Raw genomic sequence first — 70660 nt, forward strand, 5'->3', positions numbered from 1 at the left:
TTACATTAGAATAAAATATTGGGTGAAATAATTCTCTGCCTCCCTCAAAAAACAAACCGAAACATACAGATAAACAAAACTTCCGATCTAATATAAAGAATTTTCTGGCTTGTTGGAAAAAGACCCTAAGATGAATAGGAGATGCAGAAAAAGCAGGGAGAAAAAAAACCCTGAGCTGCACACAGCACACGTGACTCTATGCGCGGGTGTGAATTCTGGCGTTCAGAGGAAGGCTCTCCCCTTACAGAGAAGAGAGCGTTCTGGATGGAGCGGGGTCGCCACTGGAGACAAGTCAACTGGCTGTGATCCTGGCCAGGAGCCAAGGCTAGCGGGATCCCCGGGTGCGAGCGATGGGCAGGTCGCACTGAGTGGACGGAGGGCTCCGGACACACAGCCACGACGCCTGCTCAGGGAGTAGGCCCCAGGATGAGTGACGAAAGGCACCCAGAAATACCGAAAAGGTGACACCGTACGAAACAGGACTTGGCGGAGGAGAGGCTTTTCTTTCTTTAAAATTGAATGAAACATTTCTCCTTAGGTCTATTCATTTGTTCTGCAAAACAAAATAAAAGGAGTTTTAAAACATACTTTCCCCACACTAATAAACGCCCCGCTCGTCAGCTGGAGGCGCTGGAACAGCGCGTCTCAATACGCTGGGCAGCGCGGGCGCGGCCCCTGCAGGTGCTGGGTCCCAGGGCTGAACTTTCCCGCGGGCTCCCTCGGCGGGCGCCGACCGAGGTGGGTGCGCGGGGGCCGCTCGGGCTCCCGCGGAGGGGCGCGGGGGGCGTGCGGTCCTACCGGCTGCAGGGGGCGCTGTGCGCGCCCTCGGGCGCTGCCGCCCGGCGCAGCCCTTTTTTTAAAGCCCCCCCCCCCCCCCCCGCGGGGCGCGTGGCTCGGGACGCAGCTCGCTGCCGCCCGGCTGGAGCTCCAAGGCTGGGCGGCACCCGCTCCGCCGCCGCCGCCCGCACCAGGCCTGAGGATCGCAGCCCAGTAAGGCCGCAGGCCGCCATGGCCGAGGCGCCGCCCGCGCGGGTAAGCGCCCCGGATCGCGGACGCCGCCCGAGAAGGGCCGCCGCGGCCGCGTGGCCCAGCACGAGGGACTCGGCGCGCCCGGCCGCGGGGGCACACTGGCTCCTCTGGCCCGCGCCCTGGCCCGGCCCGGCCGGTTGCCGCCCGCGGCCGCCTGCAGGCCACCGACCCCGCGGCCCAGCGCCAGGCCCGGCGCGCGGGGCCCCGACGGCGCGCGGCGCACGGCCCGCGACCTGGCCCTCCGGGGCCCTGCGAGGCCGGGCGCCTGCCTCCTGCCCGGACACGGCGACGGATCTTGCGAGTGAACCGAGTAGCTGTGTCCTTGTCCATTGTCTCTCCTGAGGCTCGCGGCCCGATCGGGCAAGGGAGGGTGGATGGCTGAGGCCCGGGACTAGACGGGCCGGCTGAGGCTGCGCACCTCCCCAGCGGGTGTTGAGCCTGGGCCAGGCCTGGACTGTGGATATCTAGTATTCTACTGGATTTTACTTACGGAAGGATACTGGTCCCTGTTTACAACAGGTTTTCATTCCTTTTTAAAAAAGGATTGTTTTCGCAGTTTTAGAATGCTGGTTTGAAATGTGCAGTATGGCCAATTCAGAGAAAATGATCCTTTGGGCGTTTTGACATAGTAGAAAGAACGCTTGTAAAGGATGTTTATCTACTACTATTAACTATTATATCTACTACTGATTCATCTCAGCCAAGTTTCTGAGACCCTCGTTTTCTTGGGTCCTTCCTTCTTAAGGAGAACTTTGTCCCTGTGGCTGAGTTTTGAATGTGAGAGAGGGCTGGGGATTCTGCAGGTTCATGACCCTGTTCTTAGGAAACCCCTAGGAGGCCTTTCTGTACCTGTACAGGTGTCATCAGCCCCACCTCGCTGGAGCCTTCTTCAGTACCTTCCTGACTTTTCCTACTCATCTGCATCTTCCCCTCAGCCATCTTGCAGCACCTGAGAGCCAAGAAGCTCCCCAACAGGACAGATTCGCTCAGGGACTTTGTCAGCCCATCCTGTCACATTGTTAGGTCTCAAATCTTGGTAGCCAGGAAATGAAATAATATTTGCATATTACCTACAGCAATCCTCTACATCACCTCTAGATTGCCTATAATTCCTAATACAAGGGGAATGCTGTGTATATAGGTGTTATGCTCTTTTGTTTAGGGAATAATGACTGAATGTACATATTCAGTTCAAACCCAATTTTTTCTTTCCAAATGTTTTTACTCGGGTTTGTAGAATCCTTGGATGTGGAACCTGCAGATACAGAGAGTCAACTGCATTTCTCTACAGAATTTTTCTCTTGGAGAAGGAAGAATCATCAATTTTTTGTGCACTCTGCCTTTACTATGTTAGGTGTTCACTCATTATTACTGAATGCATTAATTATTAATTAATTTATTTAATAAATAGTTATCAAACATCTTCTGTGGGTGAGGCACTTTATGAAGCTGGGAGCACAGTGGTAAATGACACACACCCTCGTGGGACTTATGTTCACCTGGGAGAAAAACCATAAGACTGGTGGTGAGTTTAGATTATTAGCACTGTGAAGGAAGAGGCTAACAGGGACTTTTGGTCAGTGCAGCACTTGGGGAAAGGCTCTGTGAGATGGTGTTTAAGCGGAAACTATAAAGGTGAAGGGACTCAGGCCTGGAGAGGTGCATGGGAAAGCCCAGGAGAGGGTGAAGGAGAGCTGGATGCATCCCAGCCATGGAAGGTCATATGGCTGGAGTGTAGCAAATGACGGAGTATGTCAGGTCAGAGGGGATGGCTGGATATTAAGAAGTTCACATTTTTTCTAGGTGCGCTGGGGAGCTACTGAAGAGTTTTCAGCAAGGACTGAAGTAGTCTAGTTTGTGTTTCAAAAGATTACTGACTACACTGTGGAAAGTGTATTATGGAGGAGAAGGTTGAAGTGGGGAAACCAGGTGGGTGGAATTGTAGTGGCCCAGGTGAAAGGTGATGGGGCTTGGCAATGGTGGTGGACAAAGAGAAAAGTGAATGGATTTGAGATAATTTCAGCAGTCAAACAAATGGGACTAGCTGTTGATGTAACCATGAAGTGGGCAAGGACACACGGCCACGATGTCAGCCTGTCTTTCCAGAAGGCTTTTAGCAATGCAAACCAGCATTGGGGCATTGTACATGTTCAGTGAGGACTTGCACACCATACTCCCAGCTAAGCTGAGGCCTGCAGGCCTTTTTTTCCAAGCTGTTGAAGAATGATGGAATGCAGGATGGAGGAAAAAAAGGCCATGTGACTATTTCCTAGAGTATCCCTGAGCCAGAGTATGGCCTCGTCAACATCATCTTCTTAGCCAGCTGCTATAACAAATATAATAGACTGGTGGCTTAAATAGCAGAAATTTTCCTCCTCACAGTTCTGGAGGCTGGTAGTCCAAGATCACAGCGCCACTGATTTGGTTCCTGGTGGGGACTCTTCCTGGTTTGTGGTTGGCTGCCTTCTCATCATAGTTTTACACCCTGGAGAAAGATATCATTGCTTTTATGTCTCTTCTTTCAGGGCAACAGTCCTATTCCACCCACCATGTGCCTCCCAAAGGCTGCACCTTCAAATGCCATCCATCATATTGGAGATTAGTGCTTCAACATGCAAATCTGGGGGAGACCCAAATATTCAGTCTGTAGCTATCACCGTTGTTGTCTTAGCCGCATCAATACAGGACTCACATTTTTTTTAACACAATACCTTTGTTTGTTTATTTATTTTTATGTGGTGTTGAGGATTGAACCCAGGGCCTCATGCATGCTAGGCAAGCACTCTACCACTGAGCCACAACCCCAGCCCCCATTATTTGTTATGTGAAATACATTACACTGTTTTTTTACAAAATATTGTCTCATCATTTTTCAAAGTACTATTATGTAGACACTATTGTTCTAGATATTCTATTTTCTAGATGTGGAAATGAACTCTTCGGAAGGTGTTTTAAAAACCATGCCTAACGTCAACCAATGTGTGGGTGTGGCTTGGGAGCTCCTTGCAGGGCTCATGTTCTTTCTCCCTGTGATAAGCCTTGCCCCTTCATTCTCAGGAATGAGAATGGGAGTCACCTGAGATTGTCGATGCTTTCCTTCTTTGGCTGTTTTTCCTCCCGTTTACCACCGGCCAACACCCTGCTGCAGCCACCATCTCCAGTTACCAGAGCTGGACTCCTGCTTGATGTTCTGGCCTCCCATCTTCTCCACTTTTCCGCTCTTTGGCCAGCAGGATCCCAGATGAGGCTGCACTGGAGCAGGAGTCATTCTGAGTTTGGAGTTGGAAATTTTGATTGTATAATTTTGGTAATATCTCTCTTTTCTCTTATTTTGGGCAGATTCCAGGGGGGGACAAGCGAATGGAGGACCAGAGACCTCTAACACCTCCGTCGCCCCAGCCAGCTGCTGAGAAGAACTCATACCTCTACTCCACAGAGATCACGCTGTGGACAGTGGTGGCTGCCATTCAGGCCTTGGAGAAGAAGGTGGATTCCTGCCTGGCCCGCTTGCTGACTCTGGAGGGTCGCACTGGGACAGCAGAGAAGAAGCTGGCTGATTGTGAGAAGACGACCGTGGAGTTCGGCAACCAGCTGGAGGGCAAGTGGGCCGTGCTGGGGACCCTGCTGCAGGAGTATGGGCTGCTGCAGCGGCGGCTGGAGAATGTGGAGAACCTGCTGCGCAACAGGAACTTCTGGATCCTTCGGCTGCCCCCTGGCAGCAAGGGGGAGGTCCCCAAGGTAGCCTTTGGGTGCCCTGGAGTTGGGAGCCCTCGGGGCTGTGTCTGTAAGTGTGTGGGTGAGCGAGTGTGACACTTGTGGTTCCAGGTGCCCGTGACCTTTGATGATGTGGCCGTTTACTTCTCCCAGCCTGAGTGGGGCAAGCTGGAGGACTGGCAGAAGGAGCTCTACAAGCATGTGATGAGGGGCAACTATGAGACACTGGTCTCCCTGGGTAAGGATGTGTAGGGGTCTCTGGGCCTTTGTCCGAGGTTGGGCTCTTTTTTTTTTTTTCTCAAATCTTATTTTATTTTCCCATTTTTGAAAACACACATAATGTTTAAATATATATATATATATGTTGTTCACAACATTACAAAGCTCTTGACATATCATATTTCATACATTAGATTGAAGTGGGCTCTTGTAGTCTGTCTTTGCTTTGCTTCTTTTACTTTGGACATCAGAGCCTCTCCATGGGTATATGGGACCCAGATCTTTACCCATCCTGTCCCTGTTCTGTATGCAGATTATGCCATCTCCAAACCTGACATCCTCACCCGGATAGAGAGAGGAGAGGAGCCTTGTCCTGAAGACCAGCAAAGCAAGGAGAAGGGGACTGAGGAAGAGGCCGCATGTCCAAGGAGGCTGGACACTGGTAAGTGGGTACAAGAGGGAGTGACTGGGGCATGGTGGACCACAGGCTCACCTCCTAGGTGTCCAGATAATCTGAGAACTGGGAAGGGAGCACAGACCCTTATCCCAGAGTGGGCTGCTCTCCAAGGCCACCCCAGGTGGGGGCAGGTGGAAGACTTCTTTTTAAAGTCCTGTGGTTTCGGATCTGTAGGAGGGGTAGTCACAAAGGGAAATGTAGAGCATGGGAACGTTCTTGTTCCATGATAAATAGGGCTGATTATCACTGATGTGACAGTGCAGTGACATCGCCATCACTTCTTGATGTCTTCAGTGCTGTCCGTGTCCACTTGCCCGTTTCTGCTCCCCAGCTTAGCCTGCATCAGGAAGCTGCTGTGGCACTAGAGTTCCTTTGTGAGAATGAGGCTGGGGTGGATCCTCCTGTAGCCAGTCTCCAAAGGTGACACTGCCTATCAGAATCCTCTGGGGGACTCTTTTTTTTTCTTTTCTTTTTTGCAGTGCTGGTTATTGAACCTGGGGCCTGGTGCATGCCAGACAAGCATTCTACCACTGAGTCATGTCCCCAGCTCTGGGGAACATTTTTGAATTTAAAAAACAAATAAATGAAAGCAGAGAGAACAAGACAGTAAACCTCCAAATTATTGCTGGGACCTAACATGATCTTGTTTCTTCAACATTTGCTTCATCTGTCTCTTTCCTTTTTGTACACACAGCCATGATACCATTTTTATACCCTTCCCCTAAAAAAAAAAAAAAAAAAAAAAAAAACCAACAATTAATGATTGGTCCTTGTTCTCTTTCCCTCAACAATGTTTTCAGTAGGGTTTGGACCCTAATCTCATAACCCAAAGTCCATGCATTGCATTTGATTTATAAGTGACTCTTTATTTTTTCTTGGTGCTGGAGATCAAACCCAGGGCTTCTTGCATGGCAGCCTAGTGCTCTACCACTGAGCTTCATCCTCAGCCTGTTTCTTAAATCTATAAAAAGTCATCCCCCTTTTCAACAGCTTCATTGAGATATAATTTATACACCATAGAATTTCTCTATTAAAGTGTACAATTCAGTGGTTCTTGGTATATTAAGAGATGTGCAACCATCACCACAATCTAACTTTAGAACTTTTGTGTCCAATCAAAAGAGACCCTTGGGGCTGGAGTTGTGGCTCCGTAGTAGTAGAGCACTTGCCTAGCATGTGTGAGGCACTGGGTTCGATTCTCAGGACCACATATAAATAAGTGAATAAAATAAATGTCCATCAACATCTAAAAAAAGAGACCTGTACCCATTAGTAGTCACTCCCTGCTGCCCTCTCTCCTGCCCAGGCCCTCTCAGCCACTAGCCTGCCTTCTGCCTCTGTGGAATTTGCCTATTCTGATGTGTCACATAAATGTAATCATATAATATGACCCTTTGTGTCTGTCTTCTTTCACTGAGCATAATGTTTTCAAAGCTCATCCATGTTGTAGTCTGTGTGAGTGCTTCATTTCTCTTGTGACTGAATAATATTCCATTTTGTGGACATACCACACTTTGTTTAACCATTCATTAGCTGATAGACGCCACCCATGCCATTTATTTTTTGTCATTTTATTGTCATTTATCTGTGTGTGTGTGTGTGTGTGTGTGTGTGTGTGTGTTACAGTGGATCCATCCCAGGACTTTGCATATACTAGGCAAGTTCTCTACACTGGGTTACACCCCTAGCCCTTTTAAAAAGTTTTAATTTTGAGACAGGGTCTCACAGGCCTCAAACTTACTATCCTCTTGCCTAACCCTCCCAAGCAGCTGGGATTACAGGTGTGCACCACTGTGTCTGGCTTATTTTACATCTTTTTAATGCTATTGTTTCCCACATTTTGGATTTGGTGTCATTAACATGGTCTCTTATTTCCTGCATTTCCTACGGATTGGGAGGTGGATTAGCAGTTCATGTAGACTAAGGTTCAGTGTTTTTGACAAGACTTCTTCAGAGGTGTCGCTGTGTGCTCCTTACTCCTGTGGGCCAGCAGGCGCTGGGGTCTGGTTGTCTTTTTTATTGAGATCGTCAGCTTCATGCTTCTGTTATGAAGTTCCTGTCAGGTTTTCAGCAGTGACTCTAATTAGCCATGGAGATTGCTACCTGGCTTCATTATTTCATTAAGGGTAGCAAAATAGTGACAGTGTCATTTCTTCTGTTCTTAAAAGCTAAAGCTCTTTTGTGATGAATAGTTCCTCTAATCAATCCTTTTAGTTACCCTGAACTACAGTACAGAAGAGGCAGGATAGATGCTTCACTCTTTCCTACATCAGTTTTATGAATGATGACTTTTCTGTCTTTGTAGCCTCCAAAGGCAGCCAAAGGCTTGGGCTTTTTGTTTTGTGTTGTTTTCAAGTATTATGACTTCTCAGATTTTTAAATATTTTGTTTGTGCCAGTCCTTTGTAGCCATTATTTTCATATTTAAATTGTACCATCTTTGGCAAGTGGAATCGTTTTCAAGTTTTGCCCAGAGGTCATTTTAACATGACCTTGATGAGTTTCTGACACCTTAAGATACACGAGATTTGTTTTGTGTATTTCCTGCCCTGGGCCTGGAATCAGTTTCTCCGTGGATTTTCTGTTTTGTCTGGGGAAGAAACCCAGGGCAGGAAATACACAAGAAGTTTTTATTGTTTTTAGTGAAGCATAGTATTTAGAGACCCTAGATGAGTGCTAGTTATGAATTTTAGGTGTTACTTCTGGGTATTTTTTTCTGTTTATATCCCTGTTAACCATTTGTATGGCTGTTTTTGTTCGTGTCTTATGTTTTTCTCTTGGAATGTTAGATAGACCTAGTTGATTTGTTGTCTCCATGAGGGCTGGAACTTTGCCTTATTCACTGACTATGTGCTGCCTGCTTACTGGTTTATTATAAAGGATACAGGTGAAGAGAGACAAAGGGTGAAACCTGGGGGAAGGGCACAGGGCTTTGACACCCTCTCTGTTGTGCCACCATCCTGGGACCTGCATGTGTTAGCTATCTGGAAGCCCTGAAAATATGCATTTGGGGGTGGGGTACTAGGGACTGAACTCAGGGGCACTTGACCACTGAGCTACATCCCCAGTCCTATTTTGTATTTTATTTAGAGACGGGGTCTCACTGAATTGCTTAGTACCTTGCTTTTGCTGAGGCTAGCTTTGAACTCTTGATCCTCCTGCCTCAGCCTCCTGAGCTGCTGGGATTACAGGTGGGTGCCACCATGCCTGGCAAAAATATGCATTTTTGAAAAGAAATGAGTTCATATAGACATTCCTGATTCAGATTTAATCTTTGATTTTATAAACTTGTATATCACTTTTTTAAAATTTTACATTGTAATGTAAAATTTTAAAATTCCCACCTTTATTAGCATAATAACTTATTTGAGTCTTTTTATATCCGATCCCAACATTTAATTATTCTATAGTATCTATAATTTCAAAATAATGTATCCAGTATTTCTATTAATGTTTAGGCTTTTGTTTGCAAAATAAATAAGCCCTCTTATAGGGAAATTATTAAAGTAAACTTGTGTCCTCTTGCCCTCTAATATGGGTCGCCATGCTCAGAACATTTCCATTTAAAAAAGAAAGAAAAGATTTGTACATTGCCAAACTTAACTCTAGGCACATCATTTTTATCATTCTCTGGGTCTGTTTTTTCTGTCCCTAAGGAGCTAAGGATCTGCCTGCACCAGGGACAGAAGTGTCACTGGCAAAATCCAGGTTATCTTGAAGAGGATACAGCTCTCTCTCCTGCTGTGCTTTCAAAATAATAGCCTCTCCACCTGGCTTGGGGCCTCTCTTTGCTTCCCTCACTTAGTGGAATGTGGAGGAGGGGTCTGATGACCAGGGTACACATGGGTCTTCTGAAAACCAGAGTGCATCTTGGGCACCCCTCTGCTTAGAGCACCACTAGTGTGCAGCACTGCTCTGGCTCTGAGGGTGCTGTTCTTTTTTTTTTTTTTTTGGTACCAGGGACTGAGCTCAGGGGCACTCGACCACTGAGCTACATCCCCAGCCCTGCTTTGTATTTTATTTAGAGACTGGGTCTTATTGAGTTGCTTAGGGCCTTGCTTTTGCTGAGGCTGGGTTTGAACTTGCTATCCTCTTGCCTCAGCCTCCTGAGCCGCTGGGATTGCAGGTGTGTGCCACTGCGCCCGGCTTAGTGCTGTTCTCTTGTTCACTCTGCATCCCCAAATCTGACTGCACCAGGATTTAGCTCTCCTTTCCACTGTCATTAAGTCACTTTCTATCCTTGGGGGTTCTTGAGAACTGTCAGGATTTCATATTTTGATTTGGACCTTTCTTTTTCTCACTCATGAGGCTTGATCTTGCACAGCCTCACGTCCGTGATGCTTTGGCTGGTTTACGAGGATGGGCACTGGGTTTCTCTTTGTTCTAGGAAGGGTCCAAAGATGAGGTTTCGGATGACCCACTGACATTTTTAGGATCGCTGCCGACACTGTCCCGTTTGTCAGGCTTTCTATGGAAGCTGATGACTATTCTGTAGATAAAGTCTGCTGAACAATGTGACCAATTGGTATCCAAGGTCGTGCCCTTAATCAAGAGGGGAATTGGTAGCAGCATTACCAGTTACAAATCCAGCTGAATTCTTCTTTTTCCCCTCTGATTACACTCAGTTGGTGTTAACCATTTGCCTTTGAAAAGAATGCCATTGGAGGGCAAGCAGACAGGCCCTGCTTGGGTTGCTTTTGTCTCTGATGAATCTTTGTTCTCTGGATCCTGCAATTCCGGAACAGCCACTGTGGGTTCCGGTATGGAGGTGGAGCCTCTTTCCCGTGGTTCTGGATTGCCTGTGCACATCTGTGCTGTCTGATTGCTCACGGGCACGCAGCACACACTGCCTGGTGCTGTAGGCCTCTGGCTGAACTTGTGTTGGATGTAGATTCATCAGCCTTCACCGTCAGCCTTTCACTCATGATGCATTTCATTCTCTTCATAGGTATTTTCCTTAAAAAAAAAGCAGAGCTCCATTTCTTGTGGGAGGGGCACATGTGACATGTGCTCATTTGGGGGCTTATGATTTGACAACTTCAGTGACGGCTGAGCTGTTGTGACTTGCTGGGAGGCAAGCCTCGACAGACATTTTGTGTACACTTGAATAAGAGGACAAGTGTAGGGTGAAGCATTGTCTCAAAAGGGAATACTTCACTTTGGAAACTCGGGAACCTTCAGGGCCACATGTGTGGTGTATATTTTCTGCCATGCCTTTGGGCTCTCTGATGCTGTGGAGAGCGGGCTGGGGTGGGGGCCAGCAGCCACCATGATGGCTGGTGGAACAGACAATACTGTGTTTCCTCTCCCTACCCTAAACAGCAGCCCTCTGTCATGTCCTGGCTGCCAATCCTGTGTCAATTATCACACTATGCAGTCCTCCTGGAATGAGGCTCCAGAGGAGAATCTAGCAGCTGGATGACAGGTGAAGCCATCTCATCATCACACTCAGTGTTAGGTGATGTCCCAGGTCCCTGGGACTCTGCATTTACACACTTCCCAGAGGGTCCCTGGCCATCTGTTTGGGAGATCTCCGTGTTGTGCTCAGTGTCACTGGTTTGCATTCCTTAGGTCTCCTTCCATATCCAGAGCAAGTCCCCAGTCCAGTCAGCCATGCCCAGGAGGAGCCCAAAGAAGGGCAGGCCCCTCAACACCAACAGAACGAAGAAGCAGGAGTGACACCACCCAGGCTGGGCACTGGTGAGTGAGGGCAGCCAGGACAGCAACAAGAATGGTGTCTTTTGGCAGTGCATGAGTACCAAACACAAGCTATGCTAGAAGTTCAGCAGGAAAGATAGCTGGGGATGTGACTGGGCTGAGCTGGATGGGCTCCTGGGAAAGGGGCTCCTGAGGTAGACCCTAAAAGAAGGTAGGTTTTGGATTTTCAGTGCAAGCAAATATCTGTATGGAGCTTTTGGGGAGGGATGTGGATTGAGCCTCTTGGGGCTTCTTCCAGTGGTCCTATCAACAAGGCAGTTTATGTATCATGCCTAGCACAGTGCTGGGTGGCAGGCATGTTGTAGGTGTCAGTAAACATCCTCTTTCTGAAGACCTGCTGAGGAGAACACTGGCTTTAGTCACCTCTCCCAAGTTCTGTTTGCTTCTGTTCACAGGCAGTTCCTGCCATCCTGAGCTGGAACTGTAACTCAGAGGACACTGAGCAGAGCATGTGGCCTCTAATCCCGAGTTGCTTTCTGTCTCAGCGCACACTGGCTCCTCTGGCTCCTCCTCCCTATTCCTTCTTGCAGCTGGCCCAGCTTCAGTGTGTTGCCTTCTCCCCCGTGGTTTCTTTGTATTTCCCCCACTGAATGTGGCCCTCTGCAGGTAGAAGTGAAATTGCTTCCTTCCTGTGTGCTCCTTTCTGGCCAGTGTATAAGTTTGGACTCAGCTCATGGAATCAGTCAGGTGGGACCTTCTCAGATAGAGGAGGACAGTATCCCTGCCCATCGCAGACCTGAGGCCTCCCCAAACCCTCTTTCCTTTTGAGGACCATCAGGGTGATAGTCAGTTGCAAAGGGACAAATTGTGAGCCTAAGTTTGCGGGGGATTATGGTTGTGGCCTTCATATCTCTCTTCTTACCTCTGCAGTCAACTGGACTGAGGCCTGGGGGTCACTGTTCCTGGCAGGCCCTTGGGTATGGCCAGAGCCTGCTGAAGAGGTGGTCATGCCACTCTGCAAGAACCCCATGTCAGGAAAGGCCCCATGGGATTCTCTGTCTTGCAGGACCTCCAGCAAACACCAGCATTTTGTCCTCAATTAAACAGGAGAGAGAATCTTCAGAGGGGGAGTCACCAGCTTCCCCTCCCAGGGACATCATGTCCAGTCTGGGGCCAGGTGAGTAAATAGGCAGCGCCTGTCACCACAGCAGAGCCTCACACAGCTCAGAGGGCCCTTTGGGAGTAGCAGGGGTCTGGGGATGAGACCTGGTGAAGGGCTTCGTCCTGAGGCTTCCCTCCTCCTTCCCTCCCCAGGTGTGACCCACAGGCCCAGTCAGCCTGTGGTCCTAGTCTTCTCTCTTGGTCTGGGCTGGCTGGGAATCCCCCCTGGGAATAGACTGCAGGCTACCAGGCTGTGGTCAAGGGTGACCAAAAGGATGTTCCGCTTTGATTCCAGTCTCACAGCAACCCTGTGGAGTGACCCCGGCTTTCAGCCTTTATTTTATTTATAGATACGTGATGCTGAGAATCAAATCCAGTGCCTCACACATGCTAGGCAAGCGCTTTGCCACTGAGCCCCAGGCCCAGCCCGAGAGTAAGCTTTCTGCTATTATCCTGGTGGCTCTGGCCTCACTCAGTCCTGCCTGAGTTGGGGGATACCTGCACTGAGACCCAGGCAGGAATCATAGGCTGCCTTACAGGGTGCTCTCTGCACCCAGAAAGCAGGGTGTGGGCAGGTAGTAGGGATTGGCCCATTTGTTATATGGATGAGGGATTGTGTGAGGTTAATTCACTGGCCTCCTCCAGGCTGCTGGGGTCTCTCACCTGGTCCTGAGGTAATGGGGCGCACGGGTTCCTTGTGCTTTACAGATCATAACTACTGACTTCAGAACTCTTAGGGTCCTGCCAACTCCTCTGCCATGGCCCAGCTCATGGAATCGGTCAGGTCATGGCCCAGCTCATGGAATTGGTCAGGTCATGGCCCAGCTCATGGAATCGGTCTCTTCCACCTTCCCACCTACCTATCTCCTACCATCTGTCTTCTGACCCCAGGGACTATCTGGCAGCTGTTTTTTTTTTGTGTGTGTGTGTGTGGTTTACTTTCCTCTCTCCTGGTTCCCCAGCTCAGCCTCCAGGAGTGAGGAGTAAGATAGCAAACAGGACTGAATGACGGGACAGGGCAGTGCCTGCTTGGTGAGGCCCCATGAGCAGGACCCCTTCCCATGTTGTGGGCCCTTGGAGGAGAAAGAATTCAGGGGAGGTGGGAGTAGGACTTGGAACCAACATAGATTCCTTTGCCAGGTGGTGGTGGCATGGCCATCAAGACAGAAGCTCAGTCTGAGGAGGAGATGGTGCCTGAGCAGCTCTGCCTGGGGTCCCCAAGCCGGACCAAGTGTAGAACACCTAGAGGGCCTAGGAACAGGACTGGAGGCCCTAGGCGGCATCACGCCCAGGGGAGGCCAAGGGTGTGCACTGGGGAGCCTCGGCCACCAGGGGCCATTGGGGAGACACCCCGCGTACTCCCTCGCCGGCGGGAACGGACCTTCCCCTGCCCTGACTGTGGGCAGAGCTTCCGCTTGAAGATTAACTTGACAATCCATCAAAGGACTCACGTGGAGGAGGAGCACAGGGAAGCTCCTGGGGGCTCACCCACCAGATGGGGGGAAGGCCACTCTACGTTGGAGCCAGGGGAAGTGGTAGTGCCTGGCCCTGTCATCCGCTGGCTCCCCGAGGAGCCCCCGGGCCACCATTCCCTGGGAGGGCGAGCCTTCATGGGGCGGAGGCCCACAGCCACCAAGATTTACCACTGCAGTGAATGCCTGCGCTTTTTCCAGCAGCGGAAGAGCCTGCTGCTTCACCAGCGCCTGCACACAGGCAACAATCAGGGCTGGCCTGCCTGTCCCTACTGTGGCAAGGCCTTCCGCCGGCCCTCGGACCTCTTGCGTCACCAGCGTATCCACACTGGTGAGCGACCCTACCAGTGCCCCCAGTGTGGCCGGGCCTTCAACCGAAACCACCACCTGGCTGTGCACATGCAGACTCATGCCCGGCATCGGGTGGGCCTGCATTTCCCTGTGCCCTCTGCAGGCCAGGGGAGCTCACCCCTGCAGGGTCGCAGCCATGCAGAGGAGGGCTGACCAGGCAGGAGCCTGCAGGGCATCCTCTTGTCTTCCTGCATCCCTGGCAGGACCTGTGCTCTATCTCTTAGGGGCTTTCCCTTGAGCCTGATGCTGGTCCCTTATTCTGGGATGTCTTGGAGAGAGTTTTTTTTTTTTATTGTTTTCCTTATTCAAACGGAAAGCAGTGGCCCTTTTGATGATATCATATATATACGACAAGGTACCTCTATTTTCTCTTTCCTAAGGGTGTCATTCTGTGCTATCTTTTTCTACATTCTTGACCTGCAAAGGGTCCCTGAAGGCTTAAACAACACCAGTTTTTGGTGTAGCTTTTGACTGGTGCTACAGTCAAGATGATCAGAGACTGTGGTCCTTTCAGAATGGACCATAGAGACTTCAGGGACTGGGAGTGACTGCACAGAGGTCTGTCTGCGCTCCACATGAGAAAACAGCAGAGAGAACAGGACACAAGAGAAGGCACTCGGAATTTGCATTTTCTATTTTTGTTAGCTTGAGACTTTTTTTTTTAAATGAAGACTTTGTAATGTGTTTGTAAGCGTTGTGTGTAGTTGCAAAGAGGACCAGGAGCTCCTGAGGGCAGGAATTCTGCCACTTCCTTTGTGGGTCTGGCAGGGCAGGAAGAGGGTTTTGATGGGCAGAATTTGGCTGCTGTCTTTGAAGCAGAGCTTCTCTCCAGGTTTATGTTTCTGAGCTCTGAGTGACTCCCAGTCTTCCTAGTCCTTCCCTCACAGGGCAGTCTCCATCTGTTATTTACTTTTGATATCAGTTAAAAGAGGAAAGGAAATCAGGTGTGGATGGCCTCCCTTGCCAGATCTCAGGATTCATAGGTGTGTATGATCCATTGATTGGACCCAGAAGATGCCTTGAGGGTGCTGCAGAGTCTTGTGAGCCCAAGACCTTCCTCAAGGGGAAGACTGACTGGGGGAGGCTGGGGAGTCTGCCTGGACCCTCCAGGCCTCGTTTCTCCTGGTAAAGAATTTGGGGTCTGGTGCTAAGTAGGGCTAGGAGGTTGGGGAATCCTTCAGCCCCCCTCTAGGATCACATTCCTTGTCTGTCAAAGGGTAACAGCTCCAGTGCATCCCACCTCATCTAGGAGTTGTTGGCACTGAATTTAGAGACTGCACAAATAAGAGGCTTGGTGATATTCTTAGTTTCAAGTTCAGGGTTTCCTATTTTTTTTTTTCCAGTGATTTCCTGCTCAGTCAGAATCCCCTGGGAAGAGTGAGGGTTAGTGCCCTTGTACCAAAGCATCGGTCCATGACCTGTTTTTAATAGTATGCTATTGTCAGGCTGCACGGAGAAGTCTTGATGCCTAGTTTCTCATATTCCTTAATCACACCACCTTGGGTGCTGCCTACAGACCAGCTGGCTGTGCGTTCTGGGTCCCTGGCAACTTCCTGTTGTCCTCACCCCTTTTCCACAGTCCCGAATGGAGTTGGGGGCAGATGGTAACATTGCCATCATCCCTGGGAAAGGGGAAGGATAAAAGTCTGACAGGTTAGCCAAGATCCTAAAGAGGCACCACCTGCTTGAGGCTCCTGCTTGTCTGGAGCCCCACAAGTCAGAGAAAAATGTCAGCACATGCGCAGGCAGGATGTGGTACAAGTGTGGCTGCTCAGCTTAACCCTCAGCTACAAGAGCTAGGCTCAGATATTCTGGGCTCAGAATTTTAAATTCTAAAATTTTAAATGCTAAATGCACTCTGTAAATACAAGCATTCAATTGCAAGGCTCAGGTGTTTTTCTCTTTTCTTATTTTCAAAGCATTCAGTGCTCAGCTCTGGGCTATGCATATTGGGTTTGCCCTGTCATTCAATAGGACGTGTTTAAAGAATGCTCCTTAGGTTGAAATGAACAGTGGAGGCTACAAGGTGCAGTAGCCCAGTGGTGCCCCACAATCGGGAGGTGGGAGCCCTGGTTGGGTCCCAGACTTCCCCAGCTCTGGGCCTCAGCGTCCTCATTTGTGAAACAAAGAAGTGGTTGGGTCTTAAGATTCCTTAACAACTGTGAAGGTGGCAGTCTCCTGCTTTAATCGGTGCTTAATAAACATGTTGGCATAAATGATTGTGACGTGACCTGGTTTCTTTTTAGTAGGAAGTGAGCGGCCGCACTGGCCAGTTACAGCTGGAGACGCCCGTGGGTTGCCTGGCCCGGGTAAGGGCAGCCCCTGCACCTCACACTCACACCTGCCCTCGCGCGCAAGGCCGGGGCTCATGCTGCCGGACGACCTTCCCGGCCAGCCAATGAGGCGCAGACTCCGGGCCGCAGGGGCCTTACGCACGCAGGCTGGGGGTGGAGCCTCCCAGGTCGGCCAATGGGGAGCCAGCTCTGCGTGGGGGCGGGACCCAGCTTGTGGCTCTACGGCCGGGTGCCTGGAAAGCGGCGCTCTTGCTCGGACCTGGCTTTCTACCTTGCGTTTAGGAACATTTGTGGCTCCGCGGTGCCGGGTCTGTGTGGTGAAGGCAGGGCCCAGCTCGCGCGCCAGCGGAGAGGACCGGGCGGGCCGGCCTGTGTGGGGCCACGCGCAGCGGGCGACAGTGACTTCCGAGCCTGACTACACAGCGCAGGACCATGGCCCAGGCGGCTCCGGTAAGGACGCCCCTCAAGGTGGATGTGGGGGCTTGGAGCCGAGTCCTGAATTCGTCAGGATGTCCTACCGGCCCTGCCACCTTCCGTAGTGGGAAGGATGCGTAGGGCCACACGATAAAGTCCCTTCTACTTGGCCCCAGTTTCCTCGTGTAAAGAATAGAGCACTCGGATTTAACCACGAGATGTCTGAGGTCCGGTGCGCTGGCTCAGTGGGACCAGGTGTGGGGGGAGGGAATGTGGGTGTCCTCACTCCAAGGCTCTCCAAGGCTTCTTTTCCTGGACGTGTCCGTTAGGGAACAGCCCCCCACCCCCACCACGATTGACCATCTCTGAGGGACTTTCCACCCCATTATCTAATCTTTTTCCAAGCTAGTGTTACCGCTGTTTACTGGTGACAAGTCCTTGCTTCCCCAATGCTGAAGCACGCGGAGGAAAGTGGGGAGTGGAAAGCAGAAGGCTTTACTAAAGGACAGCAGAAAAGACTTCTCCCCGGGGGAAGAAGGGGACCCGAAAGGCGGAATCCGTGGAAGTGGGGGGAGGTCTTCCCTTTTGATAGCGAACGTCTTCTTTTAGTCTGTCTTCCCACATTCATGTCTTTTGTTTCCCTTTTTCTTGCAGTGATAGAATGCAGGTGGGAGATTTGGTGGGCTGAAGGAGTAATCTAGGCTGGAAGGGCCTGGGGTGGTTTTTGATTAGTACCTCTGTTTGCTGGGAGATGCTTCATTAACAATTCTTTAGGATGGGGTTCCAGGCCTTGGGGACATTAATATTTCAATTTCCCCTAGTGCTGCTCTGCTTTCCTGGATTCCATTCTGGTAATGGTCTCCATTTTCTTTATCTTATTGGATATTAGACCCGATTTACCTAACTACACTAACTACCTATCTGTAAATCTGGCTTCACCAGGTCTAGTGCCACCCTCTGGGGAGGGTATATCTCATCAGGCCCTCACATCCTCCTGGGAGCCAATCTTATCCCTACCTGGAGAGTACCATGAAGGTCTTCCAGACCTGAGCTCCAGTCAGGATGATTCCTGCTGGAGCTTGCCCTTGTTTTCCAAGATTCCCTGGGAAGTCCCTAATACAGTTACTGGGAACAGATTTGCATTATGCGTGCATTATGCATGGTTAGTGTTTTAGGCTCAGGTTTGACCTAGGCCCTCTGTGACTGGTGTGACTAAACTGTTGTGTTTTTTTGTGTCTCAGAAGATAGAGGACATCTCCTGGTAGCAATAGCTTTGCAGAAATTTTATTGACATTCCTGAATGTCAAATTTGTGGCCCGGCACTGTAGAGAGAGAAGGATGTTTGCCCCAAATCTGTGAAGACGATCTGCCTTCTCCTGGCTACACTGTGTTGTATGGGTCAGGGGCCAGACTAAGGGATGGCCCCTTGTGCTGTAAAAGGTGGAAGGAAGGGACAAATGCCTGGTGACTAGTAGTTTGAACATGTGGGACACTTTACTGAGTTGTGTTTGGGAAGAGGACTTGGTCCATGACCTGTTTTTAATAATATGCTATATGTTGTTATACATCCTGAGTGCTTTTCCATAACTCTAGTGCATTCCATCCACACCATCCCCTTAGGAGGTAGCAGCGCTGTGGTGTCCCTACAGGTGAGAAAATAGAACCCTAGAGAAGGGATTCACCTCCAGTTGTGCATGATTCCGATGACAGGTTAGAAGTTGGTTCAAGGTCTAGTAGAGCTCCATTCCAGGAGTGCTGCCATTATACCTTAGCTGCCCCCTACCCCCACTAAGGCATTCCTGGGCTTTTTATCTTGTTATTTCTAGTAATGCATGATACAGTGTTCACCTTCTGTGGGCAGGTTATTTATTTTTTTTTTTTACTATTTCCTTATTCTGACTACTCTAAGGTGCTATCATTTGTCTTTTTCTAGTCCCTGATCCCTGGCAGCTGGGTATGGCCTCCCAGTGCAGTAACAATTACCTTGAGGGCTGGTCTGGTCTACTAGGTGCCTGGGCTACAAGCACCCAGTTTCTTAGGTAGGGTAGGAAATCACACACGGCAGATATCAGGTGGAAAGGCCTTCAGGATTATCATAGTCAGAACAACAGTCTTTCCTGACCTCTGAGCATAGTAATGGGAGGTGAGGGTGTCGTGTACTTGAGGAGCAGGTGAGGCAGTGATTTCAGCCTCCTAAATAATAATATAAAAAGGGGTTGGGATGTGGCTAGGTGGTTAAGCCCCTCTGGGTTCAATTCCCAGTACAAAAAAAAAAAAAAATAAGTAATTGGCTAAACTAATAAAACTCCATAGAAGGACTAGTATTGGAATCCATTGTACTCTGTTTGTGATGATATTGCTTGCTATTTCATTTTCCATTGCTCCTAGTTATGGTTCAAGATTCTTCACACAAAGGCTCTGTGGATTCGAATGTCTGCTGACTTGCCCATTTGTCAAGTTGGGTCTGTTTGGTGGTCTAACCAGAAAGGGCTTCTGGCACCTGGGAGAAGTTTCCCCCATTCCAGAGGACCTTAAATTTCTTGTATCTGGGAATGGCATTGATTCCTCTTTTGGCACCTGGCTCACATTCTTGTGTCTGGTTGTAGGATTGGCACCTGGGGAGTAACCTCCAGCGAGAGGCCCAGATTCAGTCTGCAGAGATCTCCCTTCTGGCCATCCTGGCTGCTGTTCAGGCTGTGGAGAAGAAGATAGAATCTCAGGCTGTCCAGCTTCAAGGCCTGGAAGTGAGAACAGGGATAGCTGAGAAGAAGCTGGCTGACTATGAGAAGACAACTGTGGAGTTCAGCAACCAACTAGAGGGCAAGTGGGCCATCCTGGGGACCCTGCTGCAGGAGTACGGGCTGCTGCAGCGGCGGCTGGAGAACCTGGAGAACCTGCTGCGCAATGGGAGCTCTTGGATCCTGCAGCTGCCCCCTGGCAGCAAGGGGGAGGCACCCAAGGTACAGGAACTGAGTCAGTAGGGTCCTCACAGGCAAAGCACAGAGGGGCCCCTTGACTGCTGAAGCCTGATTTCTTGGCACCTAATGCTAGTCAACCATGGACTTTAAGGGTCTTAAAAACATCAGAAGGAAATTGTGATACCAACAAGATGTCTGGGTTGGCAGATGGAATGGATTTATTAGGAGGGATTTTGTTGTACAGTAAGAGTTGTATGTCTTAGCTGGGTGTGGTGGTGCACCCCTGCAATCCCAATGACTTGGAAGGCTCTGGCAGGAGGACAGTAAGTGCAAAGCCAGCCTCAGCAACTTAACTGAGCCCTGAGCAATTTAGTGAGGCCCTATCTATCTCAAAATTATATATGAAAAAAAGGCTGGGTCGGGGGTGCCGTGGTTATGGTAGAACCGTGCTGTGGTAGAACACTTGCCTAGCATGTGTGAGGCACTGGATTTGATTCTCAGCACTGCATATAAATAAATGAATAAAATAAAAGTCCATCAACAACCAAAAAAATATTTTAAAAAGGTGGGGGGGGTTTGGGGATGTGGCTCAATGGTTAAACACCCGTGGGTTCAAACCCTCGTCCCCAATAAAGAAAGACAGACTTGTCTTATCCCAGAATGACCTCTGAGAGCAAGACTGGCCCGAGTAGGGGAAGTCACCGAAAGTTCTTCCATGAAAGCCACATGGAATAAGATACATTTGTGCCTAGAAAAGAGGAGTTGAACAACCAGACATATGAAAAATTTTGCTCTATATGTATAATAAGAATCGTAATGCATTCTGCTGTCATATAAATAAAAAATAATTAGATTGATTAAAAAAACCTGCTTTGAAAATATATATTATATATTAAAAAAAAAAAAAAAAACTACCAAGCCAACAAAAAAGGAAAAGAAAAGAGGAGTAGACCCTAAGAGCCCTGACTCCGAGTCCCTTAGCCACCGGTTCTGTCCATTGTCCAAAGCAAATATGATGGAGAGGAGCTGGCATTTGCCCAGTGGTTTGACCAGCTGTGCCCTCTGGTTGGGGAGAAGAGAGAGGAAACTACAGCTGGTTGTAGCTGTTCCCTGAAGTGGTGGTAACTCACTGTGGGCCTGGGGGACTTGTACTTCCAGGTGCCCATGACAACTGAAGAGCTGGCCATGTGTTTCTCAGAGCAGCAGAAGGGTAGCTTACAAGAGCGGAAGAAGGTGCTCTGCAAGCAAGTGGCAAAGGAAAGCTGCAAGACTCTGGGCTCTCCAGGTGAGGGGCCAGGGTGGGATCATCCTCTGCCTTCGCAGGTAGGTAGTGTCCTTCCTTCCCGTTTTTGGGTCTTATGCAGTAAAACACAGCAAGGTTGAATGGTTTTTCCAAGACCTCAGGGAGGAAAAATAGGGACTGGCATATGCTCCTCACTGTCCAGCCCTTCCTGTGACTCAGAGGCTGCTCTTACAGGCATAATTCACTTCTGGGGAGTGAACTATGACCTCCCTACTTATGTTTATTCCCCTAGGACTCCCTGAACTATGCTCTCAACTCTGGAGTTCTTAGAAAGCTCCTGCTGAATGCAGAATTAATTGTCAGCATTCTTTAAAAGGTATTCTGGGTCCAGAAAATGAGGGCCAGTCCTAACCCTTGAGTCCTCCAGGCCGGTGTGGATAAGGGCCTGGGTGAGACTTGGTTAGGCCTAGATGGTTGTGGCTCCCCTACTCCCCTGCCACCCTGCTTATACACCTGAATTCTCTCATTGCTTTGGGCAAGTGAAGAGTTGGCTATTTGTCCCCTCTTGCCTCTTGGGAGGTTGAAACCCAGGAAAGAATGCTTTGCTTCCCTTTCCTAGCACAAAGCTTCCTTTTTTAGAAGAGGGTGCCAGTGTATTGCAGGAATGCTAGGTGAGAGATGGTGCCTGGCTAAGGGGACAGGAGTGAGCATGTGGAAGAAAGGCAGCAGCTGACTACCATGTTTAACTGGCTCCCCATCCTGGACCCCAGTTTCCCACAATGTCACATGAGGTAGCTGGATCAGGTGACCTTGGGCGTCTCCTGAGAGAGGGACATAATAGAAGCCTTTCTTCCTGTTCTTATTGCTCACACTTCTGGCTGGGAGGCCTCATCCTACTCCATCCAGTGTCCCAACACCCCACACCATATACTTCCTGAAGAGGGAGCCAAGTGGGTCTTGCTCTCAGCCCACAGAGGAGAGTCCTGTCACTACCTTCTTCTCCCCACAGACACCAAACCAGAGCACGTGACCCCAGTGGAGAGGGGAGATGAAGTGGGCAGCCACAGCCTGCCCAGTGCAGAGGGCAGCAAGAGCCCAGGCACTGGTGAGTTCCCGGGGTGCGGGCCTGTCCTACCTGGTTTTACCTGGAACACGTGTCAGTAATCCCCACCTGAATACAGAAGCAGAGCAGGGAAATGAGCTGCTGCACGCCACAGCCCACCGTCGGGCAGATCCTGATAATGCCTGGAAAATGTGGAGGCATTAAATGTCTCCTGAAGGTGTCCTTGGAGCCATCACCATGGCCTGAAACCACTCTGAGAGCTGTGGGGACAGGCTGAGGGCAGAGCATATACCTAGGAACCCAAGATTCAGGAGGCTGTTATAGTGCCTGCAGGATCTTCTCTGAAACCTTGGATGCCATATCTGTCCCCATGGCCCTTGGCACCTGCTCTCCCTGCTGAGGAGCAGGCTTCATCTTGAGCTTCCTCCAGGCAGTGTTACTATAATGTCCCCTTATGGCACTTAACATAGTGCCTGGCATATATTAGATAATAAATAATGAGTAATTACCAAATGAACAGTGAGCCAGATAAGGAGCTCAGTTTTCTTTATTTTTCAGATAGTAGTGGATCAAATGCAGATTTCAAAGCTTGCTTTTTTTTTTTTTTTTTTTTTTTTTAAGGTGAGGAATCCTTTCTTCAAATGACATTCAGAAATAGAATAGGGGAAAGGGATACTGCTCAGGTCATTGGGATGGGAACCCTGTTCACTCAAAACACAAAGGATCACGCCTAGAAACCACTCCTTGCTTTTGGAATCTTGTGCTTTATTTTGGGAAAAAGGCTTTGTTTTGAAGCAGACTCTCTGAGTAGGTAAATTAAGTCACAGAGTCACCCCAGAACAAGGAAGAAGGAAGGAAGGTGGTAACATGGGTACTGAGTGGCTGGAATGTAGGCCTGAGGCTAAAAAGTGTTTTTGGACCCCTACAGGGAGTGGGGCATTGCAGAGAGAGTGAGCCAAGTCAGGGGCCAGGCCATGTGGCAGGCATGCTGGGGAGCTGTGAGTGTGAATGCTGAGTGGGCAGTGGCTCTACTGCAAGATCCAGGTGGCACTCCCTCCACCTGGAGGGGATTTGGTACCCTCTGCAGATGTGGGCAGGACTAGGGCTCATTCAGAGGCTGTGCTGCTCCCAGGCAGATGCAGAGAAGGAAGAAGGAGCAGTAATTCTTCTATTTTTAAGGCAGGCCTTAGAGATTGGTGAGCTCTCTTGGCCCCTGAAGGACATTGTGTTTTGAAGGCTTCTAAAATGGAGACCGGAAAAAAACTGAACCTAAATAACGAGATTCTAGCTTAAATAAGATAGTGATTGGTTTCTAGCTCCTGACAGGCCAGAGTCACAGGCCCAAGTTCCTTCTAGCTTGTTGCTCCACCTTTCCTAGGGTGGGTCTAGTCCCCAGGGCTCACTGCCACGTCTCAGCCATTAACCCATTAAATTCACAAGTTTTCAGTTCTGCAAAAATAATAAGTATTTTGATGTTACTGTAAGTGGTGTATTTGTTTCCCAATTTAAGTGTTTCTAGGTGTTTCATGTCTGGGACAATGGGAGAAAATGGGTGAAGCAGCAGCAAGAGGGGAAGGGGACGCTCTGTTTAAAAGTAGCACATTTAAAAATGTTACAGCCTTGGTTCCTCCTGTTCTAGATGAAGTTGTCAGAGTTCATGTAACTAGAGGAGCAGAGTCCCTCTCATCCCATTTGTTGTCTGCTGGCAGGGAAGGCCCAGAAACATGGTCTTTATTCTGCTGTTCCATGGGCCCAGCCACACACCAGGCACTCTGTTACTACAGGTGGAAGGCAGGTGGTGGTGGAAGGCTGCTGGCCACCTGATCACAGCCTTCAGCCAGTCACTCACAGGCCATGCTGTCAGATCAGGCTGGGCAGGCAGCAACCAAAGTTGGCAGATTTAAAAGGGCCGCTGAACAGGCTTTATTGAGATATCACTCCTGGGCGGAACTCATTCAGACCCACAGAGGGGACAGGGGAAGGGTCTGAGGAGAAACCAAGTGGAAGCTCGACCGGACTGGACTTTTATAGGGCTTACAGCAGGAAGGGAAGGGCTTGGGACAGGAAAAGGTGTCTCTAGGGTCCCTTGCCCCCTTGGAGTAGGTCAGGGGAGTTGGCTGAACTCCAGGATTGGCCAGGGGGTCCTGCTGATTGACAGGCGTTAGTCAGGAGATCTGGCTGATTGACAGGTGTCCACCGGCATCTGATTGATGTTCAAAGCAGCGCGGGCTGCTTTGTTCTAAGTTGCCACTAAGTCGCCACCAAGTCGCTGCCACGGACCTAACATATACAACCCCAGTTCTCCCGACTCCCTGCTATAGTACTTGTTAGCGTTCCTCGAAATCCTGTGTCTGCTCTGCTCTTACTGGGATCTGTAGTTCTGCTGGTAGTGCCTGCTGATGGCTGGTTCCAGACTGTGACTGTGAAAGGAGAGAAGCCCCATGACCTCTGATGCCCTCAGGACCTTATCCCCTCTCCCTTAGACACAGAACAGCTGGGATCTCCCCCAGGCAGTCTGCCCTGGATCAAGCAAGAGGAAGAAGAATGTGGGAGGAACCTGCAGGAGACGACCACTGCACACCCTGCACTCCCGTGCTCAGGTAAGGCTCAGAGGGCAGGGCTGCAGGCTGCATCCCTGGGCCTCCGACCGTGGGTCCTGAGGGGAGCCTCCAAGCACCTCCAGCAGAGCCTTCTCCTGCAGGAGTGTCCTGAAGGGGAGGCAGTGTCAGTCAGCCCGTATTGTGTTGTATCTCTGTGGCCTCATCTGTTTGCTGGGGGTGTCGTCTTGTAGAGTTGCATGAACTCATTCTCCTTTTATTCCTGAAAACGTTTTCTAACTTCATTTTACAAACTAGCTAGTGTGGTGCTAGGCCCAAAGGGACTCATCAATGCATAAGATGTAGATTCCCCTTGTCCCCACAAGGAACTTAAACAATTAGGAGGAGAGAGACGGTTAATACAGATAAACAGTATAAAGAAAGAAGAGGAAGAGAGCCAGAGAGCCCTTTGGGATTTTGTGAAAATGAGGGAAATTTTCCTAAGAAAAAGTACATCTGCTTAATAATGTGCAGGCAAAGATGTGCTGCAGTTGAGCTGTGGCAGACAGGATGTCCTGTGGCCATGTGTGGCATGGACAAGGTGCTTCCAGGGAAAAATATCACTGCGTTGGTCTTGGAAGGCTCCTGGGAGAGCACAGACTGAGAAGGCTTGAAGTGTGGTGAGAGAAAGAGGCCTTGTAGGTGGAGAGGACCCTTGAGGAACAGAGCTGGGATGAACAGGGCATTCAGGTGACATTTGATAGAATAGCTTGGTGTGGGAAATCTCCAGAAGGCAGGTGGGAGATCAGCCCAGGAGGGCTGGACTCTCTGGCTCAGAGCTCACAAGTAGCCACTGTTTGGCTGGTATAAGATTGGCTGGGTCCCTGGAGGCAACCAGGGGCTACTGAGGACAGGAGAGCAAAGGACGAGGGTTCCAGAGATGACTCACTTGCTCTGTCCCTTCCTAGCACAGACCTGGCTAGCCAGCAAAGAGAAGAGCAGCCTGGATGGGGAGTCCGAGGTCCTGAAGCCAGCCTGGGCAGCTGAAGGGGGACCTGGCAAGGAGGACGTGCAGGGGGGCACTTGTGGAGATCTGCCTCATGCCACAAGGGAAAAAGAGATGACCTCCTGCCCTCCAGGTCCCCAGAGCCAGGCTGTCCCAGAGCAGTGCTGGCCCTGTGCTGAGCATGCCCAGAACTTCAGCAGCAGCCCCATAACATGCAGTGCACAGCAGGCGCGCTCACACCACGACCCCCAGCCCTTCACCTGTGTGCCGTGTCCCAAGAGCCTGCCACAGCAGGCTGCCTTCCCCAGCCACAGCAGTGCGCACACAGCCCAGCGTGCCTACACCTGTGCCCAGTGTGGCAAGAGCTTTGTTCATCAGTCGACGCTCACCACACACTACCGCACGCACACTGGGGAGAAGCCATATGAGTGCGCCGAGTGCGAGAAGCGCTTTGGCCGCCTATCCACGCTGCTGGAACACCGTCGCACACACACCGGCGAGCGGCCGTTCCCGTGCACGCAGTGCGGTCGATGTTTCGGCCGTCTGTCCACACTGGTGGAGCATCGTCGCACACACACGGGTGAGAAGCCCTTCCCATGTACACAGTGTGACAAGCGATTCACACGCCTGGCCAACCTGACTGTGCACCAGAGTGTGCACTCCGGGGAGCACGCCTTCCAATGCACCCAGTGTGGCATGTGCTTTGCACACAAGCCCACCTTTCTGCAGCACCTGCGTGGCCACTCACAGGAGAAGCGCTTTACCTGTGGCCAGTGTGGCAAGAGCTTCAGCTGTCGCTCATGGCTCATGCGCCACCAGGGCAGCCATGCCAGCCATTCGTCCTCTGCTTGTACAGCTTGGGAGAGAGGCTCTCCAAACCATGAGCCACCCACAGGCCTCCTTAGAGGTGCACTGTGGGGAAGGTCCCCCAGTGACCCTTCTGTTCCACCCAGATCCGAGGATATTGGAACTGAGTGGGACCACAGGGTGCACCCTGGGGGCAGTCAGCTGAGTGGCAGTGATCAAGAAGATTTGCGGGGGTCCCTGCATAGTTTTCTTTCTAGTGTGAAGATGGAGAATGCCGGGTAGCACCCAGAGAGCTCCCTAAGGTGACTACTGAGGACACAGAGATCCTGAGTGCCCCTTGGATCCAAGCTACCGCTCTTAAGGGGAGCATGTTTGTTCTGTGGAGTGTATGGTGCTGCCCGGTAGGACTTGCCGGGGGGCTGTTCTTCCAGAGTAGACAAAGTGCCCAGAAGACTTGCTGCAAGGAGGCTATGTGGGGGACTGGAGGCAGGGCCCTCTGTAGGGAGGGACTATTTGGGTGGGGAGGGAGTGGCTTACTTTGACCTCTCCAGGAAGGGAGTGAAATTGGAAGACCTACTTCAAGGTAGTGCTCAGTGCTTTGTAGGGGAGTGTGGGCTTGCCCTCTCCTGGCGTTGCCCTAGGCTTCCCTGCACACTAACTGGGCAGATTCTAACGTGTTTCCTCAGGTGGTGTCCAGGTCTGACCTAGCCTCCCTTTATAAGCTGGGTCCAAGCGTCCGTCAGGTGCAGAACCAAGAGCCTTGGTGAGTTATTGTAAAATTCATGGGAGTTTTCTGTGGCTCCCAACTTCCTGCTCCCTACAACCTGGAAAGGCAACTTTATGGGCCAGGATGGCGCAGAAGGGCTGGGCTCTCTGGCTCAGAGCTCATACGTGGCCATTTTGGCCCCCATGAGGTACTGTTTGGCTGGTGTAAGGTTTGCCTTTAAGCTGTTGCTGGAGCTGGCAGGCAAAGCTCCAACCTGTGCCTCACTGGGGATGAATACACAAACCAAGGCCTTGTTCTTCGCTGGGACTAGGAGGGATATCTCCCATCTGTGGCACTGGGGGTAGGGGGGCATAAATGCCAGCATGTGGCATGGGCATAGTGAATGTTGCAGAAGCACTGAAAGTTGGAAGGAAGGAAGGAGGAAATTGTATGTGGTCTGGCAGCAGCTGAAGAATCCCTGGTTAGTCTCCATCTCAACAATTTAGGCCAGCAACATGGGCTTTTCAGGTAGGACCTTATGCATAGCTGGCCAGTTTGGAGCCCTGTCATTTTGATAAGGTTCACCCCAACTATGGGAGATATCAGCCCAAACTGGATTCCAAGATCCCCTAGGATTCTGAGCCTTAGCTGTCAGATTATCCCCTAATCCCCAGTACTTGGAATGTAGGCATGTGTGTTCCTGAGGACTCACTTTGGGGTGCATGGGAGCAGAGGTGATTGAACTCTGAGAGGCTGCACTCAGGCAAGTGTGGCAGCTCCTGTACTGCTCTCTGGCTTCCATGTCTCCATCTAGTGTTGGGTTTTTGGAGAGTTCTAAATTTACCACAATTTTAAAACCTCTGTAAAGACGTGTATGAGGGATTGTAAGCCCCTCCCCTCCTGACCCTGCTGGACATCATTCTTATTTGTGATGTTGTAACTCTTTGACTTCGGGTTCTAGTGAGCAGTGGTGAATTACAGTTATTTTCAACTGTGCTTCTATTTTGAAATTCTGAAGAAAAGTCCCAGATGGACAACAGTCCAGGACAGGGTTCCAAAGGAAGGCAGAGTGGAAGTGGGCCTGGAGGGCGGGGCCTGAGCATTTAGCCCTGGGTCTGTGCATGGAAAGCCTTGTGTCTGTGGGGTGAATGAGTGGACCCACATGTGGCACGATGCCCAATTATAATGCTGTGGACCTGAGATGCAAAGTTTAGCACTGCTTTACCATTTCCCACCTTGAATAATATTTATACATTACTATGTCATCAAATCTAAAATCCATCAATTGTAAGACACACCTTTATCTTCTGTTTCACTAAGCAGGGGAAAAAAAAACGCACCCATTTCATTTTGACTCTGTTACTAATGCAGGATGTTAAATGTGTCCAATGGGAGACATGTCCCTAAGTTGGGAAAAATACATGTGTGTCAGGTATCCTTTTAAGAATTGGTTACTAGCTAGGTGGCTGAATGTTTGTGATTCGTTTATTCTTGATAATGCTAGGTCAGAAGATTTATTTTTAGATAAAGAGCCTAAATGTATAAAAGTGAACCAGCAACAGCATTGGGTTCTGTCAGCATGGGCTACCAATAATTGCAACCCAGGACTGCTCTTGAGTTTGACTGCCTCATTCCATCTGTAATCCCATTGTTTCTTTTGGCACCAGGAAGTTCAGTTCTGTGGCAGCAACTCCTACCACCAGCTCCAGGCTGCAGACAACAATAACCCTTGCTGGCCTTAAGTGCATACTGACTGCAGGGTGGGTTCTCTGGACCTTCAGACAGTAAAGGTAGTGGGTTCTCTGGGCTCACATAGTAAATTCATCTAACATTCTGTTGTGGACTGAATTGTGTCTTCAAGTTCATGTGTTAAAGCCCAAACTTCCAGTGTAGTTTTTGGAGATAGGGCCTTTGGATGAGATGATTAGGTTTAGATGAGATCACAAGGATGGGGTCCCCACAGTGGGATTAGTGGCCTTATAGGAAGAGATCAGAACTCTGCCAGGTGGGGACAGGAAGGTCTGCAAGACAGAAGAAGAGGCCTCAGCAGGACCCAACTGTGTAGCAATGTGATCTCAGCCTTTAGCTTCCAGAACTGTGGGAAGTAAATTCCTATTGTCTAGGCTCTGCAGTCTATGGCAGCCGGGGCTGAGTAAGACACCTTCCTCCCAAAAGCTTCTGGATTCCTTCCTTGTTACTATGTCTTTCTAAACTTTCCACTCCATTTACTTTAGGCTGTCTTCATGGCCAAATTTTAAGGAGCCATTTCAGCAAATAATTGACTGGTCCCAGGTCTCCTTGCTGGAAGGTAGAATCCTAAGTCATGGGGGGTGTCATGTCAAGAGTTCCTCCGATCCAGCCTTATAGTTACCCCCTCCCTGATGATCTCGACCCAAGTGGTTGGCTCCAATTGTTGATGGCACATTGTTGTGGGTTGAATTATGTCACTGAAAGATATATTCTGTCCTTGATTGTAACTTAGGTTGGAGATAAGGTCTTTGTGGATATAATTGAGGTCTCAGTAAGATGAAGTTATACTGGAGTAGGAAGAGACTTAATCCATTAAGACTGGTATCCCTCTAAGAAGAGAAAACATGAAGATGCAGACACGTGGGCAATCATGTGACAATGGAATGAGTTTGAGTGATGTGCCTGTCTACCAGCCATAGAATGACAGTGATTGCCAGCCAGTCCAGAAACTAAGAGGATGACCAGAACAGATTGTTTCCTCAAGCCTTCATAGGGCCTGACCCTGTTGACACCTTGATTTCAGACCCCTGGCCTCCAGAATGGTGGGAGAATACATTTCCATTGTTGCAAGCTCCCTGGTTTGTGGTACTTTGTCCCTAGAGAGGTAAAGGTCCCACAGTTCTTTGGCACATAAATCATTTCTAAGGTGTGACTGGTCATTGGCCTGGGGTAAGTGAGGTTCTAGAGGCACATCTGGAGAAGAGATAACAAGTTTAAGATTTCAAGTTTCAAGATGGTGACGGTAGAGAACTGAGCCAAATGTAGGCCCTTCATTGAGGGCTGTGCTACTGCACGGCCCATGCCCACAAAGTGGTCCTAATGGTGTTTGAAAGGTGTTTGCTTCACCTGTTCCAAGCACTGCCAAATAGAGTTTCAGACAAAGTGTTCCCCCGGCCTTTTTTTTTTTTTTTTTGGTGGGGGCCACTGGGGATTGAACTCGGAGGCCCTCGCCCTCTGAGCCACATCCCAGCCCTGTTATGTATTTTATTTAGAGACAGGGTCTCACTGAGTTGCTTAGCACCTTGCTTTTGCTGATGCTGATGCTGGCTTTGAACTTGAGATCCTGCCTTAGCCTCCCGCTGCTGGGATTACAGGTATGTGCTACTGTGCCCAGCAGAGTGCCTGTTCTTTTTTTTTTTTTTTTTTTTTTTTTTTTTTTTTTTTTTTAGTTTTATTGGACACACAATGTCTTTATTTCGTTTTCATGTGATGTTAAGGATCGAACCCAGTGCCTTACAAGTGCTAGGCGAGCGCTCTGCCACCGAGCCACGACCCCAACCCACTACTATAATTTTGATGTCATTTCTTCTAGCCTTTTCTGCTCGTGTTTTTATACATGCACATATAAAATATAAGCAATTAAGTATCCCACCTTCCATGTTTAAGTGCTTCTCATAAATTTGCCCACGCTCTTCCCTCCTTTATGTATGTATCTGTCAGAATGATGGGTTGGAATGACTGCCAGCTTGAATATTCGTTGACTCCCCATTGTGTGAATAATGTCCTAAGTCCTCAACTACCAGCCCCCACCCAAGCTCATCTGCTGCCACCCACCCTCCCCACGGCATCCAATGTCACACAACAGTAAGAGCTTGTGCAGTTCTCTAGTCTGTGCTGCCCAGCCAGGACCCTCTTGTGATCAGGATGAAGGGATCATTCTCTTTACCTGGCCATGCTCAGCCATGCTTCTGCCTCTGGGCCCACCCAGAAGCCCCCACCCCCAGATGTTTACACAGCTCGCTCCCTATGCACTTTAAGTGGTTTTTCACATGTCATCCCTGACCACTGGACCTAAAATAGCAACTGTCCCCTGCCTCCCTGGCCCTGTCTATTCCCCTCACTCTGCCTCATGTTTCTTCATAGGTATTCATCTGACCTATAATCATTTATTATCTACCCTCCTCCATGAAAGTCAGCTCCATGTGATTAGGTTTTTATTTTGTTCCTGCTCAGTACCTAGAATAGTGCCTGGCACATAGTAGATGCTTACAAAATGTTTGAGTGATTGGATAAATGTTTTGTGTCTCTTTCTACTAAAATGCTGTGAAAGCTGCTGATAGCAAGATGGAGTCACTTATGGGGGAACTGAAGACAGAAAAATTATATTTCAAGTGAAAACTTCATTAGATTGTAGCTTTGTTCATTGATCTTGAGTTATTTTCTACCTGATTGGAATAGATGATAAATTCTTCTACCTTCCCCTAATATCTAAGTCTCTCCCAGTTCTCTAAGATCATTCAATTTGTTTAGTCAGTTACCTTCAGGCTTGCGTTCATGATCTAAAAACTATTATGCAATCTGAATCATCATAGGATCATTATTATTACTTTGTATTATTTTAAAAACTTTGTTTCCTGACAGATTTCTTAGAAATACAAACCTGTTGCCTGTCAATTTTGGTAGAAATACAACTTCTAATAGAATAATGCTGGCCCAGCACTGAAAGATGACAGCCAGTGCCTGTGGAACAAAGTTAAACCTATCAGTAAATTCTAGGCAGACTTAGCCCCGAGAGCCACTCCCTCTAAATCTCCTTGTCATTCAAAACTGTCCAACAGCGACTTGTCTTGACATCAACATAACTATTGGTCATTCCCCCCAGCTTCATATCGGACCAACTGGGACTGGTCCATCTCAGCACTGAGGGACAATCTAAACCTAACCACAAGTTAAACTATTGGTGATGATGCTTTGGGGTACAGATCTTGATCAAAAGGGGGTAATGTGAAGGCTCTTGAAGACAATGTGGAGTCACATCAGACCCAAACTACAAACCACAGTGGAGCCAGGAGGTCATGAGAGGGGATCTCATGCTTGTGTGTCAAAGAAGTATTACGATGCCTTTCTACATATATACCTGAGGTAAGAACTAGTGCGCGAACTGTCTGACAGCATGAAACATTTCCAGATGAGCTGCTTCTGTGAAGACAACTTCCCAGAAACCATCAGCATTGCCTGTGACTAATAACCAGCCCTTGTGGGGAGCCTTTCTGACTGATCAACTTGTTTCCAGACAGTGGGTGTCAACTTCTTGCTTTAAAAAGCTCTGCCTTGCCCTCACCTCCTTGGATATTCCTATGATCTCATTGTGCACGGATCCTAGATTATAATTCCTGTTAATTCCCAGATATATTTAGGTTTCTCCAGAGAGTTTCTCTCTCTTGTTTTGAATAACAATGTAAATTCTTTGAAAGCAAGCATTGTTTTTCTTATCTCTGTATCTGTCTTGTTTAGCACAGTGCCTGGCATTTAGCAGGTACTTAATAAAAGTTTAATGATCTTGTAAAATGGCTACATGGCATTCTATTGAGTGAATGTTGTTAACCATTCTATTACTGGACAGTTAGGGCTTTGTAAAAAAAAAAAAAATTAAATTACAAGTAGTACTGTGATGATACTTATTATTTTCTGTGGATCTTTCTTTTTCCTTTGTTTCTCCCCCCACCCCTCCCCAGAAGAGGTCTCACTATTTTTTTCCAGGCTGGTCTTGAACTCCTGAGCTCAAGCAATCCTAAAAGTGCACACCTTAGCACCCAGCTTAGTTTATTTCTTTGAAACAGATTCTCAGAAGTGCAATGACTGAGTCAATAAATATGGTTTTGTTCTGGAAGAGATGTGCAGGGCGAAATATGTGGGAAGTCCCTTGTTTCTAGCCTTCATCTTAAAATGTCAGCGGTAGATTATAAAAACTAAACCAAAAAAAAAAAAAAACCAACTAATTAGTGCGCTTTATTAGTCAGCTTGGGCTGCAGTAACAATGCCAAAAACCAGGTGGCTTCACCAGTGGAAGTTCTTCACAGTTCTGGTGGCTGCAGGTCCAAGGTCAAGATGCCAACAGGTGGCTCCTCATGAGGACTCTGCTCTTGGCTAGCAGAAGGCTCCCCTCTGTGTCCTCGTGGGTGGAAGTGAGGGGGGGCACTGGTATTTCCTGTCTTCTAATAAGAGCACTCATCTTATGGGGATCACATAGTCGTCTAGCCAAATTACCTTCAAATACCAGCACTTTGAGTATTAGGGTTTCCACATGAATTTGGGGGTATAGAAACAGTCCGTGCCATTGACCAAGAGTAGAGTTGGGAAGGAACACATAACCAGTCGTTTCTAAGGTGTTTGGTTGGCTTGAATTTGTGTTTCCCACCCTCAAAGTCATCAAAATCCCAAACCTCAGCACCTTAGAACATAACTCCATTTGGAGATAAGGTCTTTAAAGAAGTGATGAAGTTAAAGTGAGGCTGTAGAATGGACCTGGTGTCCTTCTCAGAGGAGGAAGAGACACCAGGGATGCACATACACCAAGGAAGGGCCACCTGAGAACAGTGAGGAGGAGGGTATCTGTCAGCTGTCAGGAAAAACCTCAGGAGAAACGAAGCCTGCTGACACCCGAGTCTTGGATGTGCAGCCACCCAGTCCTGGTCAACTCTGATAGCAGGTGGGGTGAGTGACAGTTGTGAGGTGAGTGGCTGGTGGGCAGAGTGAGTGGGCTGCAGGCTGGCAGGAGAAGGTGACAGACTCTGCTCCCTGCAGATGCCCCAAGGCTTGTCTCCCTCTGCCTGCTGGGCTGCAGAGGGCTCTCCACCAGGACCAGGACTAGTTTCTGTGGTTCTGGAACTATTTGCTGAACCCAACTCGTGGGCAAGCTCTCTGTTAGATGATGGAGCAACACAAGCCAATAAGGCCTGGAGTGGTGCCGTTGGAGTGCTTGCTTCAGTGGGGTGTTCTGTAAGTCAGCAGATGACTACTCTCCAGCTGGAGCCAGCGTGTCAGCAAATTCAACCCAGAGTGCTTAGAAGTTACCAGTATGTATGTTGTCTTGTATTTTATTATAATTTACAAACAACTAGGTTGGGGAAATGTTTAGACTCCTAGTGTCTCTAAAACATTTTGTGTTTCAATAACTTTTATGTTTACTTTTGTTGTTGAGATGGGATCTACCTTGTCCAGGCTGGTCTTGAACTCCTGGGCTCATGGATTCTACCACCTCAGCCTCCCAAGCAGCTGGGAATACAAATGTGCACCACTGTGCCTGGCTCTGTATTTATTTTCTGTACTAAAAGATCATTATGTACAGGGGAAGATGGAAGCCCAGTGGGAAGGGGCAGATGTGAGAAGGACAAGGTATCACCACATCACACAAGTGACACTTCTTAGATTTTTGTCTTGTTACACATTCTTCCTTTTTTGGATAGGTAATAAAGTATAAAAAATATTTATATGGTTCAAAATTCAAACGGTACAACAGGGCATATGCAGTGGTACCCTTTCTCCCTCCTGTCCCCCACCCCCGTCATCCATGCCCCCTCCCTGTAAGCAACTAAGGTTGCCAGTTTCCTATGTATCTTTGCAGAAGTTTTCACATAAATAAGTAAATATATTTCTCTTTTTTATCCCACTAATGGTAGCATGCTGTGGTCTATAAGTATTGTCTTTCTTTTTTGGCAATCTGTTCATAGCAGTACATCAATAGCACTGTTTGTTTCTTTTCACGGTGCTGGGGTTGAACCCAGGACCTTTGCGCATGCTAGGCCAGTCAGAGCTCTACCACTGAGCCATGCCCCCAGCCCCTCACCATTTTCTTAATAGCTGCCTGTATAATTTATTTAACCAGTCCTCAAATTACAGACATTTGGGTTCTTTCCAATGTTTTATAATTAAGAATAATGTAACCATGGAATAATTTCATACAAACATGATTTCACAAATGTTTTCATATCCCTCCAAGTTCGTAGAAGCATAATTGTTGGGTCAAAGTGACGTTCTTTTATAATTGTGAGAGCTATTGCCAGCAGCCTGCATAGAGGTGGTGTCCCTGAACACTCCCACCACATTGCAGAAACAGCTGTTCCGGCATGCCCACGCCACCCTAGTGGACAGTCAGACTTGATTGCTTTCAGCATCTTAACGAGAAGTGTTTCCCTGGAGGTCTTGGAGAATGAGGCCCAGACACAGAGCAGGGTTTGCAGCTGCGGATGATGCTGGGAAACAGGGGAGCGTGCAGCTGGGGGGGGGGGGGGGGGTTGCTGCAGGGGGAGAGCAAGGCCTCTGTGCTCTCTCTCTGTGCTCTGTGCTCCAACCCTGGGCTTGGCTTGTCAAGCTGTTGCTGGACTCCAAGCCCAGAGACAGCATGCTTTCTGAAAAACACTGGTTTGTACATGTATTTTAAGAAAATTCTAGGGCCATACAGTCTCTGTCCACAGCCACTCAACTCTGCCCTTGAAGCAGGGAAGCAGCTGTAGAGTACAAAGAAAGAACAAGCGAATCTGTGTTCCAATGAGACAAGGACTTTGACTTTTGAATTTCATATTATTTTCTTGTACCATAAAATAATTTTACAAAGAATTTAATATGAGCACATACTCTCTATCATTAAAACATTGTTTCATTTATTTCTTCCAAAATTGTAGGTGTTAGCTGCAGGGTGGGCTGAACACTCAACCCCCACCCGTCTGGTGCCACCGAAACCCACATCTAGCCCCTGCCCAGTCTGCCCGAAAGCAGAAGATGACACCCTTAGCAACTACTGTGTGATCCGATCACTGTGCGTCAACAAGGCAGCCTGCAGACCCAGAGACCCCATTAGATTTTGGCTATAAACTCTCTCCTGCCAAGCCCCCTCCCCTCTCTCTTCCTCCCTCCCTCCCTCCCTCCCTCTCTCTCTCTCTCTCTCTCTCTCTCTCTCTCTCTCTCTCTTTTCTCCTCTTTTTCCTGTTGATCAGACACCACCACAATAAAGATATTTTGGTCGCTCCGAGTGTCGTGGTCACTTTCCTTTCAGTAGGAGGTCCCATCTTCTTTCATTTAAAAATAGAAAACCTGAAAGTGCAGGGGAGTGATATTGGTCAAATTACATCATCATAATGTATGCATGTATGAATATGTAAGAGTAAACCGTAAGGTACCAATAAAAGTGGGAAATAGGGCTGGGGATATAGCTCAGTTGGTAGAGTGCTTGCCTTGCATGCACAAGGCCCTGGGTTCAATCCCCAGCACACACAAAAAAGTGGGAAATAAAAAACGTAAGACTCATTCTTAGCTCACAGAGTTGTACACCCCTGGCAGGCCATAGTTTGCCAGTCCCTGCTCTAAAAGGTCTCATTCATTATGGCCATTTAACAGATGATGGGATGGAGGCCTAGACAGGAAACTGCAGTTAACTGTTTCAGGATGTGACCACACCTCTCCACTGGGCCATCCTGGCAGCCATTCAGAAACAGGCCCTGCTGACCCACCCCTTCCCCCATCTTCCCAGGGGGCTGCAGCCTCCTGCTCACTTGCTTTCTTCCTGCAGGTGGGTGGGGGTGGACAGGCGCCCTCTGGGCTTTGTGCAGCTGTGGACTCCACGGGAGGGAACCACATGCTCTCTACAGGCTAAGGATGCAATTCGATTTTTCCTGTCTTGAGTTGAGTTTTTCCTTTGCTTCTCAGCCCTGCCATCACCTTGGGGAGTAAGTGTCTCCCCAGCAATCCCAGCGGCCCCACGTCTGAGCTGGTCGGTGAAGCTGAAGAAGCTGGTACTTTCTGGAGGTTCCGAGGCCCCAAGAGACCTTTCCGCTGTTCCCTCTGAGGCAGACCAAGACCCTGCCCTGGACTCAGGACCCACATAACCCTGGCCGTGGGAACTGTCTTAGTTCCCTAGGGTTTCCAGGACATAGTGCCATGAGCCTAGGGGCTCAAAACAGCAAACATTTATTCTCTCACACTTCTTAAGAATAAAATCTGAAATCAAAGTGTCAGTCAGGTTGCTTCCTCAGACTTTGGGTAGAATCCTTCTTGCTAGAATCCTAGCTTCTGGTGGTGGCTGTCCCTTCTTGGAATTCCCTGGCCTCTCCAATCTACCTCCTTCATCCTATGACATCCTATGTTTGTGTCCGTACTCTTCTTACAAGGATATTGGTCCTATGGGATCACCCTAACGTCCTCATCTTGACTTGGTCACATCTGCAAAGACCATATTTCCAAATAAGATTATATTCACAGCGACTAGAGGTTAGGACTTTAACCAATCTTTTTAGGGGATACAATTCAACCCGTAATAGAGACCTTGTTTGTGAAGACACCCCCGAGCACAGAGGTCAACTCCCAAGCAGGTTACCATGTGAATAAAGCATGAGGACAGTCAGCGAAAGCCAGAATAGAGAGAAACCATCTGGCCTGGGCTCCCGCCTCTTGCCCGCAGTCAGTGCCCTGAACTGCTGCCAGTGCACTGGCAGTTCTGCTGCTCCCTGTTCTCCAGGGGAGTCACACTGAGGGCTCACAGTGCTCACTGACTCTGCCTGGGGGCCCTGCTGCATTACAAATAACCCTTGGGCCTTGTCACCTCATCTCCGGTCTCCTCTCCCACCTTTTGCTGGGACCATGACTGCACCAGATTCACTTTTGCTGAGATTCCTTTCCACCTCCCTGTTTATTAAGTAAGCTCCTCACAGTGCAAGAGCCAGGTCATTACCTGAGTCTCCAGGCAAACTTATAATGAATGCTCTCTCCTCCATGTTCCCTTAGCACACACCATATTATTACGTCATATTATTATAATGCCTGTTGTGTCAGGCACTTCCACTAGGTTGTTTGCTTCCAAGGCCAGGAACTATTTGGTTATTAGGACCAAGCACATAGTGGGCACATACTAAGTGCTTGTGTGTGTGTGTGTGTGTGTGTGTGTGTGTGTGTGTGTTGTGCTAGGGATTGAACCACGGGCCTTGTGGCATGTGAGGCAAGCACTCTATCAACTGAGCTATACCCCAGCCCACTAAGTGCTTTTTGAATGAATGAATGAAAAGCACCAGGAAACCTGGATGTGTAGGGCTCTGATGACCCTGTACAGCAGAAGCCGTAGATTCATGGTCTCCCTTAACATGGTGGTCTCAATGGAGAAGGCACTAGGTTGCAGGGATGGTCCTCTGTGGTCTTGTCTTAGCTGTCCTGGACTTCTTCAGGAGAACCACCTTTCCTGTCCATGCTATAGACATATATTCTGAATGGGAGCAGGTGTATACTTACAAGACTGCACTCTTGAAATGGCTCTACTGCTTGTATCCTGTCCTCTGATTGCAATGTTGGGTCGTGGCCCAGACCAAGCTGACTAGAGTCCTTCCCTAGGTTTTTCAGATTCAAGCCTTTTTCTCTCTGGAAACAAGTGTGGAGATGTGAGCCTACAAATGTTGGAGGCAGGTTGCACCCAGAGAGGCTGCTTTGGTACATTATGGCTGACTTAAGAGGAACCAAAGAAAGCAGGAAAGAGTAAATTCTGATAGCATTTGAATTCTTGGCAGTCAGCTTCTTGTCTGATATTTTCATTGTTGCGGCCCAATGAATTCCTTTTATTTTCTATCAACTGGAATTTAATCACAGCCACTTAGAGCCAGTGTTAGCACAGCATGCTTCTAAAGTGAAGTGATGTTAGGAAGCACCCTGGGGCCAGCAGGGGGCATATCTCAGTGGCAGAGCATTTGACTGCAGATCAAGAGGTCCCTGGTTCAAATCCAGGTACCCCCTGGCCTTTTGCACTTGCAGCTGGAGGTGGTCCTCTTCGGGGATTCTTCTACCTCCACAGTCACTTTCACCTTCCCTCTGCTCTTCCTAAGGCCCCCTCACCACCTCTTCTTAGGTCCAGTGCTGAGAAGAAGGCCCTTCTCTTTTCTGCTGTGTGGGATGGAACTCAGGGCCGCACACCCATTAGCAGCGCTCCACAACCCAGGAAGTCCTCTCCAGGCAGCTCAGGGACAGGGTGGGCACAGGGGATTTACATAGTCTAGTTGGTGAGCACCAGGCTCTGAGGAATGAGAATTTGTAGAACCCTGAACTTTTCCGGAGATACCTGGAAGCTGCACAGTGACAATGATGAGCCTAGGGAGGGGTTGTGTGAATGAGAAGCCAGCAGGGAAACAGGCCCCGGGACCAGGTGCTGGGAGTGAGGCAACTGCCAGACATGTGTGGACTGACAAATTCCTCGACAGGCTGCTGATTCCACCTGTCAGCTGGCCGGCCCCTCAGAGTTCCTTGCAAGAGGTGAAGGAGGTGAAGGAGGGAGGGACACCAGATCCCAGAGGCAGGGTGCTGGCCAAGGTGCAGAGTTCGCAGCCAGGAGATGTGGATTTGGATCTCAAGCTGCCAGGCTTCCTGGGCTGGAGCTAATCAGAAGCTCTGCATTCTTTACTTCTCTCCAATAAGGACCCAGAGCCAATAACACCCCTTCCAGCAGGGAAAGCCACTGATGGAGGGCCAGGGATGGGAAGTCACAGGGTGGTGGAGCTGGGGGAGGGTGAGGTGGGTGAGAAGGGAGGGAGGAGAGGAGATAGGAAATGGAGCTCTGTGTCTCCCACTCCTCTGCCTTTTCTCTCCAAGTAAAACGCAAGTCCTCTCAGGGACCACCGATCTTCTCTGGCACCACAGATCAGCTTGCATTTTCTATTTTTTTTTTAAATTTTATTAGTTGTCGATAGACGTTTATTTTAATTATTTATATGCGGTGCCGAGAGCCGAACCTAGTGCCTCACACATGCCAGGCAAGTGCACTACCACTCAGCCACAACCCCAACCACATTTTCTAAGATTTTATGTAAATAGCATTGTACCTGAGTCCTGGATTTGTTTTTGTTGTTCTCAAGTTAGCTATTTTTGTGATCTACTCCTACTGTCGCCTGCACCAAAAGCTCATTTATTTTTATTCAGTGCATATACAGATGATGATTTGTTTATCCTTTCACCTATTGAAAACACTTGAATTGTTACCAGTTTTTAGCTTTAGTAAATCAAACTCCTGTGAACATTCACACACAAGTGCAGGGAATAAACTTTTTACTTTTCTTGGGTAAATACTTGGAATTGGAGAAGCTGGATCATACGGTAGGTAGTTCACCTTTGAGAATCCGCCAGCCATTTTCCACAGGGTTATAGCATTTTAAGTTACCACCAGCCCGAGGGTTCCATGGCTGTGCACCCTGACCAGCGCTTGCTATGGATGATCTTCCTGACTGACATCTACTGCCACATATGGCCGTATTTCATTGTGATTTTAATTCATATTTCCCTAATTTCTAATGATGTTGAGCAGAGTTTCATGGGCTTATTGCTATCACTATCTTATCTGGAAGGTGTCTGTTCAGATCTTTTTGTCATTTTTTTTTTTTTAACCTGGGGTCATTTGTTTTCTTATGATTGAGTCTTGGAAGTTCTTTACATTGTTATAAGACCCAGCATTGTATCAGATACATGGTTTGCAAATACTTTTTCCCCAGTCTGTGACTTATCTTTTGATTCTTTTCATAATAGCTTTCCAAACGCAAACGTTCTTGATTCTCATGAAGTTCAATTTAGCAACAGTTTTTGGTGTCCTATCTGAGACATTTTTGCCTAACTCAAAATCATACCACCAGCCTTCGACCTCAGAAAGAATTCTATTTTCTGAATTGGAATTCTTGGAAGATTGACAGAGCCCCTCCTCTATTCACGCAGAGTCCTCTCTGCCCCCCAGAACCCTGGTGCAGGAGCAGAGGAGGGAGCAGGGTTCTGTTAAGCTTTAAAGCTAACGCCTGCCCACTGCGAGGAAGACCCAACAGGGCCGCAGAGGTGAGGAAGGCTGTGCCTGGCAGGTGGGAGACGCAGCAGGTTTTTATAGTTTAGAGAGTGAGTGAGGGCAGTGGGGACCTTGCTGTCGCAGGGCTGCTGCTCTGCAGGGAGGCTGGCGGTCTATTGCACAGTTCAGTTGGTGCAATTAGGTTGCAAAGACAGGTTTGGGGTAGCTCACGGGTAGAGCATTTGACTGCAGATCAAGAGCTCCTGGGTTCAAATTCAGATGGCCCCTTGCTGAAGTCTCTACATGATGACCCACGTCATCCACATGGGCCGTTGACCCCCAGTGGTGCCTTGGGCATAAACAGCAATGTGTTCACCTTGTGCTCTGGGTTCTGTTCAGGACACTTCTGTGTCATACTATGGCACAGGCTGTCCTCCAAGGCAAAGGCCCCTCACTGGGTGGACTTTCAGGGGACTTCTTCCTCTGGCCTATCTCCAGGATTGTCACCTCTCCAGAAAGCCCCTCCTGGATCCCTGCTTACTCCCTGTTCCCTCAGGCCTCGGCTTAGGCTCCTGCCCCTTCTGTGGAAATATTTTGTTCATGGGTTTGTCTCCTATCTGGACTAAGACACTTTGAGGAATAAGGACAACGTCCTCCCTGTCTTTGTACCCTCAACATGGATGACAGGGCCCAGTGTCTAGAAAACGCAATGAGTGTTTGCTGAATGAATGAGTGATGGACTAGAGTAACAAGCCTCCTCCTTGAGGCCCTGGAGCATGGAGAAGGCTCTTCCTGGACAAGCAGCTCTCGTCCAATCACTGTGGGTGGACTTAGGGAAACGCTGGAATCGAGTGTCCTTTCCAGGTGCAGAAGTCGTGCCCCCAGCACAGTCTGAGAGATGAGGGGATCTGAGGGGGGCTGGTTAAGGCTGGAGATGAAGAGAGGAGGGCAGACTACTGTGGAGAAAGCTGGCCGTTCCCAGGACATGCAGAGAAAAAATGGATTACAGACCACAGGTAGCCTGGGTGTGGTGCCTGGCTGGAAGGGCGCTACCCAGAGCTTCCACGTAAGTGGGGGCATAGCTGGGGCATAGCTTGGGCATAGCATTTGACTGCAGAGCCAGAAGTCTCTGGTTCAATTTCAGGTGTTCTGTATTTCTTTACTCCTTTTAATCACCAAAGTAGATGATGGAATTTCTGCTGCTTCTTCCCACATTGGACCATTGAATTAATATTGGCGCTTTGTTTGGTTTAGGTTAGGACAAGCTCCAGGAATCCTCCTGCAATGGGTTGGATGTTGAAAGTGCCTCCAAGGTCTGTTAAAATTTTTGTCCCTAGAGTGCTGCTATTGGAAGGTGGTCATACTCTGGGGAAGGTCCTCAGGTCATTGCAGGAATGCACTTGAAAAGAATTCGGGACCCTGACAATTCTCTCTCGGCTTCCTAGCTCAAGCTGAGAACCTTTCTTACAACATGTGATCCTGCCATTGCTATCCAGGACCCTCACCAGAGGCCCAAACCCATGAGACTGCCTGATCTTGACCTTGAATCCCTTAGACTGTGAGCTAAATAAACATTCCCTTTGTTCATTTAGTTGGCTCAGGTATCTCACTGTTGGACTGCTGGTTGGCCTCTCCTGACTAACTCCAGGCAAAGCTACATTTCTTTTTTTTTTATTTATTTTTTATTTTTTATTGGTTGTTCACAACATTACAAAGCTCTTGACATATCATATTTCATACATTAGATTGAAGTGGGTTATGAACCCCCAATTTTACCCCAAATGCAGATTGCAGAATCACGTCGGTTACACATCCACAATTTGCAAAGCTACATTTCATAATAGGCTGCACAGCCCTTGGCTACCTGGAGACCCCACCCTCCATGACTTCCCCAGAGACTTCACTTTCTTTTTCTTGACATCTCATTTCCTGAACCTCACTGCCATATCCAGAAGGCAAGCACAGCTGTCTCTTTGTTCTTGCCCTCTGTGAAGTTTGGAGGAATGTGTGCATCGTCCTGCTGCCCAGGGCAGTCATGACTTGAAGACCACGTCAAAAGCAGTCTGTGGCCAGGTGCAGTGGTGCATGCCTGGAATCCTCGTGACTTGGGAGACTGAGGTAGGAGGATTGCAAGTTTGAGGCCAGCCTGGGCAATTTAGGGAGACCCTGTTTCCAAAAAATAGCTAACTAAAAAGGGCCAGAGATACAGATCAGTGGTAAAGCACCCCTGGGTTTGATCCCCGGTTTAAAAGAAAAATGCAATCTTTGTCCTGGAATTTCAGAAGGGTGTCACCTCTCCTTCAGACTCTGGCCACTTGATTCTCCCTTCTTCCTTCTCTTCTGCCACTTTATGTGCCTTACCTGGGTCAGTAATTCCTCAGTGAGAATGTTCACAAGTAGATCCTATCTCAGGGTTTGATACCCAATATCACAAACAAACAAACAAACAAACTACTAGAAACACACTGTAAAATAATAATGCTAACTGTGCCAAGCTCAAAAAGTTCAGTGGAAAATTGGAAAGCAAGAAATGCAACCAAGAAGATTTGAAAAGAAAGCAACATGGAAATTTTACATTTTAAAATGCAATAACTAAAATTAAGAACTCAATGAATAGGGCTATGCTCTATGTAATGAATATGTTAATCCAAACAGAAAAGTCAGCGAGCTAGCAAGTTGGGAGGAAAAACAATCCCTTATAAAGCAAGGAGAGGGGGCTGGGGATGTGGCTCAAGCGGTAGCGCGCTTGCCTGGCATGCGTGAGGCCCGGGTTCGATCCTCAGCACCACATACCAACAAAGATGTTGTGTCCGCCGAGAACTTAAAAATAAATATTAAAAAAAAAAAAAAGCAAGGAGAGGCCAAAGCATGGCACACACAGACGAGAAAGCGATAAATGTAGAGGACATAGTGAGAAGGTCTCAGGTACATATCATTGGAGTCCTGAGAGAAGAGATGAAAGAGAATGAATGCATGCAAGATTGAGGAGACAATGGCTGAGACTATTTTGCAACTCATGAAAGACATGAATCTCAATCATGATGAACAAAATTAAGCTCATTTCTAGAGCGACTGTAGCAAACTTGCAGAAAGCCAGAGACAGCAAGAAACTCTCATGAAAAGCAAAAGCAAAAACAAAACAAACAACAACCCCACCACACACACTGCTTTCAATGGGGTGACAATTAGATTGACAACTAAGTTCTTAGGTACAACAATAAAAGCCAGGAAGCAGTGGAACTGTGAAAACTGATTTCAACATTTCAACATGAAATTGTGTTCCCAGGTAAAATATTCTTCATGAGTAAGGGTGAAATAAAAATCTTTCAGACAAACAAAAACTGAAACAATTCATCAAAAGTATCAAGCACTAACGGAAGTTCCAAAGGGTATATTCCCAGCAGAAGGAAATTATCTAGAAGAACAGAGATGCAGGAAGAAAGAAAGAAGAGCAAAAGCAGTAAATGTGAATAAATCTAAGTAAGCATTGCGTACATAGAGCAAAAATAATGAAGTTGAATGGAATAATGTAAAAAACACATATTTTATATAAGAAAATGGAATTAAAATGTTCTAGGATGCTCAAATTAACTGAAACAAGGGTAAAATTCTTGGTTAAACCCAAATTTTGAGGAGTAACTATGCAAACTAAATTTCTAGCGTAACCACAAGAACAGAATAACATTGGTAGTTTTCAAACTAGCGAGGAGAAATAAAATAATGAAATATAAATATCTCAGATTAAAAAAGAATAAAGGAGAGAAAAGCATGGGTGATACAAATTGAAAGTACAAATTTAGGTGGTATATTTAAATGCAAATACATCAGCAATTACATTAAAAGCAAATAAATAATCCATTCATCTGTTGAAGGACACTTATGTTGGTTCCATAATTTAGCTATTGTGAGTTGAGCTGCTATGAACACTGGAATGGCTGCATTACTGTAATATGCTGATTTTAAGTCCTTTGGGTATAAACCAAGGAGTGGGATAGCTGGGTCAAATGGTGGTTCCAGTCCAAGTTTTCTGAGGAATCTCCATACCGCTTTTCATAGTGGTTGCACCAATCTGCAGTCCTACCAGCAGTGTATGAGTGTGCCCTTTCCCTACATCCTCGCCAGCACTTATTGTTTTCTGTATTCTTGATAATTGCCATTCTGACTGGAGATAGATGAAATCTTAGAGTAGTTTTGATTTGCATTTCTCTAGTTGCTAGAGATGCTGAACATTTTTTTCATATATTTCTTGATTGATTGTATATTCTGAGAAGTGCCTGTTCAGTTCCTTAGCTGATTTATTGAGTGTGTTATTTGTGGGGTTTTTTCTGGTGTTAAGTTTTTTTTAACTTGTTTTGAAAAATATTTTGTTTTAGTTGTAGTTGGACACAATTCCTTTATTTTATTTTTATGTGGTGCTGAGGGTCAAACCCAGGGCCTCACACATGCTACCGCTCTACCACTGGCCACAACTCCAGCCCTTGGTGTTAAGTTTTTTGAGTGCTTTATATATCCTGGAGATTAACACTCTATCTGAGGTGGATGTGGTAAAGATTTTCTCCCATTCTGTAGGCTCTTTCTTTGCATTATTGATTTTTTCCTTTGCTGAGAAGCAGCTTTTTAGTTTGAATCCATCCCATTTATTGATTCTTGATTTTACTTCTTGTGCTTTAGGAGTCTTGTTAAGGAAGTCAGGTCCTAAGCTGACACAGTAAAGATTTGGTCTACTTCTCCTTCTATTAAGCACAGGGGCACTGTTCTAGTGCCTAAGTCTTTGATTCACTTTGAGTTGAATTTTATGCAGGGTGAGAGATATGGGTTTAATTTAATTTTGTTACATGTGGATGTCCAATTTTCCCAGCACCATTTGTTGAATAGGCTATCTTGAATGTTTTGGGCACCTTTGTCTAGTATGAGATAACTGTGTCTATGTGGGTTTATCTCTGTGTCTTCTATTCTATCTTCTATTCTGTCCTTCAACAGATGAATGGATAAAGAAAATGTGGTATATATACACAATGGAATATTACTATTGAAGAAGAATTAAATTATGGCATTTGCCAGTAAATGGATGGAGCTAGAGAATATCATGCTAAGCTAAATAAGGCAATCCCCAAAATACAAAGACTGAATGTTTTCTCTGATACTGATAAAGTGGCAGGAGCTAGGGAAGAATAGAGTTACTTTTGGATTAGGTAGGAGGAGTAAAAGGAGGGGAGGAGGCATAGGGGAGGAAGAATAGTAGAATGAATTGGACATTATTACCCTATGTACATATATGACTACACGACGGGTGGGATGGTACGTCATGTACAAACAGAAGAATGAGAAGTTGCACTCCATTCATGTATGATGTGTCAAAGTGCATTCTACTGTCATGCATAACTAATTAGAACAAGTAAAAATTTAAGTAAATAAATAAATTAAATACCCAAGGTTAAAAGACAAAAATCATCTTATTGGGTTAGAACAATCAAACAACTAAATTCTGTTTACAAAGAACAAGTGTCTCCAACATATCGAAATCTCTGGGACACTATGAAAGCAGTACTAAGAGGAAAATTCATTTCATGGAGTTCATTCCTTAAAAGAAGGAAAAGCCAACAATAAATGACCTCACACTACACCTCAAAGCCTTAGAAAAAGAACAAATCAGCAGCAAATGCAGTAGAAGGCAAGAAATAATTAAAATCAGAGCTGAAACCAATGAAATCGAAACAAAAGAAATAATCGAAAAAATTGACAAAACTAAAAGTTGGTTCTTTGAAAAAATAAACAAGATTGATAGACCACTAGCCACGCTAACAAAGAGAAGAAGAGAGAGAACCCAAATTACTAGCTTACGGGATGAAAAATGCAACATCACAACAGACAATTCAGAAATACAGAAGATTATTAGAAATTATTTTGAAGCCTTATACTCCAATAAAATAGAAGATAGTGAAGGCATCAATAAATTCCTTAAGGCATATGAGCTACCCAGATTGAGTCAGGATGATATAAACAACCTAAACAGACCAATATCAAGTGAGGAAATAGAAGAAGCCATCAAAAGACTACCAACCAAGAAAAGCCCAGGACCGGACAGATATACAGCAGAGTTTTACAAGAACTTTAAAGAAGAACTAATACCAATACTCTACAATCTATTTTAGGAGATAGAAAAAGAGGGAGTACTTCCAAATTTATTCTATGAGGCCAATATCACCCTGATTCCCAAACCAGATAAAGACACCTCAAAGAAAGAAAACTACAGACCAATATCCCTAATGAATTTAGATGCAAAAATCCTCAATAAAATTCTGGCAAATTGGATACAAAAACATATCAAAAAGAACATGCACCATGACCAAGTGGGATTCATCCCTGGGATGCAAGGCTGGTTCAATATATGGAAATCAATAAATGTAATTCACCACATCAATAGACTTAAAGATAAGAACCATATGATCATCTTAATAGATGCTGAAAAAGCATTCGACAAAATACAGCATCCCTTTATGTTCAAAACTCTAGAAAAATTAGGGATAACAGGAAATTACCTCAAAATGGTAAAAGCTATATACGCTAGGCCTCAGGCCAGCATCATTCTAAATGGAGAAAAATTGAAGGCATTCCCTTTAAAATCTGGAACAAGACAGGGATGCCCTCTCTCACCACTTCTATTCAACATAGTTCTTGAAACATTAGCTAGAGCAATTGGACAGACGAAAGAAATTAAAAGCATAAATATAGGAAAAGAAGAACTTAAATTAGCACTATTTGCCAATGACATGATCCTATACCCAGCAGACCCAAAAAATTCAACCAAGAAACTTCTAGAACTAGTAAATGAATTCAGGATATAAAATCAATACCAATAAATCAAAGGCATTCCTGTATATTAGTGACAAATTCTCTGAAATGGAAATGAGGACAACTACTCCATTCACAATATCCTCAAAAAATAAAATAAAATACCTGGGAATCAACAAAAGAGGTGAAAGAGCTATACAATGAAAACTACAGAACCCTGAAGAAAGAAATAGAAGAAGACCTTAGAAGATGGAAGGATTTACCTTGCTCATGGATTGGTAGAATTAATATTATTAAGGTGGCCATACTACCAAAAGCACTTTACAGATTCAATGCAATTCCCATCAAAATCCCAATGACATTCCTTGCAGAAATAGAAAAAGCAATCATGAAATTCATCTGGAAAAACAAGAGACCCAGAATAGCTAAAGTAATTCTAAGCAGGAAGAGTGAAATTGGTGGTATCGCAATTCCAGATTTTAAACTATACTATAGAGCAATAGTAATAAAAACAGCATGGTACTGGCACCAAAACAGGCTGGAAGACCAATGGTACAAAATAGAGGACACAGAGACAAATCCACAAAATTACAACTACCTTATTTTAGACAAAGGTGCTAAAACCATGCAATGGAGAAAGGATAGCATCTTCAACAAATGGTGCTGGGAGAACTGGAAATCCATATGCAACAAAATGAAATTGAATCCCTTTCTCTCACCATGCACAAAAGTCAACTCCAAATGGATCAAGAAGCTAGGAATCAGACCAGAGACTCTGCGTCTAATAGAAGATAAAGTTGGTCCTAATCTTCATCACGTGGGGACAGGCCCCAAAGTTCTTAATAAGACACCTATAGCACAAGAGTTAAAACCAAGAATCAACAAATGGGACGAATTCAAACTGAAAAGTTTTTTCTCAGCAAGAGAAATAATATGCAAGGTGAATAGGGAACCTACATCCTGGGAACAAATTTTTACCCCTCAAACATCAGATAGAGCTCTAATCTCTAGAATATACAAAGAACTCAAAAAGTTAAACAACAAAAAAGCAAATAACCCAATCAACAAATGGGCCAAGGACTTGAACAGAAACTTCTCAGAAGAGGATATACAATCAATCAATCTACAAATACATGAAAAAATGCTCACCATCTCTAGCAATCAGAGAAATGCAAATTAAAACTACTCTAAGATACCATCTGACTCCAATAAGAATAGCAGCCATTATGAATTCAAACAACAATAAGTGCTGGCGAGGATGCGGGAAAAAGGTACACTCTTACATTGCTGGTGGGACTGCAAATTGGTGCAGCCAATTTGGAAAGCAGTATGGAGATTCCTTGGAAAACTGGGAATGGAACCACCATTTGACCCAGCTATTCCCCTTCTCTGACTATACCCAAAAGACCTAAGAAGAGCATACTACAGGGACACAGGCACATCAATGTTTATAGCAGCACAATTCACAATAGCTAGAATGTGGAACCAACCTAGAAGCCCTTCAATAGATGAATGGATTAAAAAATGTGGCATTTATACGCAATGGAATGTTACTCAGCACTAAAAAATAATAAAATCATGGCATCTGCAGGCAAATGGATGGCATTAGAGCAGATTATACTAAGTGAAGTTAGCCAATCCCTAAAAAACAAATGCTGAATGTCTTCTCTGATATAAGGAGGGTGACTCAAAATGGGATAGGGAGGAAGAGCATGAGAAGAAGACTACCACTAAATAGGGAAGAGAGGTGGGAGGGAAAAAGAGGAAGAAGGGGAGTTGCACAGAAGATGGGAAGAGAACCTCATTGTTATACAGAATACATATATGATGTTGTAATGAGAAAAAGAAAAAAAAAGTGTGTCACATTAGATTGGATAGAGAGAAAGGATGGGAGAGGAGGGGAGGAGTAGGGAGGATAGGAAGGGCAGCAGAATGGAATAGACAACATGATTGATGTATGTACATTCCATGTATGTATTATATATCAAAATGCATTCTGCTGTCATGTATGACTTTAAAAAAAAGAACAAGTGTCTCTAAAACTTAGAGACACAGAAAGAGTGAAAGTAAAAAGATGGAAAGATATATGCAAGGCCCCGAGTTGGATCCCTGACACCAACCAACAAGCAAATGTGTGTGTGTGTGTGTACGTAATATATATGTGTATATTGTATATACAATACACACACACACACACACACATATATTCCTTGTATGGCATTAACATAAAAAAGTAGATGCATAGTGCTATCAGATACATTTGTATCTTCCTGGGCAGGCAGCTGTGCATAGGTTCCCTGAGCAACTTGCACACAGCTGTGGTTTTAAGCGACCCATTTTGGTACTTTGTCACATCAGCTCTAGGAAATGAATACCTGGTAAACTGATCTATCGGGACTTATTTTCATTTGTCTCATATTTCTTCCATTGTTCATTTCCGGCCTTTTGGATTCATGGGGATTTTTTTCTTACTTAGTATATTACATCTGCTAGCAGATTTATTTACAATCCCTAGTCCCTCACCTCCCTTTAAACCACAGCTTTCAAAATGATACACTAGAAATCTCTGCAGGCAAAGTTAAAAAGTGAAGTTAATCAATATCTTTGGCTTTCTCCCAAATTATTAAAAAAAATTTAGAAGATTTATCTTTGATGACTTCTTTCCTTATATATTATCATTGACCAGTATTTTATTTTATCTTTAAAAAATATAGCAAGACAATAATAGTGTGTTAAATGACCAATGATTTTTAGATATACTTACATATCTGCCAATTTCCTTGTTAAACACCTCTCCCTCCCATTTGGGATCGTTGACATTTTTTCTAAAGTAGGAACAGTCAGTCCTTCATATCTATGAGTTCTGCATCAGTGGATCCAACCAGCCACAAGTGGAAAATATTTGGAAAATTTTTTTATCTGTACTGAACATGTACAGACTCATTTTATTGTGATCACTCCTTAACCGATACAGTAAGACAACTGTCTAAATAGCATTTCTGCTGTGCTAGGTATTATGAGTAATCTCGAGATGATTTAGAGTATATAGGAGGTGGGGGCAGCTCATGGAAGAGTATTCACCCAGCAAAAGTGAGCCCCTGGGTTCAATCCCCAGTACCATGCAACAAACAAAGAATATAGGAAGGTGTACATAGATTATCTGCAAATACTATGCATATACATCTGGTGTCTGTGGGGATCCTGGAGCCAGTCCCACGTGAATACTGAGGGACAACTATATTTTGGAGTTTTCTTTAAGGTCCATTGTAGTAAATTCTCTCAACTTTTGACTGCTCTTGAAGGATAGTTTTGCTGGGAATCGAATTCCAAGCTGACATTGTTTCCTTTCAACACATGGAGCGTTCCACTGCACTGTACCCTGGCTTCCTTCACCACTGTTGAGGGGCTGGCCAGCAGCTGGGGATTGCAGATTTCCCTCTGGCTACCTTCAAAGGGCTGAATCCTCCCTCTCAGACAGGAAATGAAAGTATGAACTGCAGAGCTCAGGGCTCAGGGGAGGAGAAGGAGGGAAGATCACGGCAGCAGGAGCTTCTGAGGAGGCGGGAAGGGTGTTCTCTGACTTTTCGGTCCTTGCAGGAAGACTCCCCTGGATTCATCAAGGGAGAGAAATCGGAACTCTTTTCACCAACTTTAAGGGCCAAAAAACTAGAGGGCACCCAGATTTGAACTGGGGACCTCTGCCTCTGTCCCTGAGTGAGGGCAGGCTGAGCACCCCAAAGCAGAGATGTGAATGCCCATTGGGCTGGCCGACCCTGCAATACCTCAAAGACAGAACCTGTACCATTGGGCACCAGGTCACAGCTCTCTCCACAAAAACCACACCCTAGGATGCAGGCTGTCACTCTCCTGTTGCCCCAGAGCTCCGGACATTCAACCCTTTAATCTACTGGGCAAGATCAACCCTCTGAAAAAAAAGAGGTGATTTTCTCTAAACTTCAAGTCCAGCCTCCTGTGCTCTGCTCTGGGACCCTGGGTCAAAGACACAGATTCCTGACTGGTCCTGCCAAGAGGGCTGTGGAGGGTCAGGAATGGCCGAGCAGGGAGAGGCCCTTCCTCCTCTGGCTTCAGGCTCCTATCAGAGTCCCCTGGCAGACGGCTCATCCCAGCACCCACAGTGACTGCAGACTGCAGCTTAGGGCTCACAGGACTACCTACATCACGTCTGCTCAGGGACACTTGTACCTCCTTGGGAACCTGGTCCCTTGGCTCGAGGAGGTAACTCAACCTCTTCTCCTGGCTCCCCAAGCCTAGGGATGGCAGTAGCTCCCTGAGGGACTTCCTCCAGGCTGTGCAGTCTTCCTCTAATTCCTTGTGACTTCCCAGCCCCCCAAAGACATGTTGAAGTCCTAACCCCCAGTGCTCACAAATGACTTTGTTTGGAAACAGGGTCACTGCTGATGTGATTAGCGAAGGTGAATGAAATCACATTACAGTTGGGTGGGCCTTCGTCCAATAGGACTCATGTCCTAATAAGAAGAGGAGAAAGAGATGTCCAGGGGAAGATGGCTGTGAAGATGGAGGCAGAGATGGGCGGGCTGCATCTCAAGCCAGGGAACAAACACCCCAAGCTGGAAGAGGCAAGAAAGGGTTTCCCCCAGGGCCTTCAGAGAGCGCAGGACTGTGAGACAATGTATTTCTGTTGTCTTCAGCCATCCATTTGTGGTACTTTGTTAAGGCAGTGGAAACTGATATACTGGTTATCAATCATGTATATTGAATTCTTTCTGTTAAAATAACTGGTGTAAAGCCATGTGGTGGCCCATGCCTGTAATCCCAGCAGCTCGGGAGGCTGAGACAGGAGGTTCGTGAGTTCAAAGCCAGCCTCAGCAAAAGCAAGGTGCTAAGCAACTCAGTGAGACCCTGTCTCTAAATAAAATACAAAATAGGGCTGGGGATGTGGCTCAGTGGTTAAGCACCCTTGAGTGCAATCCCCGATACCAAAATAAACTAGAATAATATAACTGGTGTGGTTTTCATCTCCTTTATCTGCAAATTGAACCCTGGATGACAGGGAAATCTCAGTGGGGCACCTGAAACAGATCCTCAGAGATGGTATTAGGGATGGATTTGGTTTTGTCCTTGGTTGTTCAGGCACTACTGAGTGGCTGGTTGGGTCCCGAATCTTAGGGAATGGCCATAAGGGTGCTGTTCAGTAGGCATGTCACGAGCAAACTATGCCATCAACAAGACCAGACATGTTTGTGTTCTTCTGTAATGTCAGAATTTTTTGAATAACTATTAATTTGCAAATTACATCAATTTCATCAGCTTTTTTTTTTTTGGGGGGGGGCATTGAACCGGGGGTTGAATTCAAGAACACTCAACCATTGAGCCACATCCCCAGCCCTATTTTGTATTTCATTTAGAGACAGGGTCTCACTGAGTTGCGTAGGGCCTCGCCATTCATTGCCGAGGCTGGCTTTGAACTTATAATCCTCCTTCCTCAGGCTCCCAAACCCTTGGGATTACAGGTGTGGACCACCACACTCAGCTTCATCAGCTTTAATTCATGGTTCACTTGGTGACAAGATCATGGCAATCACAAGTTCTTTTATTCTGCTCCAATTGTAATTAATAATATTTATAAACTAAAGTCACACATCATGCATCACACAATGGTATAGAGATATAAATGTCATAATAACTAAACATATTACAGAAAGGTTAAGGTGGTCACAGAGTGTCAAGAGGCTGAGAGCAAATATAAATGTCACTCAGGTGGTTAGATAAAGGTTTTAACCAATCCTCAGAGTCAAGGAGAAGATGGAGGCAGCATGCAATTTCAAAATGTCTGCATGGAGTGTCCTGTTGAAGTGGCCGTATCATCACTAGCAGGAGAAACTGTGCTGCACAGAAACCCTGGGACAGAGTTGGAAGTTCATCACTGTGGTGATGTTCCTGGGAAAGACTTGTGACAAATGACCAGGGGATGGGATCTGGGTGCCACTGTGCCCAACCTCAGGGTGCTCCTCTTTTTATGGCCTTGGGTGAAGGGTTTTGGGGGTGAGACTGATAAGCTCCTGTGACTGATGTTTCTGATATGATTTGAGATGCCCAAGTGTCCATGTGCTCCTGATTTAATTTGTTTTAAATATTTATTTTTTAGTTGTAGGTGGACACAATACCTTTATTTTATTTATTTTTATGTGGAGCTGAGGATCAAACCCAGGGCCTCGCACGTGCCAAGTGAGTGCTCTACCACTGAGCCACAACCCTCTGATTTAATTTTACTAATTATTTTATCGGCATGAATAAATTATCGACCAATTTGTGCCTTATGGTTGATCTGGGCAGATGGTGGTTGTTGACTTGTATAAACAAGGCATGGAGTCATTCTCCCTTGACTCTTGTCAGGATGGAGTGACTCAGGCAAACTACTGCTTTGGTGTAACACAGGGCTAGGCACAGCCTGAACACTGCTGTTCTATACAGCATGAGTAACTTAGGGCAGAGCACAGTCTGCTCTCCATGGAGCTCTAGTCAGTGGGGGGACTGGGAAATGGTCTCTAGTCAAGTAAAGCTTGATTTTGTCAATTCAGCTCAAGGAGGAAAAGTATTTCAAAGGGAGCACCTAAATTTGAACAAGGGACCTCTTGATCTGCAGCCAATGCTCTATCCCTGAGCCATGCCCCCTTTTATTGAGAACAGGTATAATTAGTCCCTGTTTGTAATTCCAGCTACACAGGTACAGGTGCTCATTCTGTCTCTGCAGAGAGCTGTGCATCCTGTCTGACTGTAAATAGACCTCCTGTGGCGTAATTATCCTTCTTTTGCAAAAAGACACCATCACTTCTTGGCACCATCTTGGAAGGCCACTGAAGGTTCCATCTGAAAATGCAGCCTGTGCAGCTTGGGGCACAGACAGAAGATGAGCCCAGAGGGAAGCTGCTGCTTTCTGAGCAAGGACTGGAACCTTCATTGCCAGCTTTTCACTTGACATCACTTCCCAATAACCAATGGCATGACCCCTAGGTCCGCTGGAAATCCTACCTCAGGTTTCAGGCATTGAAATATCAAATGCGTCTCGCCTTTGTCTCATACCTGCCCTTCGAGCAGCAGACTCACTGTGCACTGGTTGCTGCTCCAGCCCGTTGAAGTTTTTCTACTTGCCTAAGTCCACGGACACAGAACACTCCACACTGCAAGCTCCACTCAGCAGGTGCATTACGGACAGGAGCAAGGTTCAGAAGAAGCATCTGACTTGTGTTGAGCTGGGAAAGAAGAAAGAACGAAAAGGAAAGAGCCAGCAGAGGGGCTGTGACTTGTTTCCAATTAATGCAGCCCGGCTAAATCTGCAGGTGTCTATTTCCTGTTGTCACCTGTCTCCTCTCCTCCAGGAGGGACTTTCCTTGCCCCTGCGTCCCTGAGGATGGAGACGTGAGAAAGAAAAAGGTCTTCTCCATCTTCCTTCAATAAAATCGGTTTTGCCTCATTCCTCCCCTCAAAAAAAAAAAAAAAAAAAAAAAGAAGAAGAAGAAAGAAAAAAAGAAATGAAGGAAGCAAGAGCAAAGTAGCCTTTTCTTGCCCAGGTAACTTTAATGATCATTTTTTAAAATATTTTTTTAGGTGTAGATGGACACAACACAATGCCTTTTATTTTTTAATTTTTTAAAAAATATTTATATTTTAGTTTTTTTTTAGGTGGACACAATATCTTTATTTTTATTTTTATGTGATGTTGAGGATCGAACCTGGGTCCGGCTCGTACCAGGTGAGCGCGCTACCGCTTGAGCCACATCCCCAGCCCCTAATGATCAATCTTATTTAACAGAAAGTCCTATGGTTGCAGCCTGAATTCAGCAATTAAAATTTCCACTCCACATAATGATCACTACTCTGGAATCATTTCAACTCCTCTCCTCACCTAGAAGCGGGTGATTGGGACAGGCCCTTCCTCTGTCTTTCCCCACCTAGCATTCAGCCCTTGCGTTCAGAATGCGGAGAAGAAAGGGACAATAAGAAAGCACTTAGCTGACTGGTACCATATTAAGGCAGATTTTCTTTTCTGGGTCTGCAAGTGTTTAAAATTATCCTTGGATCAGGCACAGTGGTTCATGGCTCAGGAGGCTGAGGTAGGAAGATTGCATGTTCAAAGTCAGCCTCAGCAACTGAGCAAGGCCCTAAGCAACTCAGTGAGACCCTGTCTCTAAATAAAATGCAAAATGTTCAAGTGCGCCTGAGTTCAATTCTCGGTACCAAGAAAGAAAAAAAGAAAAAAGAAAAAGAAAACACCATTTCTCCCTTTACCAACTCACTTAATTTTTTTTTTTTGGTAGTTGTAGATAAATAGCATGCCTTTATTTTATTTGCTTATTTTTATATAGTGCTGAGGATTGAACCCAGTGGCTCACACATGTGAGGCAAGCTCTCTGTCACTGAGCTATGGTCCCAGCCCCTCTTTTTGTTGTTGTTGTTGTTGTACCTTTATTTTATTTATTCATATATGGTGCTGAGAATTGAACCCGGTGTGTCATGCATGCTAGGCAAGCGCTCTATTACTGAGCTACAACCCCACACCCCAACCCCTTTACCAACTCTTGATCTAGTTGAAACTTGATTTATCCTAACTTTGTGGAGGAAGTAGAAGAACAACGTTATTTTTGCTTGACTTGGGTAAAAACAAAACAATGTTGCCTCTTTATTTTTGTATGTAGTTTTAATTTCTCTGATTTCTAGCAATGTTGAGTATCTTTTCATAAATGTATTGGTCATGACAATAACCTCTTCTGTGAATTCTAATTCTGTCTTTGTCCATTCTTCTGCTGGGTCAACTATTTTTCTTTTCTGTTTGATCTGTAGGGATTCTTTTTTAAAAAATAACTTAAACATTTATAATTGTTATAAAAAACCATAAAATATAAAATTAGCCATCTTAACCATTTTAAATGTTCAGTTCAGTAAGGTTAAGTACACTTCATTAATATAATCAATCTCCAGAAGTTTTTCATCTTGCTTATATTCTGGTACAAATCCATTCCCAACATCTGTGTTGCAAAATTCAGTCTCTTGTTTGGGAAGTTATTTGCCATATAAAAATTTAAATTTCGATATAATCAAAATCATCTTTTACAGTTCTTTTAATAAAGATTAAAATGTTCTTTTCTAGTTCATAATTTGTGTCTCAGAAACTCTAGTCTGGGCCGTATTTATGATTGTAAATAATGAATAAATACCCTCTTCTTGGCCAAACTTTAATCTGGTTCCTGAACCTTCCCCAAGTCCATTTGTGTACTTCCTTGTAAAATCCAGTTTTAGCCAAGAGCCCAGCTGAGTCAGTTTAGCAAGAACCATCCTTGGTGTCTGATTGCCTTGTGTATCTGATCAGGTTCCCCGTCCTCCTCCTCCACATTCCAGGGACTGTCTGGCCATGGTGGCCTTTCTCCAGCGGGAATCTCGTTCGGTTGGTTTTGCAAGAATCCCACTTTCTCCTCTCAGTGTATTTCCATTCACTGACCCCCCTGCTCCTTGGCTTACGTTTTCACTTGTCCATGCTTTAGTCAGAGTTGAAACCCGTCTCTTTCCTCCCTGCAAGACCTGGTTGCCGTAATCTGTGTACCCATCTCAGTGGTCCAGAATAGAGTTTTCCTCACTCTGCTTTAAGTATCTTTGAATAATTTTCTCTTTAAGAGTATGCATAGATGAGTGTGTGTGTGTGTGTGTGTGTGTGTGTGTGTGTGTATGTGTGTGTGTGTATGTGTGTGTGTGTTTTCTAAAAGTTTGAGTTCATGTTTAGGTCTTTATTTGGATTCTTCTTAACGGAGTGAGGTAGAGATGATTTGTGATGTTTGTTTTTTTCAGTGCTGGGGATCAAACCCAGGGTCTCACACATTGTTAGGCAAATGTTTTAACACTGAACCTGCATCCCAGCTCTGTTATTTTTTTTTTTTTTTGAGATAATGAACCCAGTACCCTTTATTGAGTCCACCATTTGTCCACTGATTGGTGACACCATCTAGGTCTGGATATTCTCAGATCACACTTCATCTAAAGCTGTCCAATAGAAATATAATGCAAACAACAAATGTGAGCCACATGTAATGTTGTTTTCTAGTAGACACATTCAAGCAATAATAAATTATTAAAATCATCTTGATTCCATATTTTACTTAATCCAAAAATATCAAAAATATTGTCATTACAACATGTAATTAATATAAAAAATATTAACAAGATATTTTACATTTTTTTGTAATGAGTATTCAGCAATCTGATGGGAAGGACTTTTTCATGTGTTCTCTCTGTGCAGAATGTTGGAATGCCTTCCCCACTGTGGAGAATGTCTTCCTTACAAAACCAGCATCCTCAAAATAGAAGCTAGGAAACCCTGTTCTCCAGGACCCTTGCAGAGGGTTGTGGAATGGCCCCGGCTGCAAGGAGCTGATGCTCTGGCTCCGGGCTTGAAGGGGGAAGAGGAGGGAAGGCAAGGAACACTTTGGCCTGCAAGGGAGCAGTCACTGTTGTCCTGCTGTCAGGGCCTGGGGTGGGAATACAAATGGCGTGAGGACTGGTTTCTGGAAGGAGAGTAGAGGGTGGCACCCAGCGCTGGGTGCTGCCTCGGTTGTTTCTCCATCAACCAACCAGCTCTGCAGCTTGGTGGGGCGTCCCTCCTGGGAGGTTAGCCTGAGCCACACTTTCCACAACTCTGACCTTGGGAGGAGCTTTCCAATAAATGTCAACTGCTCAGTCTTGGCTTCTAGGCCCTGACTGACACAGGGAGCTGAATCTTGAGGTACCTACTGCTTCACACAGAAGAGTGAGAAGTGGATTTCCAAGAAGGCTGAATTAAATCAGGGCTTTTCAAACTGTCTCTGGTGGGTGAAGGGTCAGCTTTATTTATTTTTTCTTATAATCTGTCCTGGATCAATACTAGCCCATCGGACTCACAGATGTTGAGACGCACACACCACCAGAACTGACCATGGCAGATTGTCCTGGACTTTGTAATTATTGACTCTCAATTTCTGAATGGTTCCCAGCACAGACCAGCAACAAAGAGTTGGTGGACAGGTCCCAGGTTGTAGGCTACACCCTGACTAATGCCAGGTCTACAGGATGTGCTGACTGAGCCTCTGGTGGCTCTTTGCCTTTCCCACTCTTCTGAGTCCTCTGCAGACCTGCCTTTTCCAAACCAGCAGGAGAATCATGTACAGTAGTTCGGAGCCATATCCAGCTGGAGAGCAAAGGCCATGATGCTGAGGCGGGAGCTCACTGCAGGAGTACCTCTCATTTCTCATGTGAAGGAAAGGAGGTTCCTGGGGCAGCTTAGGGCAGAGGAGCAGCCAAATGTCAATGGTCCCTGGAGTGTCCCACATCTTGTACAGAGGTGGGCTTAGACCAGGCATACCCGGATAGACCATGGACCCTGCAGCCCTCACATGCAGCATCATTTTGGCATTTTTTTTTTTTGAAGGGGGGACATAAACAAAATATGGCAAAAATCCAGAGTCACTGTGTTTCATAATTATGTAATTGGTAAAGTTGTGTCATGCAAAACCTATGTGGCAATAATCATCATCTTTCCAATGTCCCATCTATAAAGACCTATTATATAAATATCTGCTGGTTTCCAGAAACAACAAAATATATTTCTCAGTTGATGAATTGGGATGTTTTAATTTCTGTTTGATTATCAGGAAATCAGAAGATAATATTTGTGTTCCCAGTAGTAGCAGCTTCTAATGACAGCTCTTTGGAATAAATGTCTCTTGCCTTTTCTAGACATTCAGGTCTTGCCTCCTATAGCACACATTTATCTGGTTAGAATTTTATTGTGTTTTTATTGTAAACTGTCTCAGATCCAATTTTTTTTTTAAGAGGAAGCATGGTATAAACAAATAAAATGAGGAAAGTAATAATTACTCAGTAGGAAGAGAGAAAACCTAGGGCAGGCTCCTACCCTCCAGGAAATGATTATGGCTGAGGACTTAAAAATGAAACAGGAAAAAATGTGACAACAGGAACACTTCAGTGTTCACCATGTTGGGAAAATTCGATGTTGGGAGGCTGGATCTGCCAGATAATAGAGGTTGACTTCTCCTTAAGAAAAGGTTGGTAACATAGGGGGCACCTGGATTTGAACCAGGGACCTCTTGATCTGTAGTCAAATGCTCTACCCCTGAGCTATACCCCCAGAGGACATCTTTGGTTCATTAAACACTTTCATAACCACAGTTATTCTCAAGTTATGCTGTGGACATCCATGTCTCTTTGGGAGTTACCCAAGCTGCTGTTCTGCTCACCCACCTCCACACTTGCCAGAACCTGTTTCTCTTCTCCAAAATATTCCCACCTGTGCCCACCTAAGCATCTCTTTCCCCAGCCCACTAAAACACTTCTTACCCTTACCATTATGATGATGATGGTGATGATGATAATGATGATGATGAACAAAGTATCTCCCCACACCACTTAATATCTAAGAAGCTTCCTTCCTTCCTTCCTTCCTTCCTTCCTTCCTTCCTTCCTTCCTTCCTTCCCTCCCTCCCTCCTTCCTTCCTTCCATCCTTCCTTCCTTCCATCCTTCCTTCTCTATTTCCATTCTTTGGCTTGGTTTCCTTTTGCAGGGACCAGGCCTGGGCCATAGGAGGCTCTCAGGAGCTTGGCTAGCCCCACTGAGGCTAGGCCAATTAAGGGGCAGCCTTGGGTTTATGGAGGATGAGGAATATGTAAGGTTAACTCCAAAAGTCACCAAAGCTGCAGGCCTTAAGCATTTGTCTTCTTGCTCTGGAACTCAAAGAGCCTCTACCTGACAGTAGTAAATGTTCTCGTCCTGAGCCTTCATCAATTGTACTTCTGTTTTGAGCCTTTCTTGGGTATCACGCACTACTATACTAATGGATATGGTTATCCATGGTTTTGTTTAGATTGGCCTGTGGCTTTCTTTTTGGAATATGGTCCTTTAATTTATTTCATATCAGGAGCATGCAAACTTCCTAGGATAATTTGGAGAGATTTCCACAGTTTTCCATGCTCTGGAATATTATATAGAACACAAGAGTGACCTATTCCTCTCTACATATTGGGGAAAACTTGGCTGGAAGCCCTGTGGATGTGGTGACTTTGTGAAGAGGTGCTCCCCGTCTTTTAAATGTGTTCCATCATTCCTGGCCTATTCAGGTGCCCCACTTCTTCTGGGCCATATTTACTGATTCATTTTCACCAAGAAAATGGAATGAAGTTGTCCAGAGTATTCTAGTATTCTCTTATACTGTGAAAATTCATTTAGGCATGTTTTGGTTTTCCTTTATGATGTTGCTCATTTGTCTCTTTGGTTTATTCTCAGTTGGACCACTTGAATGTTTGCTGGTTTCTTTGTGGGGTGCTGGAGAGGGAACCCAGGGCCTTGTACATGGGAAGCGCACACTCTACATCTGAGCTACATCCCCAGCCCATTTGCTTATTTTTTTTTTTGAGGTAGAAATTGAGATGCAACTTCAGTTACCAGAAGTTGTTCTACATATTTTTTTTGCTTCATGTACATTTGAAGCTCTGTTAATAAATGAATACACATTGAAGATTGTTATATTTCCTTGATGAATTGATCTTTGCGCTATTAAGGATCATCCTTTTTAACACCGACAATTTCCCTTATTCTGAAGTCTACATAATCTGTTGTAAAGTAGCCTCTCCATCTTCCTTTTGGTTAATGTTTGTTTAGCACAACTTTTTCTCCCTTTTAATTTGAAATATGTCTTTATACCAAAAAGACATATTTTTAGTGTTTTTATAGGCAGCATATAGTTGTTTTTAAAAATCTACCTTAACAGTCTGGGAATGTGGCTCAGTGGTAGAGCCCTCACCTAGCACGTGTGAGGCCCTGGCTTCGATCCTCAGCACCACATAAAAATAAATAAAATAAAGATTTTGTTTCCAACTATAACTAAAAAATAACTATTAAAAAATCTACCCTAACAATCTCTGACTTTTAGTTGGAATGTTAAACCATTTGTACCTAAAGTGATTGTCTGCAGGGTTGCATTTATATCTGTCATCTTAGTACTTAGGTTCTGTTTGTCTGATATGTTCTTTATTCTTTTTTCCCTAACTTTGTATTGAGTATTTTTTAATACCTTTATTTTTATTTATTTATTTACTTACTTACTTATTTATGTGGTGCTGAGGATCGAACTCAGTGCCTCGCATGTGCTAGGCAAGAGCTCTATTGCTGAGCCACAACCCCAGCCCTGGACTGAGTATGTTTGTTGATTTCATTTTGTCTCTACCACCAGCTTATTAGCTATTCTTCTTTGTTTTATAATTTTCACTGGTTCCTCTAGGGATTACAGCATCATCTTTAATTTAACACACTTTGCTTTCAGCAATGTAATGCCACTTCACTGATGTCGTAAGAATCGTAGAGATTTCCCTTTCCCCACTTTGCCCTTTGTGTTGTTGATGCCATAGATTTTACCTCTTCTGTGTACTATGAGCCCCTACTACATTGCTATTATTTTTGCTTTAACCTTTAATCTTTTAAAAAGATTTAAAATGGGAATTAATAATTCTGTTTATCTAGATATTTACCATTTCCAATTCTCTTAATTAATTTAATCCATATATTCATCTGATATTATTTTTGTCTTTGCCTGAAGAACTCCATTATTTCCTGATCTACTGGTATTGAATCCTTTCAGTTTTTGTTGGTCTTGAAAAAAATAGTGTGTATCACCTTCATTGTTAAAGGTACTTTCACTGAGATAGAGCTCATGGATACAGAATGAATAGCATTTAAAAAAATTTTAGTTGTAGATGGACACATTACCACTGAGCCATAATCCCAGCACAATGCCTTCATTTTATTTATTTATGTGGTGCTGAGGATCAAACCCAGTGCCTCACTCATGCCAGGCAAGTGCTCTACCACCGAGCCACAACCCCAGCTCCAGAATGAATAGCATTTTTAAAAAGATGTTCCTTTTTCCTCCTCTCTGGACAACGAGGTTCTAATGTGAAGTCTGCTTTTCATTCCTCTGTGTGAAATGTATTTCCCCTACTTCTGAGTGTCTTTAGTCTTTTTCTCTTTATCACTTGCTTTTGGAAAGTTTATCATGATGGGCTTTGGTTTGATTTTCTTTATGATTCTCATGCTTGGGTTTGTTGAGATTCTAGATCTGTGGATTTCTAGTTTTCATCCAATTTAAAAACTTTGGGCCACTTAAAAAATTTTTCTGTCCCTTTCTCTTTGCTTTCTTCCTCTGGTGCTGCAAATAGGTGTATACCAGACTTCTTGTACTTGGCTCACAGCTCACTAAACCTGTGCACCTGTTTTCTGTATTCTCTGTACTTCATTTTGTAGCTTATACTGCTGAGTCTTTAAATTCAGTAATCTTTTCTTCTATAATATCTAATCTTGCTATTTTATATTTTATTACAAATGAAGCATTTCATTTATCAAAGTTATATTTGAGTCTTTTTATATCTTTATTCTCTTCACTTTTAGTTTCTTTTTCATACTTTAGTGTGTTTATAAGGCCATCCAGCTCTCTGGCCCCCTCTGAATTTGGCTCTGTGACCCACCCCAGATTCACTCAATGGACACCTCGTCCCTCCTCCCCTTGCCTGCTCCCAGGACGGCCTTCGCTGTCTTCACTTCCTGGCCTTTCTTGACTCTTTGTGATCCCTGTTGTTAGATATAGAAGATGAAAAGCCCCGAGATAGTGCGGCCTGAGAAAAAGGAGTGGAAAAGAAAGCCATCTATTGACAGCTTTAATCTCTTTCAAGACAAACGCTCTCCAGGTGCTGGCCACAGACCCCAACCCCAAAACCCAAATTCCTGGGTGCCAAACTGACATGCTCACTAAATCACCTCTCGGTCTAACCTGTATAAACCCAAATGCCTCCTTTAGCCAGTGTCATTTTCCACCAGGAAAGTGGGTCCATCAGAGTGCATCACCCAGTCCTCCATGAAACTTTGTTCCTAAATGAAGAACTGAGCTGATCCATGAAGTTTGTGTCTCGCGGTCTTTTTGTGCTAACACCTGAGTCCATTCTCCCTTGTGGTCTGTGTCTATATATCTAGTCAATAATAAAAATGTGCCCAGCAACCTCTCTTCAATGACAAAACAGGGAGATGAAAGATGTTTTTGCCATTATTTTTAATTCTCCCAAATCTGGCCAAGGATTCATGGCTTCCTCTCTTTCTTCTAATTCCTAAATGACAGATCACAATTCTTTAAAAATTTGTTTGTATTAAAGCTATATGTAGACGTCACTTAGGAAGTTTAGATGGGTGCGTGGAGGTCAATGTTATTTTGTAAGGGTCCGGCGAAGAGACCACCAAGAGACCACTCATGCAATTGGCAGAAGGGGATTTATTGAACCAGCATGCTAGGGCTCCGTGCCCACTCAAGAAAGGAGAGCAGCCCAGAGCCCAGAGCAGGGGTTGAGCAGTGCTTAAGTACACTTTTGGGGGAGGGTGGGGACTTTGCATACATCACAGTCTCTTTTAACAAATCCCCATACACTGAGGGAAAATCAAACAATAATTCTTAGACTTGATTAGTACATTCATTGGCGGGAACAGGCTGGGCGGGGGTGATTGGTCACTCCTAAGCGGGGTACACATTCAAACTGATTGGTTTGGGCCTTGAATGCCTACGTGCCGGGCTACACAGGGTCCTAAGTTATTAAACAACCAGATGATCAGGAGGAATATTTACTGGGCAGTTCGGGTAGTGTCCTAACAGCTATAGGAATTTAACCCAGGCATTGCAGTTTAGAAGCAGGTTTATAATGCCTGGTCCTTTACATTTTAACTCAGGCTTTGCAGCTTAGAAACTTTACCCTTTCAATTTAACCAAGAATGAAGGACATTCTGACTTGTGCCACCACATGGGCAAACCTTTAGGACATCGTGCCCATGGAAGTAAGCCAGTCCAAAGATGGCCAGACTGTCCTATTCCACATATGCAAGGCACCTTGTCAAATGCACAGGGACAGAAGATAGAAAGGTGGGTGCCAGGGGCTGCAGCAAGGCAGGAATGCTGCTGAGGGTATTGGGGAAGCTGACAGTTCTGGAGATGAAGGTGTGGGTGGTGGCACAATTGCGCGCTTGTGCTTCATGCAACTGAATCGTACCCTTTAAAATTATCAAAATACAAAATGACGGGGCCCGAGATATAGCTCAGTTGGTAGAGTGCTTCCTCGTATACACAAGGCCCTGGGTTCAGTCCTGAGCAACAAATACACACACACACACACACACACACACACACACAGTAATAAAATAAAATGGTCAAAATGGCAACTTTCATATTAGGTCATATTAGGCATATTTTTTCAAAATAACAAAAAGGAAAAAAAGGGAATAATTTTTTACAAAACCCTGGCAGCCCCATCTCTCTCCTTGTGAGCATGCAACCCCTGCTCACAAGGGCCAACGTGCAGCTCAGCTTTGTTCTTCCTGCCATTAATTCTACACATCCAAAAAACAGGCTAGAGTGGTCCTTTTGATTTTTAAGTTGAATTTTATCTAAGTTTGTATTGTGAAAGAATTCTGTTCTTGTATAAGCCTTGTTCCTCCCTATGTCCCCACATGCCACACACAGACACATACACAGGCACCACATACACACACATACACAGAGACATACCACACACATATACAGACACATATATTACACACTGACAAATATGCACACACCCCACACACATATACACATACCACCGTGTCCACATACCATATGTATACACCACACACACCCACACACACACTCACACACCACTACACCACACACTTCCTCTCCCTCCAGTCTTGCAACTCAATATTCAGTATTTATAGAATATCCATGTCAGTACATTTTTACAGCTGAGTTTCCTTTTTTAAAAAATATTTATTTTTTAGTTTTAGGTGGACACAATATCTTTATTTTTATTTTTTTTATTTTTATGTGGTGCTGAGAATCAAACCTAGTGCCTCATGCATGCTAAGCAAGGGCTCTACCAGCCCACAGCTGAGTTTCATAGCATTCCTTGATTAGCTTTTCTCTCTTGTATAACTATTTCCCTGAGAGTTTTGTGATTCATTGCTTTTTATGAACCCAGTTAATCATCCCAGTGACTCTGACAGAGGAGTAAATCTTTTCTTACATCTCCTGGAGACCTGCCTTCTGAAGTGCTCCATCTTCCTGCTTGAACTGCCTGCCCCCTGCTCTGCGGGCTGGCTGCCAGCTGTCATTCAGGTACCTCCTTCCCCCACTGGCCTGGGGTCTCTACCCTTGCTGCCCTCCGTGGTCTGTTGCATCAGCTTGGCGTGTCCTCCAGTGGTTCCCTGGGACCTGGCATCTCTGCAGATGCCTTCTTCTAAGGCGTGCTCAGTTGGCAGTTTATGTGGGATTCCATGCCCAGAGTTGGGAGTAATTTTTCTCCCTGTTGCAGTTCCGATATGAGGCGTCCCACAAAAGAATGTAAGAATGCAAGAACATTCAGAGGTGAAATTATTAGATTATGAGAGATGAAACCTGAGAAGTGGATTAATCCACTGATATGGGTTAACCGGGTGGCAAGTGTAGGCAGGGAGTGTGTGGCTGGATGATGTAAGTCACTGGGGGTGTGCCTTTGGGGTTTATGTTTTGTCCCTGGTGGGTGGAGCACCCTCTGCTTCCTGGTTGCCAAGGCCTGAATTGCTTTTCTCTACCACACCCTTCTGCCATGATATTCTACCTCCCTTGGGCCCAGAGCAATGGAATGGCTGACCATGGACTGAACCTCGGAAGCCACAAGCTAAAATAAACTTTCTCTTCTCTAAATTGTTCTCATCAGCAATTAGAAGCTGACTAATATCAGTTTTTCTCTAACTTTCATTGTTACTGTTAAGAATTTAATGGGATTTTAATTCCTTATCCTCTGAATCTGCCCTTTCCCTCTCTCTTTCCATAGAAGCCTTTAAGATTCTATGATTTCAGAACGTGGCTCCCTGGTGAGAGTCTTAATGTTGGTAGCTCCTGTCTGCAAGCTCATCACTTGTGCACTGGGAAATGTCCTCCTCTCTGTCTTCTGAATTCTTTCCTTTTGGACTTCTGTTGTTTGAAAGTTGGACTTTCTAATCCCAACGGCTTGGGAGGTTGAGGCAGGAGGACTTCAAGTTTAAAGTCAGCCTCAGCAACTTAGCAAGACACTATCTCTAATAAAGGGGCTGGGGGTGTGGCTCAGTGGCTAAGTCCCCCAGGGTTCAGTTCCCAGTACCAAAAAAAGAAAAGAAAAAAGAAAAGAAAAGAAAGAGAAATCTGGACTTTCTAGATCTATCCTTCAATTTTTAAAATATTTTTTAGATGTTGATGGACCTTTACTTTCTTCACTTATTTTTATGCAGTGCTGAGAATTGAACCCAGTGCCCCACACATACTAGGCAAGTGCTCCACCACTGAGCCACAACCCAGCCCCTATCCTCCAATTTTTAAATCTGCTTCCCCTTCCTATTTTTCTCATTATCTTTTTGTTCTACTTTCTGGATGAATTTTCTTTTAATTCTTCTCTTGAATTTTTTATTTCTTTTGTCATATTTTAAACTTCTGAGCCATCTTTCTTATTCTCTGAAGTCCTTTTGTTGTTTGTATTTCATGCATGCAGTGATCTGAAAGCCACCTCCCCTCAGTGACAGGACTCAGACAGTGGCTCCCACAGTACAACCCTCCTCTTTCCTTATCTCTCTGGGGACAGCAATGATTCATGTATATTTTTGACGTTTTCTTGTGTTCTTGGTACTGTCTCATTTTCTTTTTCTGGTTGCTCTTTTCTATGTCTTTCCTATTAGAGGTGTTGCCTGGGGAGCTTTCAGTATCCATTCAGAACCAATAAGCAACAATTAAGGGAGAGGCGTCTAATGCAGATTGGGTTCTCTGTAAGTATTGGAGGTCCTTGTTGGTCAATGCTTCATCATAGGGACAGACAGAAGAGACTGATTTTGCATATCACACACGAAAGAGGACTCCAAATGGTATTTCCCATCTCTAGCTAGGGCTGGCAATGGGCTGTGTCGACCAACAGGGGCAGGAGATGGTGAGGGTTTCACAATTTATCATGAGGACTTCGCCTATTCCTCTCTAGAATGTAAGCTCCGTGAGAACAGGGACTTTGTCTCATCTAGTTCTATAGATGCATTACTGTGCCAGCCACACTGTATACATTTAGCAGAATGACACCTGTTTTGCATTGAGCACCCATTGCTTATGCTCAGAGTCCTGACTCCCTCTGGGTCATACCCTGCTGGGTTAGCCTCTCTCCTGCCAGAGCAGAAGGGCAGCCTCTCAAGGTTCCTTTGTGGCTCAGGGATCTGGGGTCTTTCTGCTTGGGCAATAGTTTCAACCCATGCTCCTGCTTCCAGGTGCAATGAAGGCCTGCCTGCTGGGCTGCTGCCTCCCGAGGCCCCCTGGGGTTCTTCAGGGGTGGGGGTACTCACTCCTCACCTGGGTGTAGTCATAGGGCATTTAGCTTTCAGCTTCCTCCAATCTGTGAAATCAGGCATTACTCCCCAGTTGTGCTGATTTCTGTTATTTAAATTCCCCTCTCTTTGTTCTTTCAGTATAAATCCTCTCTAATACAGGAAAACACATAAGTTAATCTTCCTTTTTTTTTTTCTTTCTTTCTTGGAGAATAGAAGAAATATTCCTGGCTCCTGGAATATCTATATTCCTGCTCTCTAAGGATGACATGAAGATTTTTTTTTTTAGCAAACAAAAACATAATATTTATGATCAGCTAACTCACCTCAAAGAAAGTTTCAGAGGACATTATTTAGCCAGAAAAGACAAAAGGCATGTTGGATATGCAAGGAAAGAAGAACAATGAAAAAAAAATAAATGTGTGTATAAATATAAATGAATACTGATTATATAAAATAACAATAATAATGTCTGAGTTTAAAAATACATAGATAATTAAAAAACAATGGTATTACATAGGTTAAGATGGGAGTGAGTAGAATTAAAGTGCTTTAAGATTCTTGCAATATCCTGGGAACAGGGTAGAGGTACCTTCACTGTGGAATTTTGATGTGCCAAGGATGTGTTCTGTGACCTCCAGGATAACTATTTTTAACAACAACAATAACAAAAGGAAATAACTTTCAAACTAAGAGAGGAAAAAAATAGAATTATAAAAAATAATATATTTTTTTTAAATAAGGGGAAAAAAGAACATAGAGCAGGGATGTGGTAACCCATCCTTGAAACACATAAGGACCTTCTCTTGGCAGGTAGCCAGGGAGAGATAGGCCTGGCATTGGGAACGTCCCATGGCCCTCCCACAGCAATAGTGCCCGATGCGCCTGACCTTTCCCTCCACTCTGCCAGGAAGGTTCCTCACAGTAGCTCCGGAAATGGGCGTGACCTGTTAGGAACGGAACAGCCCACCTTTAATCTTTTTTGGAGAAGAACATTCAACAGAATCTCTTTGATGTTTACTGATATGAATAAAGCGGGCTCCATGTGTGTATAAATGTGTATATTTATATAAGTATAAATGAATACTGATTATATAAAATAACAATAATAATGTCTGAGTTTAAAAATACATAGATAATTAAAAAAACAATGGTATTACATAGGTCAAGGTGGGAGTGAGAAGAATTAAAGTGCTTTAAGATTCTTGCAATGTCCTGAGCAGAAGCTTGGTCCATCTGATCAGCTTGCCCGTCCTGCCTCCACTTTTGAAACTATTTTCTGTGTTCTGTGTTTTTTTGGCCATTTTATTTCCCTTAGCTTCTATTTCACAGCCAGTTCATTCACCGAGGGGAACCCCATCTCCACGGCAGGCTGAAAAGTGGGCAGGACGGGGGGTAAATGAAGAATCAGGGCTTAGAAGTGGGGGGGTCTTTGCATTACCTCAGTTTCTCGGAAGGCCCCAGCCCTGTAACACTGCCAGCTGCCACAAGTCTGAAGTCCTGGGCTTGTCCACACAGCAAGAAGGTGGTAACTGTGAAGTCGCAGCAGGACAGGAGGGTGGCTCAGAGGACAGCATTTGACAGAAGGGAAGGCCAGAAAGTCCGGGGTGCGGGACTGGGGATGCGCTCAGTGGTGGAGCACTCACCTTGCATATGTGAGGCCCTGGGCTCGACTCCAAGCCCAGGGAGAAAGTACCTGGGACAAACTGCAAATGGTGTCCAAATGGTGTCCCTTCCCAGGCCAGCACCTCTGCCAAGTCCTCAACGCTGGTACACCTGGCCCCAGATGGACATCTGCCCGGGGATGTCCCAAGAATAAGGATCCACCCAGCCCTTGCCCACACAGCCCCAGGGCTCAGCCCTCATCCCTGCTTCCAGGCTCTGTTCCCAGAGGGGAGAACCTACAGCCACCAGAGCCAGGGCCCAGGGGCTTAGGCACGGCCAGTGTGAGGTGGCCTGAGGCCCCTCTTTCCAGATGGAGTAGAGAATCCTCCTGGCTGGAGGGGCACTGTGCGGCCCTTGGTCCCCTGCTCCTGTGATGACACATGGCACACTACAGAAAGGCCCTGCTGGCTGCGGGGGATACAGAGGAGCCTGTTGGAACCTCCTGTGTGGAGCCCTGATTAAGGGCCAGGAGGCCAGGAAGAGAGGGAGCTCACCCCCCAGGGCCTGAGAACAGGAACTGTGGCAAGAGATTCCACAAAACCACAGCCTGGCACAAAGGAGACCTCTGTGAGGACGTCGGCGACTGTCCCTTCTTGTTGATCCTTGAGGACCCTTGTTGGGAATCCTCCTGGCCAGGCAGCTTATGGAGTTCCTCTTCCTTTAGTGTGTCCCTCACCCAGACCCCTGGAATCCGCCCCTGGTTCTCCTGGCCTGTGTTCCCCCTTGTGAAGCAGAGTATTACCCCCAAGTACTCTGCAGGGAGTCTCTGTGTGTTTGCTATTTAAAGGTTGACACTTAGCAACTCCCTATGCTGTGAAAAGCCACAAGAAGCCACACTCTTTTGCTTTTGTTACCCCAGTAATGGGCTCAAAACCCCCAGCAGGCAGAGCCCTGCCACCTGCGTGGAGACTTGGTTTGCTAAGGATGGTGGTTGTGGATGTCCCCTGTCCTGGAGGGCGGGGAGAGTGACCACAGAGACACCCAAGTGCCCATGTTGT

At 46.0% G+C, this 70660-nt stretch overlaps 2 protein-coding genes and 1 long non-coding RNA gene across 7 annotated transcripts; 2 read left to right on the forward strand and 1 right to left on the reverse strand.

The window, feature by feature from the left end:
• Positions 1-306: 306 nt before the first annotated feature.
• On the forward strand, positions 307-16296 carry ZNF783 (zinc finger protein 783). 2 transcript variants are annotated; one of them, XM_081283640.1, is made up of 7 exons: positions 307-1032; positions 4369-4767; positions 4897-4981; positions 5276-5404; positions 10990-11118; positions 12143-12253; positions 13378-16296. In XM_081283640.1, exons 1-7 carry the CDS (start codon positions 520-522, stop codon positions 14211-14213), a joined length of 2202 nt encoding a protein of 733 aa, XP_081139766.1. In that variant the 5' UTR covers positions 307-519; the 3' UTR covers positions 14214-16296. The 2 variants fall into 2 exon arrangements, with proteins under 2 accessions (XP_081139766.1, XP_081139765.1); XM_081283639.1 differs by having other exon boundaries at positions 318-1032; positions 4855-4981; positions 13378-16295.
• A 79-nt stretch (positions 16297-16375) lies between these two features.
• Positions 16376-31025, forward strand: LOC308643636 (zinc finger protein 398-like). 4 transcript variants are annotated; one of them, XM_081283642.1, is made up of 6 exons: positions 16376-16804; positions 19375-19728; positions 20845-20971; positions 21939-22034; positions 24482-24592; positions 25498-31025. In XM_081283642.1, the coding sequence occupies exons 1-6, from the start codon at positions 16787-16789 to the stop codon at positions 26622-26624; spliced, it is 1833 nt and encodes a 610-aa protein (XP_081139768.1). In that variant the 5' UTR covers positions 16376-16786; the 3' UTR covers positions 26625-31025. The 4 variants fall into 4 exon arrangements, with proteins under 4 accessions (XP_081139768.1, XP_081139767.1, XP_081139769.1 ...); XM_081283641.1 differs by having other exon boundaries at positions 24476-24592; positions 25498-31022; XM_081283643.1 differs by lacking the exon at positions 21939-22034 and having other exon boundaries at positions 24476-24592.
• On the reverse strand, positions 30336-32580 carry LOC308643637. The gene is made up of 2 exons (XR_014020763.1): positions 31494-32580; positions 30336-31463 (listed from the first exon to the last, which is right to left on the reverse strand). It is a non-coding gene; the product is annotated as an uncharacterized lncRNA (long non-coding RNA).
• Between the last annotated feature and the right edge of the window lie 38080 nt (positions 32581-70660).

This window comes from Spermophilus citellus (genome assembly GCF_964194105.1).
Source record: "Spermophilus citellus genome assembly, chromosome: 3".
NCBI classification, from domain to species: domain Eukaryota; kingdom Metazoa; phylum Chordata; class Mammalia; order Rodentia; family Sciuridae; genus Spermophilus; species Spermophilus citellus.

What these genes read in the sequence shown, in the direction of transcription:
- ZNF783 (XM_081283639.1), top strand. Translation starts at nt 520, where the DNA reads ATGAAACATTTCTCCTTAGGTCTATTCATTTGTTCTGCAAAACAAAAT. An exon ending in TGAGACACTGGTCTCCCTGG is followed by an intron (nt 4,982 to 5,275) that starts GTAAGGATGTGT and finishes TTCTGTATGCAG; the next exon opens with ATTATGCCATCTCCAAACCT. An exon ending in CATGTCCAGTCTGGGGCCAG is followed by an intron (nt 12,254 to 13,377) that starts GTGAGTAAATAG and finishes TTCCTTTGCCAG; the next exon opens with GTGGTGGTGGCATGGCCATC.
- LOC308643636 (XM_081283641.1), top strand. An exon ending in GCAAGGGGGAGGCACCCAAG is followed by an intron (nt 19,729 to 20,844) that starts GTACAGGAACTG and finishes TTGTACTTCCAG; the next exon opens with GTGCCCATGACAACTGAAGA. An exon ending in CAAGACTCTGGGCTCTCCAG is followed by an intron (nt 20,972 to 21,938) that starts GTGAGGGGCCAG and finishes TTCTCCCCACAG; the next exon opens with ACACCAAACCAGAGCACGTG.